The following is a 72,089-nucleotide window of genomic DNA, read 5'->3' on the forward strand; positions in this document are numbered from 1 at the left end:
GGTGTTCTTAGATCAGAATTTTCGGCCCTTCAAATGCTCCAAGAAAACCGTGAAAGCTCTCCTTCTTCCTAGCTAAATGGTCTCTCCAAGTGATAGGCTAGGTGTAGTTCAAATTTGGTGGGATTTGAATGAGTTTTTGTGAAGATTTGTGAAGTAAAATTGAGAGAGCAAATGTTAGTTTCTCCAATGCTGCTGGCCGAACCAAGAGAGTGTCGCGCCCCATTTTTTACAAGAAAAATAAATAAATAAATAAATGGTTTAAAAAGTGAATTTTTTGATTTGAAAAATGATTTTTGATTTACAAAGAAAGTGGGTCTAAATGGGACTTGAAAATGCGACGATTTGACCCAGAATATAATTTAAAAAGGGTTTTTGAAATAAAAATCGGAGTCGCCACTTGGTATAGAGTTAAGGTGTACCAAGTCACCTAAAAATGAATTTTTTTAAGGAAAAATATAGAAAAGAAACCCCTTTTAAACGACTCCTAGTCTACGTAAACCAACGAAAAGGTTCGGGAGTCACATTTGACGAAGGGGAAGGCAAGGATGAAATCCAAGGCACCCCTTCGACCTAGCCAAGGCTAGTTGCGTGATTTAGTCAAAGATTTTCTTGTTTTATCCAAAGCATTTATCACATTTGGATGCACTATATGAATGCAAAACCTAGACCTAGGGGGACATCGGGGGGCAAAATTTCTCTTCAAAGCTTGAGTGGTGCCAATCACATTAATTGTGATGCCCAATGTGGATTCTTTGGAGAGGTCACGAATAATGCAAAAATATGAAACTCCAAGAAAAGAAAAGGGATAAAATAGTTATAGAAATATACATGCCTTAAAGGAATGCATCATGTCGGGTACGAGGGACTAATGCTCGTGACTCAATTTTCCCTTTAATAGAGGGAATATGAGCGTGCTAAGGCTAGAAAAGCCAAACTCGTCCATATCCCATACTCAAGGGATTATTCCCTAATCTAATCAAGCAAATGCCCTATCCTTAATTCTAAATGAAATGCAATTCTAATGTTATGCTTGCATACAAAAGGGCAAGAAATATACATATAAGGGAACATATGGGGGAAGTGGTATACATATATAAGGAAGAGATGTCATGCAAAAAATGATAAAGAGGCCCTAAAAGTAAAGATATGCATGAGATGAAGTGTTTGTCACGCAATCATGCTCTAACGCGCGAAGGGCTCCTAAGGGTCTAGCGTTGGACTAGCCCACATCTACGCTCTCTCACAAGCATTGGACTTGCAAGAGCTCGAGGGGACAACCATGTCTAGCATTGGACTGGTCACGGTTACGTGCATTTGCATCCATCATACTCACATATATAAGTAAGGTGCATAATTAAAGCAAGTAGACATGTGAGCACGTAATTCACATAACACATAACACATAAGCATGCATATCTAGATGCCAAAACCTAAGAAAAGCGATTAAACACATAGCATCTAAGCATGCACAACACATAAGGCAATTAAGACCCTAACTATTACATTTTTAGGGGAGAAGGCCTACTACAATCTAAAAGGGGGAATAAGAAGGAATTAAACAATTAAATCCCTAACTATTACAATTTTGGCATTCGAGTGCCTCCCAAATGATAAAATTAAGGCAAAACTAAGCAACTAAAGAAATGAATAAGGTGAAAATGAAATAAACATTTAAGGTCATGCAATTGCACACATAAGACACGTATACGCACGTAGGGTCAAATAAAGTCAAAAATAGAGGATAGAGTGTACCTCCCTCGCAATGGTAATCAAATGAAGGAAAAATGGCTTCAAAACAATAAAAAGGTCAAGGTACCACTTTAATTAAAAAAAATTAAAAGAAATATGTAAAACAAAACTCACTTGATCATAAAGCCCCTAAAGTCATGACTTAAGTGCAATTGAAATAAAGCATAGTAATTAATTGAAACAAACAAGCAATGAAGTTGTAAAATTAAAACTACCAAGGACCAAATTGAGGAGATTATTCAATTGATTGGGTCATAGCAGCATGAGTTAGAAGCCAAGGGGTCAACGTGCAATTTGAAAAAAGGTTTCATGCATGCAGGCTACGAGGAACTCATTTCTACAAGCGAAAGCATTCTGCATTTTCACTTCCCCTCGGGTTACTTGAATGCAATCTCCTTTCCATCCCAACACAACTAACCTCAATCAAACATCAAAGCCTTACTCTAAGTAACAGAATACAGAATCTTAACATTTAAAATGCAATCACAGGAACGCAATCTTCTTAGCAACTTATTGATCTAGCGTAAAAAAAAACAGCAGGTGAGCTAAATAAAAGCAGAACAGCAGCATGTTCTTCATGCACTTGGAGAAACGGAAGCTAAAATGATGAAGCAATCACAAAACAAATGATAAGCTTCCATGCCAACAAATGCTAACGAGGAAAATATTCATGCAAGGATCCATGCAAAAATACGAACAGAGCTTTCTGCTACCAAAACAAATTTGGCAACTAAGGAGGTTTTCTGCAATGTTTTTCTGATGCAGACTTGTGGTTTACCAAAACACAACCAAAATAAATTAAACCTCTGCCGTGACTTCCAACCAAATTCACAAGATAAAAAAATCTAAGATCCCAACCATATCCTTGCAATCAAACGCAAACAAAAGACTCAACACTCATAGAAAACATCTCTCCAAACTCTCGAATGGAAGCAAACTGAGCACTTAATCTTCTCACTTGGAGAAACGGAAACTAATATGATGACACAATCACAGACCAAGTGATAAACTTCAATGCTAACAAATGCAAATGAGTGTGGGCTTGTGAATTGCTGTATAACAGCTTCAGGAAATGCGGACTTCATGAGCTGCGAACTGTGGTGCAGCATCTCGACAAAAATGGTTCCAGCTAATCATGGAAAACAAGAGGGAAGACTTTTAAGGCACAAGGGACAGATTGGCCATCACGAGAAGATCACAAACAAAGAGGACAAAGACAGAAATGTGGATATGCAATTAATGAAGGAGCGTCTGCAATTTCAGATGTTTTGAAATTCTAGCAACTTCATGCGGCCAGTTTTAAACCAAACTGCAAAGCCATGATCTTAAGATACATCCCAACAGATTTGAAAGTGCAAAAAAGGCAGCAAAGGTGCATAAGGAGAGAAACTTGTATCGATCCTAACTAAAAACAGACCTTGCGCAACTTTTTGAGCAAAACCTTTCCAACCCAACATTGACTATCAGGTTTCCTTGTTCAAGACAAGATTAAACAGCAACTTAGGCAGTAAAACCCAAACCATCGGGCTATTATACAGGGAAGATAACAGCCAAAACGAAAAGGAATAAGAATGCAGTAACAAAATTTTAACCATGCTTGGAACAAAACGGCGATATATGGTCAAAAAGAGATGGAAAGAGATCACCTTTACACCTTAAAAGGGCGAAACTAAGCACGGAAATGCAAGAGAGAACAGCCCAGGTACGCAATCAAAGCTGCAAATCTTCTTCAAGACTGGCGTGGATGGCTAGTTCAAGCTCGAATTTGGCGATATTCCGGCCGTTTCCTCCAGGAAAAATCCACATGAAACTTCTTCCCCAAACCACGTAGATTCCCTAGAAAGCAAAATCTTATCATCAGAGGTTCTTGAGTGATCGGAATCTGGCGGGAAACCTCACCGTTCCACTAACTACGGATTACTTTTTACAAAATTTTTCTGCACTTCACTCTCAGCTCTCTCTCTCGCTCAAAGCTGCGTCTTTTTCCTCAACCCTCATCTCAAACCCTCGACTCTCCTGGTTTCTCTCCCACTCAGCCGCCTACTCAGTTCTCTGGTTTCTTCCTTTCTCTCAAAACCCTCGCCGTCAAAAAACTTTTCCCTGATTTTTGTTTTTCCTTCCGTCCCCAATTCCCCCCTTGTGGCTTGCGGCTCCCTTTCTTTTAAAGGCACCTCCAAAGACTAAACCTAATTTGAAAGGCCCAGATTTCAAATCCCAAAGTAGGCTTATATGTCTTATTCTTGTCCCTTTGATTGACTTTTCCATTTTTCCTTTTTCTTTTTCTCTTTTCTTTTTTCTTTTTTTTCTTCAAAACCTAGAATCGAAACAAACTAAAATAAAAATTAAATGATTAAATGATTAAAGTTTAATTAAATGATAAAATGACTTAAAAATAAAAGACTAAAAGTAAATGAAATTAATCAAAAATAAAAATAATAGTAAACAAAATACCTTAAAAATTTGGTGTCTACAGAGAGAGAGGAGGGAGAGTGATTTTGATCAAAATTGGCTTCCTTGAGAGGCTACAAGCTTGTGGCCTCAAATCACCCATAAGTCAACTCTTCATAGGGTGCGTTTGGCGCGATTAGGGCTCGATTTTCTCTCGCGTTTGGTTCACTAGTGCACTAAACCTCTAATGCACTTGTAATGATATAAATATTATTCACTCTTAATTGTTCCGAAATAAGGGTCTAAAGTCCCTCAAATAAAGTCGCGCGCGTGAAAACGCGTACCGTCCATCTGAACGCTATGACGCGAAACTTTCGAAAAATTCTTATAACGATTATACTACTAACTATCACTTGAGCACTTAAACATAAAATTACCTATTTTAGGACTATTGTACAAGTCTCCAATATTCCAAGCTTATCGTACTCTCAAGCAGATAAAATTTCCAAGCACTATTCACTATTTTCACTAAACGCGCTTCCGGAAATTAATTTTTGAAACGAGACACTATAAAATTATAACGAAATTATAATAAAATATATTTAGGTCCAATAAGACTAGAAAATATTATTCGTGGCAAAAATCCAAATAAATAATTAATCGAGCCAAAATTAGGGCTTAAAAGTGATAGTTTTTTTTTTTTTTACGAGTCCTCACATCCTCTCCCCCTTAAGAAAATGTCGTCCTCGAAATTTACCTTGGTTGATGAACAAGTCTGGATACTTCTCTCTGATTGTCTCTTCAATTTCCCGTGTTGCTTCCTCTACTCCGTGGTTCCTCCAAAGAACTTTTACTAGTGGTATCTGCTTGTTCCTCAATTCCTTCACCTTTCGATCCAGAAGCTTTACCGGTTTCTCCTCATAGGTCAAGGTTTCATCAATCTCAACACTCTCTAGTTGCAAAACATGAGAGGGTTCTGGATGGTACTTCTTAAGCATGGATACATGGAATACGTTATGAATTCGAGATAAGCTCGGCGGTAATTCCAGCATATAGGCTACACTCCCAATACGCTGGATAATCTTATAAGGCCTTACAAACCTTAGGTGTAGTTTCTTCCTTTTTCCGGACATCAAACTTGCTTTCAAAGGTGTAATCTTGAGAAATACCAAATCTCCAACAGTAAACTCCAAATCCTTTCTCCGATTATCGGCATAACTCTTTTGACGACTCAGAGCGGTTTGAATTCTTTGTCGTACCAACTTTACCTTTTCATTAGTTTCCTCAATCCAAGGTACTGTGGTCGGGTCTAAGATCTTCCGTTCACCCACTTCATCCCAACAAATCGGGGACCTACACTTCCGATCATAAAGCGCCTCATATGGGGCCATTTGAATGGAAGAGTGGAAACTGTTGTTATAAGCAGATTCTACTAAAATCAAAAACCTACTCCAACTCTCTCCAAAATCCAGAACACAAGTCCTTAACATATCCTCAAGAGTTTGAATTGTCCTTTCAGATTGTCCATCAGTCTGAGGATGATAGGTAGTACTAAAATTTAATTTAGTCCATAACACCTCTTGCATCTTTTGCCAAAACCTCGAAATAAATCTCGGGTCTCTGTCGGACACGATACTCACGGGAATTCCGTGCAATCTAATAATCTCATCCAAATACAACTTGGCCAGCTTCTCTAACGGGTATTTCATATTAATCGGTAGAAAATGAGCCGATTTGGTCAATCTATCCACTATCACCCAAATCACATCATGGTCTCTCTGTGTCCTCGGTAATCCCGATACAAAATCCATGGTGATATTCTCCCATTTTCACTCAGGTATTTCTAGATGTTGCAAAAGTCCCGATGGTTTCTGATGTTCGGCTTTGACCTGTTGACAAATTAAGCATGTTTGGACAAATTGAGCAATCTCCTTCTTCATGTTCTTCCACCAATACAGACTCTTTAAGTCTTGCTACATTTTATTCCCTCATGGGTGTACCGTAAACTTTGATCGGTGTGCCTCTTCTAAAATTTTCTTTTTAAGTTCTTCATCCTTTGGCACAACCACCCGATTCCGAAATCTCAATATTCCATCTGACCCCAGATTAAAATCTGTCTTGTCTCCCATTTTAACCTTTTCCACCCATTTTTGCACTTCAGTGTCATTCTCTTGAAATTCCTTAATGCGTTCTAATAAAGTGGAAGTTACTATAATATTCCCCAAAATTACCTTCCTTGGTTCCAATCGAGGATTCCAGTAACTCACTTCTTCCAATAATTGAAACTCCTTAATCATCAATCCAGCCATTTGCACTTGACGGCTCAAAGCATCGGCCACTACATTGGCCTTCCCAGGATGGTACTTAATAGTGCAATCATAGTCTTCCAAAAATTCCATCCATCTACGTTGCCTCAAATTCAGCTCCTTTTGAGAAAACAAGTACTTAAAGCTTTTGTGATCTGTAAAAACCTCAAATGTTACCCCGTACAAATAATGTCTCCATTTCTTCAAAGCAAAGACCACAGCCGCTAACTCCAAATCATGAGTCGGGTAGTTTCCTTCATGCGGTTTCAATTTCCTAGAGGCATATGCTATCACCTTGTCATTTTGCATTAAAACACACCCCAGTCCTTCCTTAGAAGCATCTGTGTAAACCACAAAACTATCCTTTCCGTTTGGCAAAGCTAACACAGGCGCTTTTGTCAACCATCTTTTCAACTCCTGAAAACTTTCTTCATACTTAGGACTCCATAGAAACTTCCCATTCTTCTTGGTCAATTCAGTCATGGGTCCAGCAATTCTAGAGAAATCTTTGATAAATCTCCGGTAGTACCCTGCTAATCCAATAAAACTTCGAACCTCGGTAGGATTTTCAGGTCGTTTCCATTTCGAAACAGCCTCCACTTTAGCTGGATCCACTTTAATCCCATCCTTAGAAATTATGTGTCCCAAGAAAGTCACTTCTTTTAACCAGAACTCACACTTGCTAAACTTAGCATATAATTGATGTTCCCTCAAAGTTTGCAAAACGATTCTCAAATGCTTCTCATGATCCTTCACATTCTTAGAATACACCAATATATCATCAATGAACACTACCACGAATTGATCTAGATAGGGTTTAAAGACCCTATGCATTAAATCCATAAAAGCAGCAGGTGCATTCGTTAACCCAAATGGCATCACGGCAAATTCAAAATGCCCATATCTCGAGTTAAAAGCAGTCTTGGGTATGTCCTTCTCCAAAATCCTTAACTGATAATAACCCTGTCTCAAATCTAACTTCGAAAATACTACCGCCCCTTGCAATTGGTCAAATAACTCGTCAATGTGGGGCAGTGGGTATTTATTCTTAATGGTGACCTCATTCAAGCCTCTATAGTCTATACATAGCCTCGAACTCCCGTCCTTTTTCTTAACAAACAAAACTGGGGCTCCCCACGGCGAATCACTTTCCCATATAAAACCCCGCTCTAACAAGTCTTGTAGTTGCAATTTCAACTCCTTCAATTCGGCTGGGGCCATTCGATATGGCGTTCTAGAAATAGGTGCCACTCCCGGAATCACATCGATCTTAAAAGCTATATCCCGTTCTGGGGGTAGAGACTCCAATTCTTCAGGAAAAATATCTAGAAAATCCTTTACTACCGGTGTGTCTTCCAAATTCACCTTATCACTAGGAGTGTTAATAAGAAAAGCCAAATATCCTCGAGCTCCTCTACTTAACAATTTTCTAGCCCGAATTCCTGAAATAAGTGCAGACGAAGCCAATTTTCCCTTTACGTCCAATTTCAGAGTTGCCTCCCCTGGAATACCCAGTGCTACAATTTTCGTCCTACAATTCAACTGGGCATTATAACGGGCTAGCCAATCCATCCCTAGAATCACATCATATCCCTTAATCGCTAAGCTTATCAAATCGGCCAGTAATTTTCTTTCCCCTACATAGATTTCACAATTCCTATACTCCAGATTAGCAATTAAGCTTTTGTCTCCAGTGGGTGTTTTAACCTCCAAGTCATAAGGTAACTTAATTGGCTTCAAGTCTATTCCATTCATGAAGTTAGGGTTTACAAAGGAATGAGTTGCACCCGGATCAATTAAAACCCTAGCTAGTCGATGAAAGATTGGAATTGTACCTTCCACCACCTCAGTTGCCTCAGGAACCTGTTGATGGTCCAGTGCATAAACCCTAGCCGGTACTTTCAGTCAGTTTCCTCCGGCACTGGTCTGCTTAGAAGTTGACTTTTCTGGCCTTTGAGCATTTCCTCCTGTCTTTGGTGATTTTGGACAATTGGTGACTTGATGCTCAGCACTACCACAAAACAAACATTTACCCAACTTCCTCCAGCAATCGTTCTCAGAGTGGTTGAATTCACCACAATACCCACAAGTGACTTGAGGAGTCACAGCCGATCCAGTAGAAGGTGCTTCCCTAACTTGAGTTGTCCCACTACGGCCCCCTCTAGTTAGAGCTCCCCTAGAAGCTCAGTAATCCTTGCTCCTCCATCTCCTCTTCCCGCTTTGGAAGGTTGTACATTCTTACTAGCCTGTCCAGAAGTTCGGCTAGAAAAGTTCCGTTTTCTGTTGTGGAAGTCTCTCACTTGAGATCTTGCACTCTCAACCCTCTGTACGTTCTCTAAAGCCTCGGTAAATGTAGAGATTTCGACCGCCGCTAAGCCCTCCTGGATTTCCACATTAAGTCCCTGAACAAACCGTCTAATCCTCTTCCGTTCATTGACCACTAGCTCAGGGACATACTTGAAAAGTTTAGTGAATTTCCCCTCGTACTCTGCTACGTTAAGGGTTCCTTGTTTCAACTTAATAAATTCATCCTCCCTCTTCTCTTGGATTAAGGGTGGGAGAAATTTCTCATTAAACTCCCTCGTGAAGTTGTCCCAAGTCCAGGGGGTTTGAGTTCTCTCCCATTTTCCTTTTGTCAGATCCCACCAAGCACGAGCTACTCCCTCAAATTGAAAAGCGGCAAAATTCACTCGCCTCTCCTCAGTGTAATCAAGAGCAGCAAATATGTTAGTCAGTCTCTCAAGCCAATTCTCTGCTCCTCGGGATCCGGTTCACCCATAAACTTAGGCGGGTTGAACTTTAGGAATCTCTCCAAGGCTCTATCCTCTCCTCTTTCCTGACCCCCAAGTTGGTTAAACGGTCCAGGGCCTTGTCTATCAACTAAGCGCTCTAGGATATCAGTCATCCTATTAATGGCAGTCGCCACTTGATTACTCTCAATATTTTCCTGACCTTGGGTCGGTCCAGTTGCCGATCCCTGGTCACCCCTTTGAGGTTGGGTCTGTCTAGTCCCTCGCCCACGACCTCGACCACCTCTTAGTCCTTCCATAATCTAGGCGTGCCTAGTGCAAGAAATAAATAAATTATGCGATACAAAGTAGAGAATAGGAACCAATCAAGCAAACATCGGAAATAACAATAATTTACATTGATTAGCATATCAAGTTCATACAATTAGCAAGTCATGGGGTAGTCACAAAAATATAGCACACAGGTGCCACAAGAGTACTTTTAGTCACAGAAGACTAAAGTAAACGCAAGTGCCTCAAAAATAGGCCACACAGCCATGCAAAATACAATGGCCTCAGCACTTAGCGTCACCCCAGCTAATTCTAGCTATACTAGTCAAAAGAGTCAAAAGAAAGGTCAAACTGCCTAGATCTAGTCCACAGTAGGACTATCAGGAGGAACCTCCTCCTCAGGATCCTCCTCCTCAGAGTCCTGAGTCACACCCATCGCCTAATCCACTAGCCTAGTGGCATCAGCTACGATATCGGAAGCCCGACTACGGACCTCCTCTCTCAACCTAGTAAGCTGAGCCCTAACACTCTGAAGCTCATCACGAACCACTGCAAATGTGGCCACCTCACCCTCGATCACCTCCTCGAGCTCGGCAATCCGCTCACCCTGAGCGCTAACCATCTGTCTAAGCTCGTCCACCTCTGCCTGAAGATCCCTGTTAAGATCCACTAGCTGACGATGCTCGTCGTCCAGAGCAAGCACAAGGTGGTTCAGGTAAGCAAAGGTAACCCTACACGCACATCGGGGATATCTGTTAGATGGGGAATAGCGTACTCGAACTCCCCCAGCTAGAGCCCGGTAGTAGATAGGCCTAGGAGGCACTATATGGCCATTCGCATGGCCATTCCCGTCAGCTGCCGGAACTCCATTTCCGTTTTCCATCCCTACAAAATAATAGCACTTTTCGGGTTAGAAATTTAAATCACTATCTAGTTCGGATATCCTGTAATGCATGCTTACTTATTCACTAATTCGTCTCCAAGTATCACTCGAGGTAAAACTAACTTAGTTGCTAGTTCGCCCCGAGTATCATTTTAGGTATGACTAAGTCATCCCATATCTAGTCTTAAAGGTAGAGTATCTAATATGGCCCCCATATAGATCTCTAACCTAGCGCTCTGATACCAACTGTGACGCCCCCACTTCTCTTTAAAGCGAACCAAAGAGTATCCGCGGGATGCCTGCCTAGCTCTCGCCAGGACTCAAGCAATTTCATTCAAGCTTAATGCTAGACCGAACGTCACAACAAGATAGAATAACATAAACACAATAATGCGGAAGCGTTCAAGCTTAACAATCATCCATTATCCAACCCATACATGGGGTGTTCAAAATACAACTCAAATCCCAAATATACGTCAGGCCCAAATATTACACTTCAATTTCAAAAGTACAACTCAAACTAAGGGCATAGCCAAAATATAATAGAAACCCTAAAACAAAAGTACATCAGGAGGGTTTCTCCACACTTCCCAGAGATTCAATCCTGTTAAGGAAAACAAATCTATAGGGTGAGCAAAACGCTCGTGAGGCCAGGAACACACATGCAAGCACGTAGTTCAAATAACAATCTCAATTACGAGCTAAACAATAATATATTTCAATAATTGACAATTTACCAAAGGAAATTTATCAAAAACAATTCAAGGATATAGTAGCTCTCAGGAGCTACGTTTCACTTGCTTTGCCGATGTCACTCGTATACCTTCTGTGACAGCCCCACCTTCCCCTAAGGCGAACCAAAGGGGTTAGCGGACTGCCTGCCCAGCTCTCGCCAGGACTACGGACAGATACATGCGATCTAAAACGTTTTGGGAAAGTAAAAGTGCGCTCGGACAAGCCGAATCGATCCGAAAGTCAACCAAACATCAACCAGACATAAATACATTGAAATTCAATATTTACAACCACATTGGCATGTCAAAAGCTATTCATCATAGATACACATATTCGGTTTGCCAATCAAAAGATGAACCCAATACATATTAGGGTTTCATGCAAAGAGCTATTCAAAATAGACATATACATGGCTCAATTTGGCAACCAACAAGTATGATCTTCCAAAATGATCATTTTCCTGTAAGGAAAACAAATGGAACGGAGTGAGCTCAAGCTCAGTGAGTTACTACCACATAAGCAACAAAGATCACTTAAGCATAACCGTTCATTTCAAGTATACAAATAAAAAGCAAAACAAATCGGTAAAAGGATACGGACGGCTCTCAAGAGCCCATTTCCACGCTTGCATTCTTGATCCAACCTTATTGACCCTCCGTCAATGTTAAAAGTACCAAACCGTAGACCTCACTTCACTTCCATTCCTTCCACCCAACATACCCCAACCGGGCCCGCACTCCAAGCAGTAACTTTAGGTGATACTCGAGTACACCGGAACCAAAGGTCTCATTACCACAAGATTCCCATTTCAGTCCCCGTGGCTAGTCAATTTTCACGACCAAGCCCTCGCTGGCTCGATTCAAGTGACTACCAACGGGGTTGAGCTCAGTAGTACAGTAGGGCCGTTGGATACTCGTCCAACCGACACCCAAACAATTTCCCATGAATGGAATTCAATATCTCATATAGCAAGTGCAATAATACAGTGAAACGGTAAACAGTCATTCACAGGAATAAAAGGAATGAGGGCGGTCAAGTACACCCTCACACTAATCATTTCCAATAGCCAAACAAGCCTTCAAGGCATCACAATCACATATAGCAAAGCCACATTATAAACATCCAAGTGAGTAGTATACTCACCACTCACGTAGGTGAGGTTTCATGCACCGCCGTCCAAAGTACGTCGTGCACTAACGTCACGCCCTAGAACATGTAAACAAATACCATAAGACTAGATAACGAGTCATAAATCCAAGCCAATCACAACCCCAATAGGGTTTCATATGCATATATAAGCATAATAGCAAACCAGAAATTTCAGCAATGCACTAACTTGACCTCAACAAAAAAACAGTTTTCGTCTTCCTTTTGCGGTAATGGCACAAAATGCGCTACGCTTATCGGATGAGGGTGTAAGACCCACCATCTCGAAGCTAAAATACAGGGCTACAACAATGTAGAAGGCCACTCAGTCAAAATCCTAGCACAACTAGGTCAAACATGCAGAATACCAAACCAGAACCGAGATTGCAGGTTTACAAATCACACAATGCTGTAATTAGTCCAACTCAGTCTATACAGGTCCAAATGCATTGATTCCAAAGGCATATGATAGCTAAGACATCAAGATACATTTCATCAGGAGACACCAACATCCAAATCCAAACCAATTCCAGTCAAAACAGACGATTACAAGCGCAGTTCGTACATTCTGATCAACCAGAACAGCAACAGTAAAATCGACATATCTCATTCTACACTACTCCAATTGCCCTGAAATTTTACAGGAATCTCAAACAAATCAATACCTACAACTTTCATGTTTTAAGAAAAGGCCAATTCGGCCTCTAACCATATGATCCAAAACCGGACAGAAAAGGGGGTTATGAAACCCTAACTTTTCACATTTCAATCCAAACCCAAAATTGGTTGCAATTTCCTATCATACACACCTACCAGAGTCATAACCCCTCATTACCAACCATCATAAATAACCACAACACCATGATCACATTAAACCAGAAAATTCCTCAAAAAAATAAAAACTTCACCAATTCATTCCAAACCAAGAAATAAACCACAATTTTCAACATTATAGCCACCATTAGGCACAAATTAAACATCATTAGGTGTAAGAGGAAGTGTAATCATCACTTACCTAGTAAACAAGAGAGAGGGAGTTGTAGAACACCTTAGCTTCTCCAAAAAACTTCACCAAAACACTCACTAGCACCAAATGGAAGACTTTTATGGAGTAGAAACTAGTTGATGCAATTGGTTTGGAAGATTGAGCTAAATGGAAGCTTGAAAATTGGAGAAATCTTCTTCCTTCTTGAGCTTAAGAGAGTCGGCCACCAAGGAGTGAAAAATGGTGATTTTTAGTCAATTTTTGAGATATTTAACTTAAGGGTAAAAAGTCAAAAAGTCCAACCAATGAGAAAGTGCCACTTGGCACTCTATTAAATGCATTTCTATCCTTTAAATCTCTCTCACATCAATCAAATCACCTCCTCTTCTTATCTCTTAACACCCGATAATTTCACTCAGTATCCGGAACTTAATCTTATTTGGCCGAATTTTTCCGAACTTTTCGCACTAGTGGGGCCCACGTCCATAATCTATCCGTAATTTTTTCAAAAACTACCCATACCCATAAAATCCACCAAGAAAATTTTCCTAAGCCAGAAAATGCAGAAAACATGCAATTAAAGGGGAAAAACCCTAGGAAAAATATTAGGGAAATACGGGTTCTCACACTCTCTCTCCCCCTTAAAAGAATTTCGTCCTCGAAATTTCTCACCTTAACTACCCAAGAGGTTTGGATACTTCTTCCGTATTTCTTCTTCCACTGACAGCACTCGATTTCAACGTCGGAGGACAGAGTTACCGCCGAAACACTATCGCTGGACAGAGCTACACGAAAACAGTTTTCCAGCTTGACTAGTTTCACAAAGAAATTCATTTGCCCAACCAAACCTCAATATTTTCCAATGAAAATTTTTACACAACTAATGCAACATATAAACATCATATTCAAGCCATTAGATCATCAAAAATTGGCCTTAAAATAACCGAACAAGGCAGGGGCAAAATCGGAAATTTCTATCCCATGAGTTCCTTGAAGTTTCTACTAATTATACACCATTAATCCACCATTTCAAACACTAAACCAACATTATAAATATCATCAACCACAAAATCAGCAACAACCCAAGAGTGGGAGTTCATAGAGCCCACTTTCCAATTTTTCAACAATATCAAGTCATCCACTTACATGCAAGTGCTTAGAGATGCATTTCTACTACCATAAATCAAGTTTAAGGTGTTGGACCATGGTATACCTTCTTGGTGTTCTTAGATCAGAATTTTCGGCCCTTCAAATGCTCCAAGAAAATCGTGAAAGCTCTCCTTCTTCCTAGCTAAATGGTCTCTCCAAGTGATAGGCTAGGTGTAGTTCAAATTTGGTGGGATTTGAATGAGTTTTTGTGAAGATTTGTGAAGTAAAATTGAGAGAGCAAATGTTAGTTTCTCCAATGCTGCTGGCCGAACCAAGAGAGAGAGGAGGGAGAGTGATTTTGATCAAAATTGGCTTCCTTGAGAGGCTACAAGCTTGTGGCCTCAAATCACCCATAAGTCAACTCTTCATAGGGTGCGTTTGGCGCTATTAGGGCTCGATTTTCTCTCGCGTTTGGTTCACTAGTGCACTAAACCTCTAATGCACTTGTAATCATATAAATATTATTCACTCTTAATTGTCCCGAAATAAGGGTTTAAAGTCCCTCAAATAAAGTCGCGCGTGTGAAAACGCGTACCGTCCATCTGAACGCTATGACGCGAAACCTTCGAAAAATTCTTATAACGATTATACTACTAACTATCACTTGAGCACTTAAACATAAAATTACCTATTTTAGGACTATTGTACAAGTCTCCAATATTCCAAGCTTATCGTACTCTCAAGCAGATAAAATTTCCAAGCACTATTCACTATTTTCACTAAACGCGCTTCCGGAAATTAATTTTTGAAATGAGACACTATAAAATTATAACGAAATTATAATAAAATATATTTAGGTCCAATAAGACTAGAAAATATTATTCGTGGCAAAAATCCAAATAAATAATTAATCGAGCCAAAATTAGGGCTTAAAAATAATAGTTTTTTTTTTGTTTTTTTTTACGAGTCCTCACATTTGTGGCATCTATTTGCTCTTAGTTGGGAACAAGAAATCTTGGGGTGAAGAAGGTCCCAAGAGTTCGGTAGTTCGCCGATTCAAGTTGTACATGAGTCAGGTTTAGAATGTCATGACACAGTTTGATTCCTATCTACCGTTGGTGTTAAAGGAGAACTGTGATGAGCCAACCCAGTCTGTGGCCCTAGCACCGCATACACATGAAGGAGAGATCTGATTGTAATGAGGATCAAGATAGGCCCATAAAAACCCGAAAAGTAAATTTAAGACCAGCATAGAGGTATGCCTGTGATTGCCCACATGATATTATAAACTAGATGACTCTGAGATGAGTTGTAGCCTCAACAAGTCTTTCACCAACTATAGTAACCCAAAGTAGAAAAGCGCAACCCCAGCCAAAGACTGTCCATTTAGACCAGTTATCACTACTGATAAGAAGTAAAGAAAGCAGCTAGCTGAGGACTTAGAATGCTATTCCTAGTTGCCACTAGCCACCAGCCATAAGAATAGATGGAGAAAGTAGAAAAGATGAGGAGGAAAAAGATGGATGCAAAGAGAATGATGGAAAATGGCTTGAAGAAAACCTAAATGACTATTATTTGAATTGATTAATAAAGAGTACTAATATTTTGGGACTAGTAACTAGTAGACTATATATAGCAAAACTGTGATTGTAGGCCACCATTTGAAACAATTATTTGTCAAATATATATTTAAAAATTCGTGGAATATAATTAATTGCTTTTGTACATCCATGGTTTAGGTGGTGTAATGAAGTTAAATGTACAATTGTCTAACTATAATTGGACAATAAATTTGAGTGTTTGAATTTTGAGTGATAATTATTTTGAGTAAATATTACATGTGTACAATTAGCAAAAATTTCTTGCAAAGTAAATTAGATCAAAGAAAGAAAGGTGAATATGTGTAAACTCGCCTTACCGATGAAGACATCTGGAAAGATTCCTTGAATATGTGTGAGATGAAGACATTTAGAAATATGCTTGATTACTTTGTACTATTACACCATTACACCAATCCATGGTCATCGTGTGTTGTTCCGATGGTACGAAATATTGTAAAGAATTATAGTCTTTGGTTATTACTGAAATAAAACTCTAGAAACTCAAGAAAAAACTATCCATATCTTCAGAAGTTTTCTTTTTCCTTTTAGCCATAGCTATAGAAGTTAAAAAAACTATTTTTTATAATGATAAAAAAGAGGGGAGCCTCTTTTTATATCATTTTGGTAAAGCAGCAAAAATGCTACAAGCATCAAAGGTTATATCTTCTAACTTCTTGCATGAGACGTATAAAAGGTATACATTTGTAGTTGATCAAATAATATCATGAATTATATATATCGTTGAAAAATGCAAACACCATAATATTGTTTTGTGTGATGTGATTAAGATTGGATCGCACTGCTTTAAAAAAAAAAGAAAAATGAAAAACTGAGAGTTAGAATCACATCAAGTACTTCATTATCTCTTTTTTTTTTGTTTTTTTTAATCAAATTAAAATTTTATTGCTGCAACCAACAAAAATACCCAGATCGGGTCCACCCATTTCCAGGAGTACAAATTCAAACCCTGACCAAACCCCCCACCCCCTACCGCCGGCACCTATGAAAGCTTGGGAACCCGTACACATCCAAGGTAATGTCCCCCTCACCAACCTAGGTAAAGCACTATAACCCTCATAAATGCTAGTATGCCCATCCTCCACTCCCGCGTTAGACAACCTGTCCGCCGGCTTGTTTGCCTCCCGATAGCAATGAGACACGACATCAAAATACCGTCCATATTGCTGCAGCTCTCGTAGCTCCTTCTGCAATCGCCAAGGACATCTAACCTTCCCCTGAATAATCCGTACCAACACCATTGAGTCAGACTCCAGATGCAACCTAACTAAACCACGGGATACACCTAATCTAACACCAAAGAGAAGCGCTTTGAGTTCCGCCTGAAGGCTCGTAGCCTCCCCAAAAAGGCACGAGAAGCCAAGCAGGAACCTCCCCTCAGAATCCCTGAACAAACCCCCACCGCCACTTCTCCCCGGATTACCTCTTGAGCAACCATCGGTATTCAGCTTCATTACCGTCCGAGTCGGACCTTCCCAACGAACCTCCCGTATAATAACCTTGCGTCGCAACCTACCTATCATTTCAAAAAAACCAATTCGTGAACTACAAGGCAGAGATATCTCTCGAAACTGGAGATAGACGCATTCTCTCAACTCCAAGAAAATCCGATCACAAACATGCACTACTGAGTCTAGCTTCCCCTCAAAGATCCACATATTCCACATCTTCCATAAATTCCAACAAATTAACGATGGCAATATGCGGTGAACGAACCCAAGGTATGGGTTCGCATTAGGTTTAACCCACCAACTCATCACCTTATGTCTAATCGTGAGAGCCTCACTAAATCCGCCGATGATACCCTCAAAGCAACCCCAAACCTGCCTAGCCACCTCCCCCGTACAAAAAATGTGACTAGTAGTTTCTGGGGATAGGCTTAGAGAGCAATAAAAGCACTTAGAAGGGCCCAAGAACCCAAACTTGTGTAACACATCCATCAGCGGCAACCTACCATACATCAAGCGCAGCATGAAGAAAGAAATCTTGGATGGCAAGGCCTGATGCCACAAAGAACCAAATAGTCTGGAAACATTACCTCCTTGACGCACTATCCCATATGCTGATGTAATAGTAAACGCACCTGAATTAGTGGGGGCCGAGACCATTTCATCCGCCTCCGCCGTTGTATGGGGAGCCTCCCTCAGCACCCGTGAAACCCATTCCGATGGTAACACCCTACTTAAGCACTGCAAATCCCACCTGCCTTCCACAACAAAGTCTGTAACCGAGTGCTCCTGAAACGAGTCCACCTGCCTACATAGTAGCTCCGCTCCCAACCAATTGTCATGCCAAAAGCTTGAAGACCCACTGCCCAGTGACCATCGAATATTCTCCTCCGCTACCCCTTGAGCGTGCACCATCCTCTTCCAAGTGTGCGACTGCCCTGGAGAGAAATCCGAGCAGCAAGGATGCATCCCCTGGCAATACTTCCGGTGCATGAACTCAGCCCATAAAGACCGGCGCAGCCTAAAATTCCACCATAACTTCAAAGAGAAGGCATCAAACACATGCTGCAAGGACCGAACTCCCGCACCGCCCTCCGGGTAAGGCTTGCATAGCTGACTCCATTTAATCCAATGAAATCTCGGACCAACCTCAGAGGAACCCCATAGGAAATCAGCAAAAATTTGCTCCAACATGACAAACGTCCCTTGAGAGGGGTTGGCGGCTGCAAAAAAAATGAATCGGCATGGACGCCAACACACTCCGTATCAGCACCAACTTCCCACCTGAAGATAAGAGTCTCTCCTTCCACGACAAAACCCTACTTGCAATCGAGGTACAAATCGCAGAGAAATAACTCTTCCTCCGCCTTCCCGAGTAAAGTGGGCACCCTAAATACGTCACCGGAAATGATTGGGAGCGAAATCCCGTGACCTGTGCTATAACTCGTCTCCGCACCTCCGACAGGCTAGAATGGGGTAGAAAACCACTTTTTTGATGGTTTACCTTTTGCCCCGAAATCGACGTATAGTCCTCTAACACCTGCATCACCAACTGAAGTGATCTTTTCATGCCGCTCGAGAAAATAATGATATCATCAGCATGAGCTAGGTGCGTGACCACCGGGCATCCCTTCGGAACCCTGAAAGGGATGAAACCCTGACGCCTACTCAAGGAGTTAAGATGAAGAGAGAGAACCTCAACGCACAAAACAAACAAACCTGGTGAGATTGGATCCCCCTGACGAATCCCACGGCTAGATTTAAAGAAACCTTGGGGTGCCTCGTTGACAATAACTGAGAACCACACATTCGAGATCAGCCTCCATATCATATCAATCCACACTTCACAAAAACCGAAATGCCTCAACACCTGAATCAAAAATGGCCAACAAACCCTATCGTAGGCTTTGGCCATGTCGATCTTCAAAACAACATTACCCTCTCTACTAGCTTTCCCAATATCTGTAATAAGCTCCTGAGCTAATTAAACATTATCAAAAATTTGTCTACCCTGTACAAATCCACTTTGCTGAGGCGATATGATGCTGGGCAACACCCTGGCCAATCGAATCGCTAAGATCTTGGAGAGCACTTTATTAAGAAAATTTGTGAGAACCCGTTTTTCCCTAATAATTTTCCTAGGGTTTTTCCCCTTTAATGGCATGTTTTCTGCATTTTCTGGCTTAGGAAATTTTCCTGGTGAATTTTATGAGTAATTATAGTTTTTAGATGATTTTTCTAGTATTGGAGAGTTTTTGAAAAATTAAGGATATATATCGGACGTGGGACCCACTAGTGCGAAAAGTTCGGAAAAATTCGGCCAATTAGGTTAAATTCCGGATACTGTGTAAAATTTATCGGGTGTTAAGAGATAAGTAGAGTGTGTGAAATGATTGATGTGAGAGAAAAGAAATGATAGGAATGCATTAATGAGGTGCCAAGTGTCATGGTATCATTGGATAGGATTTAAGAGTTACTATTCCAATTTTTGACTTTTTTGACCAAAAGGTTAAATATCTTAAAAATTGCTCAAAATTCACTCATTTTTACTCCTCCATGGCCGGCTCTCTTAAGCTCAAGAAGGAAGAGGATTTCTTCAATTTTCAAGCTCCCAACTAGCACAAATCATCCAAACCACTTACCTAAATTAGTTTCTACTCCATATTATCCTTCCATTAGGTGCTAGTAAGTTGATTAATGAAGTTTTCTTGGAGAGCTAAGGTGTCCTACAACTCCCTCTCTCTTGTTTACTTGGTAAGTAGTGATTGACTATCCTCTTACACCTAATGATGTTGAATTTATGCCTAATGGTGGCTATTGTGTTAGAAATTGTGGTTTATTTCTTGGTTTGAAGTGATTTGGTTAAGTTTTTATTTTTTTGAGGAATTTTCTGGTTTTATGTGATCTTGATGGTGTGGTTGTTTTTGATGGTTGGTAATAAGGGGCTATGGCTCTAGTAGGTGCATATGATAGGAAATTGCAATCAATTTTGGGTTTGGATTGAAATGAGAAAAGTTAGGGTTGATAACCCCCAACTCTGTCCGGTTTTGGATCATAGGGTTAGAGGCCGAATTGTACTTTACTCAAAACATGAAAGTTGTAGGTATTGATGATTTTGAAGTGCCTGAAAAATTTCAGGGCATTTGGAGTAGTGTAGAGTGAGTTATGCCATTTTTACTGTTGCTGTTCTGGGTGATCAGAATGTTCGAACTGCGATTGTAATCGTATGTTTTGACTGGAATTGGTTTGGATTTTGTTGTTGGTGTCTTCTGATGAAATGTATCTTGATGTCTTAGCTATCATATGCCTTTGGAATCAATGCATTTGGACCTGTATAGACTGAGATAGACGAATTACAGTTTTGTGTGATTTGGGAACCTGCAATTACGGTTCTGGCTTGGTTTTCTGCATTTTTGACCTAGTTGTGCTAGGATTTGGACTGAGTGGCCTTCTACATTGTTCTAGCCCTGTCTCTTAGCTTCGCGATGGTGGGTCTTACACCCTCATCCGATAATCGTAGTGAAATTGGTGCCATTACCGCATTAGGAGGCCAAAACTGTTTTTGTTGTTGGGTCAAATGAGTTACATTTCCTGATTTTCTGGTTTGCTATAATGCTTGTATATGTTTGCAAAACCCTATTGGGGTTGTGATTGGCATTGTTTTGTGACTCGTTATCGAGTCTCATTGCATTTGTTTACGTGTTCTAGGGCGTGACGGTGGTTCACGACATTCTCCTGACGGAAGTGCATGAAATAGCACTGAATTGATTGGTGAGTATACTACTCACTTAAATGTTACTACGTGGCTTTGTTATATGTGAATGTGATGCCTTGAAGGCTTATTTGGCTATTGGAAGTGATTGAGGTGAGGGTGTACTTGACCGCCCTCACCCCCTTGTGATTCCATTCATGACTGTTTACTGTTTCACTGAAAGACTGCACTTGCTATATGAGATATTGAATTCCATTCATGGAAAACTGATTTGGTGTCGTTTGGACGAATATCCAACGGCCTTACTGTATTACTGAGCTCAACCCCGTAGGTAGTCAATTGAATCGAGCCGGCGAGGGCTTGGTTGTGAAAATTGACATGCCACGGGGACTGTACTGGGGAATCTTGTAGTAATGAGACTCTTGATTCCGGTATACTCGAGTATTACCAAAATGACTGATTGGAGTGCGGGCCCGGTTGGGGTATGTTTGGTGGAAGGAATGGAGTGAAGTGAGGTCTACGGTCGGGTATTCTTAAACATTGACGGAGGGTCAATGAGATTGGATCAAGAATGTAAGCGTGGAAATGGGCTCTTGAGAGCCATCCGTATCCTTTTACCGACTTGTTTTAATTCTTAATTGTGTACTCGAAATGAAAGATTATACTTATATGATCCTTGTGCTTATGTGGTAGTAACTCACTGGGCTTAAGCTCATTCCGTTCCATTTGTTTTCCTTACAGGAAAATGACCACTTTTGGAAAGGTTATACTTGTTGGTTGTCAAGTTGAGCTCATGTAAATGCATCTTTTGGATAGCTCTTCGAATGAAACCCTTATGTGTATTGGGTTCACTTTCTTTTGATTGGCAAACCGAACATGTATATTCGTAGTGAATGATTTTTGATATGCCGTTTTGGCTTGAAAATGTTACATTTCAATGTGTGTATGTTTGGTTGAATTTTGGATGAACTCGTATTTCAAACGGCGAAAGAAAAATTTTGGCTACTCTCGGCCTAGTATCTGGATTCTGACGTGTCCAGCACTATTCATCTTCGGCTTCGAATTTCGTTTTTATTTATTTTGTGATTTTGACATATTTGCGCACGTTGGTATGTTCCGGGTATGTTCCGGAACGTAATAGATCGACGTAAACTGATCCGTTAGTCCTGGCGAGAGCTGGGCAGGCAGTCCGCTAACCCTTTTGGTTCGCCTTAGGGGAAAGTGGGGCTGTTACAAGTGGTATCAGAGCCACTTCGCGTGGTCTCTGCGCGGAGTGAGACTGGGCCAAGTGGTGTTGTGGTCCTAATTTCATGAATATGTCTAAGTGCTCGTTTGAGCGTAAGTTATGAACCGGGCATGTGATAAGTGTACGAATCATTATCATGGGACTCAAGGAAGCTAGGTATGTATGTCGGGTAGGAATCTTTAATAAGGATGGTTTACTCTTGGGACCGGCCGGCTCGAGATGTGAATTATCTTAGACGAGATTCTTGCGCCCGGATACGAAAGATATGAAGGCCTAGGTTAGAAAGGATTTGGTGAACTAGAAAGGTGATTCTATGGAACTTCGTGTGGTTTGTTCGGGTGGTTAAGCGTGATCGACCTTGATTAAGATATAAATATTTGGACGAATCCCTAGAAGGGGAAAAGCTTTTCGTGAGTTCTTTTGCACTTGTGACCTAGTTGTTCATAGTACTTTTTGAGGACCCTATTGTTTCATGCAATGACTTCGTATGTACTTGACTGACTGTTCTGTATGATTGCTTAACCTGGTTATGTGATCTATGTATACGTGTTATGTGTTTAAATGCTCTTCGCAGTAAATGTTTGAGTTGCTTATTCTTGTTTCATTGTTCCTGTCTGGTGCTACGGAAAGGAGGGTTAGGTGCCCTTTAACAGTATATTTATTTGATGACCTAGATTGACTTAGATTGATGGAAGGCACTCGGAGTGGTCGAGGCCGTGGACGCAGAACTAGACAACCTACACCGGTTAGGGGTATGGGGGAAACCTCTACTGGACCACTGGACCATGACTATTTGATAAGTTGGATTGGCGTGATACTTAGTACTTGAATTTGATAAGTGATTTACAAGATCATGGCTTTGGGAATGACAAATTGGACCTGGTGAATATGAGTTGGAGTATATGGAATTCTACTGCTTGATTGGTTTCTGAGCGATATCTTGACTGGATTTATATAGGAGTTAGAATGTCGAGGACGACATTCTTTTAAGGGGGAGAGAGTGTGAGAACCCGTTTTTCCCTAATAATTTTCCTAGGGTTTTTCCCCTTTAATGGCATGTTTTCTGCATTTTCTGGCTTAGGAAATTTTCCTGGTGAATTTTATGAGTAATTATAGTTTTTAAATGATTTTTCTAGTATTGGAGAGTTTTTGAAAAATTAAGGATATATATCGGACGTGGGACCCACTAGTGCGAAAAGTTCGGAAAAATTCGGCCAATTAGGTTAAATTCCGGATACTGTGTAAAATTTATCGGGTGTTAAGAGATAAGTAGAGTGTGTGAAATGATTGATGTGAGAGAAAAGAAAGGATAGGAATGCATTAATGAGGTGCCAAGTGTCACGGTATCATTGGATAGGATTTAAGAGTTACTATTCCAATTTTTGACTTTTTTGACCAAAAGGTTTGAATGGCTCAGCCGAGAATAAAGTTTTAAAATACTCAACTGCCTTCACTGCAATCCGATCCTTCTCTGTTAACCAAACCCCATTCGCATCTTTGATTCGATGAATTACCGCTTTCGCCCTACGCTCCGTAACTATAGAGTGGAAATATTTAGAATTTTTGTCCCCCTCCCTAATCCATTTCACCCTCATCTTTTGTCTCCAGTAACCTTCCTCTATCATTAGCGAGTTCCTCAACCCCGCCCGCGTCTCCTGAAGAGCAAGGAGATTTGATTCTGAAGGATCACTATCAAAAAGACCCTCCAACCTCAGTACCTCCCCCCCAGCCTTCCTTACCCCCTCAAAAATATCCCCAAACGAATCCCTAGACCACAATTGCACCTGCCGTTTGACCTCCCGCAACTTGGCAGCTAATCTCTGCAGGGGCGGGCTAAAAAAAGTTCCCTCCCAAGCTTGTCGAATAACTCCCAAAAGCTCCGGCTTAGTCATCCATATATTCAGGAATCGAAAGGACTTTAGTTTATTATCCAATCTAGACAGTGCTGTCAAGAGTAAGAGAGCATGATCCGAGGGGTCCCGCCCCAAATGTTGCACCGTAAAATTATAATCTAAGGAAGACGCATGCTGATTATATAACAATCTGTCTAGCCTTTTCCAAATACGCACACTCCCCCCTCTATTATTACACCATGTGAATTTCGAACCCGAAAATCCAGCATCTCTTACCCTAGCAGAAGCCATGAAACAGATAAAATCCAACCCCTCCCCCAATCGAAAAGGTAAGCCACCCCGCTTCTCCTCCTCACTAACTATGACATTAAAATCCCCAACCAGGAACCATGGAGCATCGATCGGGTTATCTAGTAGTAACATAGACCAAAGCGACCTTCTATCCTGTTCATTACACTTTGCATGCACAAACGAAAAAACCATAGGACCATCTATCATAGGCGATTGTATTTTAAGCGACAAATGCTGACTCGACTCACCCAAGTGATCACAAACAAGTGAATTTTGATAGAACACCTAGATAGAACCTTCACTGTTAGTAATGCACCTATCCATCCTCAATTTTAACCGTATCCATTGAATGTCCCCCACACACACCTTAGGTTCACAGATAGCAACTAACTGAAGTGAAGACTCAGCAATTAAACTTTTTAACCGACGAAGGTTTGGAGCACGCGAGATACCCCGAATATTCCAAAAAAGGAACTTAATCATCAGACAAAGCAGCAAAAGAGTTATTGGACAGCTTTGCCTTAGAGCGTAAAGAGCGATCAGTAGGGAATGTTACACGCGTACCTCTACGTTTGGATTGCGCCATTTGCTTCCCTCCCTCCTCTCCCTGCACCTTTTCCTGAACCTGCTGTATAATAGGGTCTAGATTGAAAATATCCACCACCAAGGAACCAAAATCCCTCTCTACCGCCCCAACCTCACCTCTTGGAGATAGATTTCCAGCACTTCGTTCCGCCGTAGCCACCTCTTCCTCCCCCACCGTTGCATCCTCCTCCACCGTGAGGTCACCTGCCTCTCCAACTGCCTCCTGATCAGTAGCTATGTCCTTCAAGGGAGATGACAGCAGCCTGCCCCCTAAATCTGGTGCAAGGAAAACGCCACACCCATGCTGCATCTCTCCATGCAAAAGCGCAGCTGTCCCTGCAGCAGACCTTGGCAACTCTAAACGCTGACCTGCATGTCCAGCTGCCTCCTCACTTGCCCCCTTCTCCAACGAACCCAGTACCATCCCTTCACCCACGGTTGCAGACTGATCCGTCCCACTGACAGGCGCCGCCGACCCTGGTCCAGTAATAGGCTCCATACCAGGAGCCTGTCTCTCCACTTCAGGAGGCGCTGCCATCACCCCAAGCTGCGCTTTGTCCGTCGGCTGCGTCAACTGCACCTCTGCTGTCCGTGGCGCTGGATGGAGTAGTCGACAATCTTCATGACCATGGCTTTGGCGAAAGCAATGAGAGCAATACCTAGGAACATGTTCTGGAACCAGCTGCTACCAAAAACCCCCATAATCCCCATTGCCAATCCATATTCTACCCGGAAAAGCCTTAAGCAAATCAACCTCCACACAAACTCGCGCTACGCTAGGACGCGAGCCAGAAGCCGTGGCTGCATCAACGAATAGGGGCTTGCCCACACAGCAAACGATCTGAAACAAACACTCCTTGTTGAAGTAATGTATCGGCAACTTGGGCAATTGAAACCACACCGGAACCACTGTAGGCTCATGGTCCACATGGAACTCTGGCGACCAACGAAAAACTCTCATTGGCTTCCCAAAGACATACCAGATACCCCTTGCCCAAAGCCTATGAAAGTCAGCCTCCGTACCCAGCTTAATTAGAATATGCCTAGCATCCATCAACCCAACCGACGCTTCCTCTTTCAGGTCCAGTGAATGGAAAAATTTTCTCAAGTCCTCCATCTTAGGCCTTCCCTTCGAGAATTTTCCCACTAGAGCAAATTGATATGGTGTTGCTAACATCTCCAGGTATGCATGGGCAAACAAAACTACTGGTTCACCTCGATGGGAGGATACTTTGGCAGTGACCTTGAACGCAGGCTTCAACGTTGCCGCGTTAGTAAATAATTCTGAGAAAGATTTTTTGCTAAAGGTAGGAGAGGCTACCTCAGTGTGCCCTCCGGACAGTTGCCGGAGGGCAGCCATGGTAGCCATGCCCGAAACTAGCAGCGGCGGTCCTCTCCTGTTTTTTCGGACCTCAGCAGCGGCGCAAGAAATACTTCATTATCTCTTACTAAACAAATATTTGGTGCCACTCAATTTTGATCATTGTCTTCATTTTCTTTCTTTTCTTAATCAATATTGACTAGGTACATTGCTGATGAAGGGTTTTCGGCTTCTAGCTTAAAGTCTAGATTATTGTGAAGAAAATCAAAACCTTAGTATAAGAAAAGCCACCCAACAATAAGAGTGTAAATGCTTGTCCACTAATCCTAATTATTAGATGCATAATAATAAGAGACAAAATCCTAGCCCTTTTTGGTTGTATAATAAGAGACAAAAATGAGAATACCTTAGTATGAGAAAAGGCGCCCATCAATAAAAGTGTAAATTCTTGTGTGCTATTCCTAATTAGATGCATAATTATAAGAGACAAAATCCTAGCCCTTTTCTATTGTATGACAATAGACAAAAATTAAAAAATAAAAACCATAACATGAGAAAAGGTGCCTAGAAATATAAGTGTAAATGCTCTTACAATATTTCTAACTAGATGCATAATAATAAGAGACAAATTCCTAGCCCTTTTCCATTCTCTAAATGACAACTACATCAAAGATAATTGGAGTGATTCTTCATAACCAAAAATGTGAGAATACTGTAAAAAAATAGTGGGAGTAAAATTAAGTGATAAAAAATTCACCAAATAAATTTTAATCTTCATATCCTTAAAGGCTAAAGCTTAAACATTAAATACTCATCCTATTTTTGTCACTTTGTCCATTCTTTTTCACAGATTAACAAGTCACAGGCAATTATACAATTTGCATATTATTTGGACTCTCCTCGCTCCTAGAACTCTCGCTCCTAGAAAAAAAGGGGGGAAAATGGATGAAAACTATAAAATCCTTTGCACTTCTCAGAGAGAACCATTGATAGATGACTTTTAGATCTAGTTACTATTTGATGGAAAAGGACTCATCTAGGGATGCCAAATATTGATTTAAACCAGGATTGGTACGTAGGGATATAAAAAAACTCCAACCACAATTGGTACGTAGGAATATCCAAAATAGAAAACCTTTCCATCCAGAACAGTAGGAATAAATTTTATTATTCTAGAGATTAGCAGATAAGTTAGAATGGAATGTTTACTTAGTTTCTAATATATGGTATAATCAATATTTAGATGTCAAAAAGGAATATACTAAAGTATAAATTTGACTCAATTCCTTTAGATTAGTTTATAGGAGGTAATATATCTTATTTTTTATTTCTTCTATAATAGTATTTGACTATTTATGTGAAATTTTGATTTTTTTGCTTCAAAAATAAATGAGGATTGATATCAAATATTCTTCAATTGTAATACTTGACTCAATCTAATATATAGATTTTTAAGTCAAAATTTTGCATTTATTAGCAATATATTTAGCAACGTAAAATATAAATTACATGGAGTCAAACAATTATAGTTTATTTTTAATCTATTTTCAATTTTGATAAGACTCAAAAAAAATTTCTTGCACAATTGTTCAAAAGTCAAAGAACAAAGTATCTTAAAACATTTGTTTCCTAGTTTCAAATAAAAAATTATTTTAAATACAATTGCTGGTAGGAGGGGTGGAACAATGAAAGAACACTGAGCACTAGGATTCACCAACGTTGGACGCGCAGCTGCTGGAGTTAGGGGGATAGGAATACGCTAGCTCTGCCAAGGTGGTGGCACCCATTGAGGATCAGGATGACGAGGACACGGAGTTGGTTTCCCTGCCTGCTATGGAAGCTCATCGCATGGACCCGGGTCCGCACTCTCCATTGCGTGTGTGAGAGCCCGAAATTTTCTTATTTTCTAGGCATTTATTTTAGTCTTTTGCGTATAATTTCCGTATTTTCTTTCTTATATGAAAATTCTGGGAATTTTTATGAGGACGTATGATTTTTACATTTTTTTTCCATATAGGTTATTTTCTATGTTAATGGTGGTGTACAGTGGATGTGGGACCCACTAGTGCGATAAGTGCGGTAAATGTGATTACTGTGGAGGATTTTGGATATACGGGGATTATATTATATGGTATTATGAACTAATTAGAGGTTAGCCAGTTTAATTAGGTATTGCAAGACAAGGAAGTGATAAGCACCAAAGGTGCTAGGTGTCATGCCATGAATGGAAGTTGGACTTTTGACCATTTTCTTTACCTTTCCTAATAATCAATTTTGACTCAAATAACCCCTCATTTCCTTCCCCTTTGGCCGTGCACCTTGAAGACAAAGAAGAGAGAAACCTTCTTCAATTTTCTTTCCTTTCTTACTTGAATCTTGGAATCCAACCATTAATCTCCTAAATTTCTCCACACAAGTGAGTTGTTAAGTGAAGTTAAGGCCTTTGGTGGAGCCATTTGTGAAGACGAACTACTAGTTATCTTGTTCTTGGAGTTGCTAAGGTGAGTTGATAAAATATTGTCCCTTTCATGGTTATAATGATCAATTAAGAGATTCTAGTGGTGAAGCATGTCATTTTATGGATTAAATCATGAATTATGGTTGAGTTGTCCAAATTTTCTATTTATTGAGGATTTTTCTGTTTTATATTATATACCATAGCTACAAAATTTCAATCCAATCAGAGCAACGTAACCTGTGAAAAGACCGAAATACCCCTGCTGCCCTGTTTCTGTCCGAACCTGATAATCAGCTTCTGTAATTGGCTAGTTTGACCGAGAATACTACTGATTTGGTTGTCGATGTCTTCGTAAGAATTATAGCCTGGTATCTTAGCTTTCAGATGGCTTTGTAATCACTTGAATTGGAGTCGTATGTGCTGAGATATGATTGAATGAATCAGGACTGCTTGTTGAATTTCACAGTAAGCTGCGAACTGGAAAATCTGGGATTGTTTTGGTAAATTTGATCTAGATACATTGCAAACTGGACTGAGTGGCCTTCTTCAACATTGTAGACCTTTCTCTTAGCTTCGAAATAGTGTAACTTTCACCCCAAACCGATAAGTGTAGCTCCAGTTGTGACCGTTCCGCTAAGTAACGTCAAAACTGTCTTTTGCTTTTCAATTTAAATTTCATTTCCGCACATGTCCCTAGCTTGGTTATGCACTTATACGTTCTATTGGGCCATATTTTTGGTAGTGTGTGGATTTACTTTGACTCGTATTCGAGTCTTAATTGGGATATTCTTGTTATATAGGTCGTACCCGTGATCCGACGCCTACGCCTGGAGCTAACTTGTGAATTTGCTTACTTACCTTGGTGAGTGTACCATTATATGGTCTAATGCTTAAATGATTGTGTATACTTGTTATGTGAACTTGAATGGCTTGAATGAGACAAGAGTGTACTTTATCGCTTCGATCTCTTATCTGTATTACTGTTACTGTCAAATGTGAAATTGTCTACATGTGTGATTTGACATGGCTTAGGGCTTTGCCCGACAACTTAACTGTGCTATCTGAGCTCATACCCCATTGGTCTTTAATCGAATCGAGTCGGTAAGGGCTTGGGCGAATCGATAAGGGACCTTGGATTCACTGCAGTCGAGTGGAGTGTTAACTCCTCGACCTTATGGTATACTCGAGTATTACCCTTTCTGTTACTGTGAGGTGTTCGGGCCCGGTAAGGGGGTGATCGGTGGAAGGGATACGGAGTAAAGTGGGGATCTACAGGATGTTCTTCTCTTCAAAGGTTGACGGAGTGTCAACGGGTTGGAGATCAAGTGCGACAAGTGGAAAGTGGCTCTTGAGAGCCAATTGTATCCATTTATTGACTTGTTTTGTTTATGAGCTTTGGGATCATTATGTTATAAAAGGTGTTTACTGGTGTGTCTTGTTGGTACCTCACGAGCTTAAGCTCACCCTCGTTGCTTTGTTTTCCTTACAGGGATATGAATAATTGTTGGGGGACTATATTGTTTTGAAGCACGAGTTGAGCTAGTTTTCATATAGTTTGAATATATTCTTTTGTAAAGCTCCTCGATGGTTGGAAAAATCCTAAATGTACTTTGATCTAAATATCTTCCTTTTGATTTGTAAATTACAAACGTATGTGTATAACACTGTTAAACCCTATTCATGTATCCTATTTGGTTTGGGAATGTTTCTCTGAGGTGTATGGTGACATCTACATTTGATTGGATTCTGGTTGGATAGTGACGTGGTGGTCACTATTCATTTGCGATTTCAATTTTCGTTTCCCATTTTGCGGGTTTTAAATCGCTTGAGCGCGCTAATATTTTCCGAAACATTTTAGATTATATATGACCGTCTTAGTAGTCTTGGCGAGAGCTGGGCAGGCAGTCCGCTAACCCCTTTGGTACGCCCTAGGGGAAGGTGGGACTGTCACAGCGTGCTTGACAGGGCAGCAGGTTGGACGAAGCCTCGGCTCTGGCTGGCTATGTGGAGGTGCGGCTAGGTGGTGATGTGGTCATGAAAGGGTCTCCAGGTCTGGATGGGGTGGAGGAGAGTGTGACAACAGTGGGTAATCTTTCTCCTCGGGGCACTGCACTGAGGGATGGGATATGTGATGGTGAGGTTGGGCACGCAGCTGAGCATCCCCACCAAGTCGTTGATGACTCCTTCAAGGTAGTCACGATTAAGTCCAAGGGCGTGTGCGCGAAATTTCCATCAAATAGGGAGCTGCGTTCCACGGTAAGGGCCTCGCAAAATTCCTTCCGGCCTTTATCTCATGATTAATGCATTATTTTGGAAAATTAGGGGTATGGCTAAGGCCTCCCACTTTCGGAGATTGCGTAAGTTAGTCGTGTCTCATAAAATACAATTGCTGGTGGTGTGTGAAACGCATGTTCGCATGTGTGACAGCCCCACCTCCCCTTAAGGCGAACTAAAGGGTTCGGCGGACCGCCTGCCCAGCTCTCGCCGGGACTCAGTCGTTCACTTCAACCCTCAAACAAAACCAGAATAAACCCACAAGAATAAATATAATGACGATCCAAAACTTAAAACAAAACTTATGTACATTACTATCTCAAAAGGGAGTACAAACATCGAATATACAAAGATTCTCAATTCACCATACATCCAGCCCGTGCCAAGCACTAGGGCGAGAACCATTACAAAATCAAAGAACTAGACTAGGCTAGTCTATACAGAGCTCTCGTCCTGCTCGCCGTCCCCTGTTAAGGAAAATAAAACTAAAGGAATGAGCTAAAAGCTCAGTGAGGTTCCGAACACATAATCAAACAATCAATCCAATAGATTAATCATAGAGTATCAATAGTTCAAGAAACATTTACAATGGAAAGCGATAATAACACATTCATTAAAAGGATACGGGCTCACAGGGAGCTATTCGTTCGTTCGTTCGTTCTCCTGTCATTCCCCTTATTCCTCCAATCATTTAAAAATGCATTTTTGTAAGTAAAACCCTCGTTTACATTGACATTCGTTCGTTCATTTCATTCACCCCCTCCTGGACGTTGGCCAGGCTCCACCCGACAACAAGGTAATACTCGAGTATACCAAACGTTCACACTCAGGGTCACCATATCGCCCGACCGAGTCCGCTTTTGGCTCGAGTCGATCGGTAACGAAGGGCAGGGCCCAGTTCAGCCAAAAGGCTTACATCATGCGCAACTAGCATTTCATTATTTAATCATTGAAAATTTCACATTCATTTAGGTTGAGTGCGATAAAGTACACACTCGCCTAGAAAACTCATTTGAAGCAATCATTGAAAACATTTAACATATTGTCATTCGTTCATAACAAGTCATATAATCAAGAATAAGCCACATAGTCAATGAAAATATAACAAACAAGGAACACTCACCTATTTAAACAAAATAACGTCCAAAGTTTCCTTCCGGATGATACTCTCAATCACCAAGGAACCCTAATAATCAAACTTATACCCATTATGCTTCAATCATCAAAGATGTAGGTGAGTCAAAGACAAGTCGAATACGTACTAGTACAAAGTATAAATATGGTTTTGGTAGTGAAAAGAGTTCATTGAAACCAAAGGACATAAGTAAAATATTTGTAAAACTTATACTCACGTGTAAAACTTTAAAATCGCTATTTGAGTCGAAGTGACAAAGAAAACGTATTTCTATTAGTCGAAAATTTCATTTTTTCCACCGGTACAAGTTTCGGCCAAATTCTAACTTATATACCTCGATAAAAGAAGACGTAAATACCCTAGATGGTTAACGTGGTGTTCGCTCTCAAACCTTACTCAGGTCGCAAGTAGATCTACCTAGTTCTTGAGCGTAAATTTGGGCAGCACGCCCTTTGTATTTACCCATTTTCCAGCCATTTATGGCTTCATTCTTTTCCTCAATCAATCCCAAAGTCATACAGAAAATCATCTCATTTCAATAGCCATTCCATAGGCTCCAATTCATACAAGTACAAAAGCAAGTTAGAACATGTGCGGAAATGAAGGTTGAGTCAAGAAACAAAAGACAGATTTGACGTTATTTTGCGTAACGGACACAATCGAAGCTACGCTTATCGGATTGGGGTGAAATTTATACCGTTTCGAAGCTAAGATAATGTTATACAACTTTGATGAAGATGACTCAGTCCAGTTTGTAGTATATCTAAGTAAAAATGTCAAATTACAGAACCAGAATCTCACACTCGGGCTAGTTAACCGCTCTATACGTAAACAACCATAAGTCAGGCTACCAAAGTCCAAACGAGGTGATTCTAGGGGTGTTGGAAAGCTAAGACATAGCACTACAACTTTAATGTTTTGGCTAAATGCTAGTCTAGTATTTATCAAGGTGAAAAGATACGATCCGTTTGGTGAAACGTTGCAAATGTCCACTGGTCCAAACCTATGGTAGTCAGGGGTATTTCAGTCTTTTCACAGGATACCTTGCTCTGATTGAGCTAAAATTTTGTAGGAAACTATAAAACATCATTATATACAACTTTCATGTTTTGTGCTAAGCCAAATTCGGCCTCTAACATAGGGAACTAGAACCAGGCAAAACTGAAGCTACAATTTCCAGAAATCTGGAATTTTGTTATAGTCAAGCTATAATTCACATTTTTACCTTAAAATTACCACTACTTTCTCCTTTACAAGATTATATACCATATATATACACCATATAACACCTAACACACAAGAAATATGAGTGAATCAATCAAAACCCTAACTCAAAATTCATCACTCCAATCATCAAAACCATTTGAAACAAGCATCACAAGCACAATTCTAACATTAATACCCAACTTAATCATGATTCATGGAGAAAGAAAGGTTGATCAGCCATTATACCTCAAGACAAGAGCTTGCAAGAGTGATCCTCCACTACTCCTTGAAATTTTTGGTTCCTTAAGCTTCCCAAGCTCTCAAACTATTGATTAATCGGTTTAGCTTTCTTGTTTTCTCACTGAAGTGGATCAAACTGAAGATGGATTATGGTTTCTTTCTCTTGGCTTTTCCCTCTCTTTCTCACGGTTCATATGGCAGAAATGGAGGCTGAAATAAAGTGCAATTGAAGCTTCAAGAAGGTTAAAAGGATAGGAATTGATTTGGGTCAAAGTGGACAAATGTCACCCTTGGATTGGAAGTCAAATTTTTTTCCTTTTCTCCCTTATTTTGGTCTACAATTTTGGCTGACTTGAGCTGGTTTAAGGGCTGATATTTTGCACTAATATCAAGGATATTTTATGATAAGAAAGTGGTAGTCAAGTGGGGTGTTCAATCGGTAGTGAACGGTACCTGTCGGTTCAACCCGTTTTTCCTTAAATCGCATATACTAGGGTTTTAACTTATAATTCACTACCTGATTATTACCACTTCTAATCACACACTTAATATCATCTAAAAATCACTCTTAATCACCAAATTTGATCCACACTCCGTACCGGATAGTCACACCACGGATAGGCGTAAAAACCCTAATTCGCACTAACTTGAAAACGAAAAGGAAAAACCCTTAATTCTATATTCATTTGCACTTATTGTGGGGTGATTGGGTAGTAGGGCCATTATAAAGTAATAATTTCCAAATAAAAGGGTATTTTAAAAAAAATATAAGGAATTTTACGGGTCCTCACATCGATAATGCGTTTCAAATTTAACGTACACTAACTCATACCAGGAAAATGAATTTAAAACTGTACTTTCTTGTAAAAATGCATAGAAATTTTAATATTTCCAAGGAAAGTATAAAATGTAGGCAAAGGAATAAAATAATGCTGAGAAAATGCGAAAATTTTTGGGTTCTCACAGCATGTTGTTGGCAGAAGAGTTTCGGGCTAGATTGAAGTTTGATTTTGTTGTTTCTCATTCTGAGGGTTTGTTGTGGGTTTTCTATAATGCTCCGTTTAGTTGCTCAACTGTGGGAGAGGGTGCTCAGTTTTTATCTTTGTCTATTTAACATCCATATTTGGTAAGCTCGATTTCTTTTTCGGCGGTACATGCTGCTACAACTGCGGAGGAAAGGAAAGATCTTTGGGCTGGTTTGCTTCAAGGCAAACCGTCGCACGAACCTTGGCTGGTGTGTGGTGATTTTAATGTGGTTGTTGGGGAAGAAGAAAAGAAAGGGGGACGGCCATTCACAGTTGCGAAATCATCTGATTTTGTGGCTTTCATGAGTACGGCTGGTTTGGTTGATGGCGGGTTCTCAGGCTCTAGCTTTACCTGGTGCAACAATCACCATGGCCGAGCCAGGATTTGGAAACGGTTGGACCGTTTATTGCTGAATGTGGAGTGTTTTGATGCTGGACTTTCGCTTGGTGTTGCTCATGTAATGCCCCCACTTCTCCCAAGGGCGAACCCAAGGGTATCCGCGGGACGCCTGCCCAACTCTCGTCAGGACTCAAGACAATTCCAATTCAAACTTAAAGTCTAATACTAACAATGAAAATCGGAATAAAGGTACGAAATTATTTTCATACATAAATATTCAATCTTACATCACAATTTCAAACTTACAACCACTTTCCCCAAAATATACAACATCCAAAAGTGTATAGTCGAGTACAATCAAAACATTAATACAAAAGTGCCTCAAGTCGGCATTTCCTTAATTTCTTCCATTCCAGTTCCTGTTAAGGAAAACAAACTAATGGGATGAGCCAATACTCAGTGAGGCCAATAAAATCATGCAAGCACGTAGTTCAAGTATCAATAACATTTATACCATAAATAAGGCGATAAAGTCAAGTAATTCACGATTAACAATTAAACACACTTGAGTAGGATATAGGAGCTCTCAGGAGCTAATTTCCACTTGCTTCGCCACGGCTCGATCCGATACCCCCTCGTGATGACACTCCATCATTTGAGTAGGTATTACATCCGTAGAAACTTCACTTATTACTTCCTCCATCCATCATTCCACCCTCTCGGATCCGTAACCAAACACGCATGAAAAGGGCGATACTCGCCGATTATGCCGAACAAGATCTCAAAAGATCAAGTTTTGTTTTGTTATTCTCTTGGTTCATCAAGCTTCTCGACCAAGCCCATGCCGGCTCGAGTTGCAAGATTGGCTAAGAGAATTGGGCGTCCCCATAAGTCGAGGAGGTTCACTCCACTCGACAACACGACACGCACGATAACACGACATGCACACAAAAACAAGTATATTTTGCCGATGAGATTCACTCCAATCGACTTTAAAAATCAAGTTTAATGCAAGTAAAGTTCGAGTAAAGGAGAGCGAGTGCGATAAAGTATACACTCGTCTCATCAAGTAACATTCACGCATATAAGCAAGATAGATCAAGTAAATACATCAAGTCATGCACTTGACACTCACCTAGTCAAAATAAGAGTGGTGCACAATCAAGTATTTAGGCGTCCCTTGTGAGATCCTCTTGAAGGTCTTCTTGAGTGCCTGAGCAAATAATTTACAATTACACACTATCACTTTTAAACCCCTTATTAACAAGAAAGAGATTGTACACTTGTACAATCTAAGAAAATATCATGAAAGAGAGCCTTAATTACTCGTAAATCGAGACTCAAAAGTGGGGTTTAATAATACAAGGAAAACTGATTTTCATCTTTGAAATCAACTGTAAAATGGTCAAGTAATATCGAAGGAAAATGAAGAGTCCTTATAACTCAATTTCCTTTAAGTTCAGAAATTTCAGATTTGAGGTGCATTCTTTGAAAAATCATATCTCACTCTCTGTAGGTCCAAAATCGGAAAACTTATACCGTTGGAAACTACTTCCAAAGTACTAAAAGTTCCTAGAAGATACTTTTCCATGATTCTAAATGGAAGACACTCAATTTTTGGCTTAAAGTTGCTGACTTGCACTTCTAAGACAGATTCGGGGTTGGTTTTTGGCAAACTTTGGAAATTCGGAAAAATTCACAGATTGTGAACTAGCCTCTCAAATTTGAAACTCAAATAGAGTTAAAATCAAAGTTTAAAACACAATAAGCATAACTAAAAGTGGAGTTTTGAGTGCCAAGATATAGCAGCTCAAAGTTGGCTAAAAATTCCTCATTGATCAAGAATTTCCAGATTTGAAACATGAACTTTGGGACTTCAGTTGGGCATTGAAATGGACTTGGAATGCCACCAAATTTGGTATGATTACACTACCATATAAGGGCTACTCCTATATCAAAGTTCATGCAAAAATTCATACGGGAGGTCACTTAACAAGACCACTAAAGTTCTAGAAATATACAAGGCAATTCTGCCTTATGCTTCCGTTTTCCTTTTTCCAAACTTTTTACCCAATGAAATCAACTCAAACATGGTTCATTTATGAAGAAAAGTTCTAAGAAACATCCAACATACATTTTGTAGGTGATTGACACCAAAATTTTCAAAATAACAAGTCCCAATTCGAAATAAGCCATTGGCTAGCCCAAAATTAGGGTTTTCTTTCTCTGGTGCAGGTCTGTAATTTAGCCATAACTCACTCAATTCAAGTTGGAATGGGGCAAGGTTGGTGGGTTGGAAACTACATTCATAGGGCTACAATTCATCAGGGGAATCATTTTGAAATTCAGTCCATAGCTAGCTCAAATTCAAGCAACAAGTCCCAGCACCTCATTGACTCTCTAGCAAAGCAACAAAACAGGACAGGTAACTTTGAAGAACTAGTACGGTTCACTCAAGTCGAATCAGGGAATGCATTTTATACTGTTAGAAAACTGGAAGTGTCTAGTTTCAAATGCCACAAACGGTACTCAATTTTGACATCGGAGCAAAGAGTTATGTTTGTTCAAAGTTCGCTGCCAGAGTACCTCTGTACACGTTTCCAGGTTTGAAGGATTTTCGAAAATGCAACTTTTGGCCAACCAAATCAAGTGATTTTTGGTGAAAACTTTCCACACAACCTATAAAACATATTTACATCAAAATCAAGGTCATTTAACCACAAAAAAATTGAACCAAGACCTTTGCAACAACAGGGTAGAATCGGCTCTTTCCTCCCTTTGGTTTCCTTTTGTTTTCCTTCTACTTTTTCAACTTATATCCACTAGTTTAACACTTAATCAACATAAATAACATCCAAAATCATCATATCAGCCCAATATATTCATTGTGGGATTTGATAGAGCCCACTCACATGATTTTCAACCAACCAAAGTTACCCACATGAAGCTACAAGCTTCCAAGTGCCAATTAAACTCACTATAACTAAGATTCAAGGGTTGGATGATTCACTACCTCCTTGGTTGATGAACTCAGAATTTTCGGCCACTAGAAGCTCCAAGAAAATCGTGGAAATGGTGCTCCTCTCCTAGTCCAAGATGATCTCCAAGTTGTTTTGAGGTTGTGGTATGAATTTGAGGTGAAAAGGTGCAAGATTTTGGAGTGAAATGGGATGAAGGTTTTTGCTCCTTCTTTGGCTCCAAGTTTTGGCCACAATGAGAGAGAAAAGAGAGAGTGAAATCTGATAATGAAGCTTCTTGAGGAAGCTTGGTAGGTAGCTTTAAGGTGCACAAAAGTCAACTCTCCATTCGCGCGCGTTTCATGTCCGATTCCTCTCGGGTTTGTTTCACTTGTGCACTAACCCTCTAATGCACTTCCTTTAACACTATTATTATCCACTCTTAGTAGTCTAACAATAATTTCTAAAATCCTCCAATTAGTCGCACGCGCGAAAACGCGAACTTCCGACTTGTGCGCGATAAAGCGAAATTTCTAAGAAATTCTTGTAACGATGATATAACTAACCAATACTAGGGTAATTAATCATAAAAATATCTATTTTAAGACTAACGCATGATTTCTCAAATCTCCAAGGTCACTGTACTCTCAAATCGAATATTGCCTCCAAACACGTATTCACTATTTTCTTACTAAACGAGTTTCTGAAAATTAAATTTATTAACGGGACATTTTTAAAAATATATGCAAGTCATAGTTCCATGTAAATGGTTTTAAAATGGTTGAAATAAATTATTCGGGAAAAACGGGTAAATAAATAATTAATTAAGCCAGTAATATACGATAAAATAAGAAAATTTTCGGGTCCTCATAACTCATCTGGAGCGATCATGCACCATTATTAATTTCCGTTGCTACAAGGATGGATGGTAAACCCCGTTCTTTCCGCTTCATCAATGCTTGGGCTAATCATAAGGATTTTTTGGGAGTGGTGAAAGAGTCATGGCAGCAAGAGTGTGGTGGGTCCCCGATGCATGTTCTTTGCTCCAAGTTACAGCGGCTCAAAAGGCATCTTTAACTATGGAACAAGGATCGTGTGGGTAACTTTTCGGACAATGTTAAAAGACTGAAGATGAGGTTGGTAGGTTAGAAAAGTGTTTGGAGGAGGAGGGTCTGAGGTTGTGCATTCGGAGTTGCAATACGCCCAGGCTACTTTTCGACGGGCGTTAGCCATAGAGGAGTCACTGTGGAGGCAAAGATCTCGGGTAAAATGGTTGGATTTAGGAGATCGTAACACTAATTTTTTCCACTCGGTGGTAAAGCAACGGCGAATGCAATCGGTAATTCATCATATTCAGAAGTCTGATGGCGAATGGGTGACTGAGGATACGCTTATTGGTGCGGAGGCGGTTCGGTGTTTTTCTTCCTTATTCTCAGTAGAGGATGGCCCTGGTATGATGGATGTGCCCGAGGTCATTCCTCATTTGGTTTCAGTAGGGGACAATGAGCAGTTGGAGGCGGCTCCGTCCTTGGAGGAGGTGTGGCAGACTGTGTGTGAAATGGATGCTAGTAGTGCAGCAGGGCCTGACGGTTTCACTGGTGGATTCTTCTCTGCTACCTAGGAGATAGTTGGTGGTGATGTGTATAAGGCAGTACAATGTTTCTTTTGTGGTGCTGAGCTTCCAAGGAGAATGACTGCTACCTCCATTGTTTTGCTACCCAAAGTTCAACAGCCAAAGGATTTCTCCTAGTATCGTCCTATCAGTCTTTGAAACTTTGTGAACAAGATTTTTTCAAAGATCCTAGGCCACCGTTTAGCTCCTATCTTACCTAACATTATTTCGATGAATCAAAGTGGGTTTGTTCGGGGTCGGTCGATATCAGACAATTACCTACTCGCTCAGGAGATGATAGTGGGTATCAAGAGGAAGGCGCGCGGGGGGAATGTAGTGTTTAAACTTGATATGACGAAGGCTTATGACCGGATGATGTGGCCATTCTTGATACAGGTCCTACGCTCATTTGGCTTCAGAGAACACTGGATTGATATGATCTGGTGGGTTATCTCCAATGTGTGGTTCTCCGTAATAATAAATGGGTCGCTTGGTGGTTTTTTTAAGTCAGCTCGGGGGCTTCGGCAGGGGGATCCATTGTCTCCTGCTTTATTTATTATCGGGGCAGAGGTACTATCTCATTCTCTAAATTAGTTGGTGACTCATCGTGGGTTCTAGGGCTTTCGGGTTCGAAGAGATTGCCCAATTATTACGTATTTGGGGTATGCAGATGATGTGCTGATTTTCTCTAGTGCTTCTATGGCTTCTCTCAGGCTGGTGATGAATGTTTTGGAGGATTATGAGGCGGTTTCTGGCCAGTTGATCAATAAAAAGAAAAGTTGTTTTTTGGTACATGCTAATGTAGGTACGCCGAGGAGGATGAAGATCCAGCAGGTAACGGGGTTCACTTTTAGGCCATTTCCCATCAAATACTTAGGGTATCCCTTTTTCTACGGGAGGCGGAAAAGAGAGTACTTTGCTGGTCTCTGCCAGGCGGTGGTGAGTAGGGTGGAGTCCTGGAGAAACAGGTTGTTGTCTTTTGGGGGTAGGATTGTGCTGTTGAAGCACGTCCTCTTCGCTTTGCTAGTTTATCTGTTAATTGCTGCATCTCCTCCGAAATCAATACTCAAAGAGCTTGAAGAGAGATTCTCCAATTTTCTCTGGGGTGAATCTGAGGGGGGTCGTAAGCTATATTGGATTAAGTGGGGAGATCTTTGTCTGCCAGGTGACGAGGGAGGACTGGGATTCCGGCGCTTGGAGGATATTCATAGTGCGTTTTCCATCAAGTTATGGTGGAGCTACCAATCTCTGTCATCTCTCTGGGTGGTTTTCATGAAAGCTAAGTTCTGTGTGGAGGTGCATCCTAATCTGGTATATCGAGATGGGGGTTCGCAGACTTGTAGAAGGATGATGGCGGTGCGTCATCTTGTGGAGCAGCACATTGGATGGATTGGGCGGTCTGGTAGGTCGAACTTTTGGTTTGATAATTGGTTAGGGAATGGGGCGCTAGCATAGAGACTCGACAGTGTGTCAGATCATTTGGTTGCTGATTTTGTTAAGGATGGTGCTTGGAATTTTCAATTTATACGGCAATGGGTGCTAGCTGGGATCGTCAGCGAGGTTGCTCAAATTGCTCTGCCGGTGGGGCAGCTTCCTGATTTGATGGTATGGAGACCGTCACAATCTGGACGGTTCACCCTACAGTCTGCATTTCAACTAGTCCGTCAGCATACCAATAGCTCTTTCATGTTTCAAAGGATATGGCATCCGGTATTACCCTTAAAAATCTCTTTCTTCTTATTACGATTATTACGTGGACGACTACTGGTGGACTACTGTCTATGGAAATTTGGGATTCAGGGGCTCTCCAGGTATGGGCGCTGTCAGTCCCCAGAGGTAGAAACGGTAGACCATGTGTTTGCTGGGAGTGATATGGCATCACGGGTTTGGCATTTCTTTGGGGATGCAGTGGGTATATCTTGGAGTGGTCTATCATTTCACGTGTGTATGGAAGCCTGGTGGTATGGGAAGAGCGGCAATCGGTATCTGATGTTTGTTCATCATGTTCTTCCATCTCTGGTTTGTTGGCATCTGTGGAAATACAGGAATGCAAGGAAATATGAAGGGATCCATATAGGGTTGGATAGATTATGCAATTTGGTCTTCACCGATCTCCTTGAGTTGTTTGCTTTATTCTGTCCGAGACGCAAGTTCTTCCCAGCGACTTGGGTGCACTTTTATACTGAGATTTCCGAGTGGGCTCCACGATTTACCTATAAGCTTGTGAGGTGGGTTCGACCTCTCTTTGATGTTTTCAAACTCAATACAGATGGATGTTCCAAGGGTAATCCGGGTATTAGTGGGGGCGGAGAGATCCTTAGGGATGGCGGCGGCAGGTTACGCGTGGCGTTTTCATGCCATTTTGGGCGGGCAACCAGTTTACAGGCCGAAGTGCGAGCCCTTCTTGTTGGGGTAGAATTGTGCGTACAAAGAGGGTTTGGCATGTTTGAAGTTGAACTAGATTCGCTCATTCTAGTCAACATTTTACTCGAAAATGCTAGTTGTCCATGGAGTATCTATAACGAGATGCAGCAGCTTTTTGATTTGAGGGATCGGTTTCTACAAGTAAGCCATTGTTTCCGCCAAGCAAACCAAGTTGCTGATGTTTTATCGAACGTAGGGTGCTCTCATGGGGGAGAGGTGATTTACACTTCCACGACATCATTACCTTCAACAGTTAGAGGAGCCATGTGCCTAGATAGGTTAGGGGTTCCATCAGTTAGAAGGATCCTTCAGGACCAGTAGCCGGTCCTTTGTGACTTCCTTGTTTGTTTTCTCCCAAGTTATGTGGTAATAAATTATCTTTTTCTCAAAAAAAAAAAAAAGAAAAGTTATATTCAAAATTGAACTTACAAATAGGCTAAAATATCATGATGCAGTATAAAGATTTATAAGGATAAATTTGACATCCTATTATTTCAACATTTTAGGATGAAGGTGGAAGGACTTTCCCTAAATTTTCTTTTAGGAATGGGATTCCAGAAAAAAGTTGGAATAAACATTTTAAGAGGAAAGGGCTTTTCCAGTTAATGAACCATACCAAATGTTGGAATACAATGGACAAGTTGGAAAGATCTTTCCTTTCCAAACTATTTTTATGTACCAAAGGAGGGGCAAAAGTTATGATCCAAATGGACCTTAAATTGATTTGCCCAAATTAGTAGCTTGGTAAGAGAGGATTGATAAACTTATCATCTATAAAATATGCACTTCGAAACAAGGATTAACTTTATATGCACCGATGGTAGGGTGCTGAATTGATATATATTGTGTGTCAATTATTCCTTTACTTTAATAAATTATTTCATTATTATATGGATTCTACTTAGGTTTGTATTTTATTGGTGTTTTAGGAATTTGGAATAAAAAAGTTTAAAAAGAGTGGTTGAGAAGATTAATTGATGTGAAACATGGGTGTGTGTGGTTGCAAAATTCAGAAGTATGAGACTCAAGACTAATATTGAAAGATCGATCAATAATTCTCTACAATTTTGGGAAAAACCAAGAGTCCTATTTCTCTTGGGAAAACTCTATTTTTATGTAATTAGTTACCTTACCAAGAGTCCACTTGGAAAACTCTATTTAAGATAATTAGTTATGATTTTTACTCCATCTTTTACTTTATCTTAAAGAACAATATATTTCAAGTAGGATAAATTACTTTATCTTAAAGAAAAATATATTTCTAATAGAATAAATTCTAAGAAAATTAGGAGATATCTTGTTGGGATCCAAGCGTGAAACAAATAACTATTAAGACATCAAGTACACTACAATTTGATGACAAACAAATTATAAATATGAAAGACAAATGACACACAAGATTTAACATGATTCGACTTATTCACCAAGCCTACATCCATGAAAAGGAAATATGTTCTTTACTATGAGAGAAAACTCTATACAAGAATACAACTTAAACCCAAACCCAACCCTTGTATATCTCTTATCTCTGAAGAATCCTCTCTCACCCCATGTATAAGGCTACATGTAACCCTTCTGTGCCACTTTGTAGTATGCAAACTCACACCTATTTATGAGTTACATTGCTTGGTCAACACCTAAATAATAACTAGAAAAAACTGCTAAAACCTAATTTGATACAGAATAGGAAATAATTTCTATTTCCTAAACTCATACAAATAGAAAATTCTTTAACTACTACTTCAAGTGACTAAAACCAATTAGGAAACTAGTTATTTAGACGCAAGACAAGAAACCTGCCTAAAAGAAAATAAGCCAATTTTCTAACAAATCTCCACCTTGGTGAATATTTTTTTAGCAACCATTTGCCTTCAACTACCAAATAATATGGTAACGAACAACAGATCCAAATCAATGCAATCCTAACACTCCAATTGATTCAATAGGCAAATAAATATGTGTAAGGTCCAGTTGACTTATGCGAAGGTGCCTCAATTCACCATCTCTCTTTACAGGATTTCTTCTCATCACCACTTCTAACTCAAGATTCCCTTTTTGTGAGCTCTATCTTGAACCATTGAGACAACCAAATGATAAAATCATCTTACTTCTTCCTATCTTCAAGACTGCCTCGCTATCCAAAACTCCACCTGCAATGTAAAACTCGTAATTGCCATAGTCTTCTGACACTTAAAAATTAGATTCTTTTGTTTCTTTGGGACACATGTCATACCATCCAAAGAGCATAACTAGAATCTAAAAACAACCAGGATGCAATATCAACTGTTGAAGTTGTGAGAAAATCTCTATTGATTCATGTCCAAAATTGATAATGGACTCCATCTTTTTTTTTTGACTCTTGAATCACCTGTCTAGATATTCACACCGTCAAATATCTCCATGCTTTTCGACTTCCTATCCTTCATCTTTAATGCTTTTTGTGAAGCCCTTGAAACAAGGATATATCTCATTAAATTATTGAATCGGTAATAGCTACCTAACCTACTTGATCTCAATAATCAATCAGGACCCAACCATGAATTCTACTCTGATATCACTTGTTAGGAAGAAGCACCTCGAGAGAGTCCATAAAAAAATCCAACATGTAAGTCAAGAACCCAATTCTGACTCAAAAGTTTAAACTATTAGGTCTCGAATTCTTACTTACATATTAACTACTTTTTCTCTATCTCTCGAAATGTGAGGCACTATTTTTTACTCATGAATCTAACAATTTCCTCCTTCATGAGTAACCCCTCACATTGAGTCCAAATTTACAAACTCTTTTTCGAATCCACTTCAATACTCAATGCAATTCCACCTTAACACCTGAGATCACATCTCCTCTCAATCATGAATCCACTCTTTTTCAACATCTAAATTAGATTCTAGACCCCTGCCAACCCTTGCCTCCTTAGTCTAATACCAATTGAACCCCCTATCAAATTCATGGCGCACTTGGTCTAACGCTAGCCAAACTCTTTAATATTTTGATCCACTGCCAAGAAGAAAATTTTCACTGGCCCAAATCCAAGAAGAATCCACTTGCCAATGAGTAGCCCAAATTCGCAACCAGAAACCTTGATACCACTTCCTAGGTTCCAAGCGCAGAATAAACGACTATTGAGACATCAAGCATACAACAATTTAATGACAAATAAGCCACAAATATGAAAGATAAATGACATACAAAATTTAACGTAGTTCAGCTTAATCACCATGCCTACATCCATGGAGAGAAAATCCCTTCTTTACCATGAGAGGAAAATTTTATACAAGAATACAGTTTGAACCAAAATCCAATCCTTGTATGCCATCTCTCATCTTTCAGGAATCCTCTCTCAACCCATGTATAAGGTTACATGTCACTCTTATGTGCCAACTCACACCTATTTATAAGTTATATTATTTGGCCAACACCCAAGTAATAACAAGAAATAACTACTAATTCCTAATCTCATATAGAATAGGAAATAACTTTTAATTCCTAAACTCAAACAAATAGAAAACTCTTTGACTGCTATTTCAAGTAATTAAAACCAATTAGGAAACTAGTTATTTCGACAAAAAACAAAAACCTACCTAAAAGAAATTAAGCTAATTTCCTAACATATCTTTCGAGTAGGGAACATTGACATATTCCTAACTCTAACTCTCTATTCATATCATTATCATAGAATATTGTAGTAAAACCAATTAGGAAACTAGTTATTTTGACAGAAAACAAGAAACTTACCTAAAAGAAATTAAACTAATTTCCTAACATATCTTTCGAGTAGGGAACATCGATATATTCCTAACTCTAACTCTGTATTCATATCATTATCGTAGAATATTGTAGTTAGTAGTTTTTGTCTCTTTTTCTCTCAACAAAATAAAAATATCGATATTTTTCTTGGCCACTCTATGAGGCATGGCTACGTTTCTTCTTTCTAATCAAAGGGTAAATTGAAGATTTAGTTCTACAAACAACTATGGGATCAAATTTGTTTTAACTGTTTCCCTCATCCATTGGTATTTGTATGTCTTCTGTTTTTCTTGTATTATGATTATTATGTATGATTAAATAGCTGGCCAATATTTGATTATTCATAATAATTTATTGTCAATTGAAACAGTTGAATCCATAATTGTTTGGCTATTTTAATCCTTGTGGTGACTAACATGATTGGTTTTGTGTCAGAAAGACATATAATCTAACTTAAATGAATCTTTTTAACATATTTGTTGTTAGAATTAGGTTTTTCTAGTTTCTGATGTGATTGTAAAATTGAATAATATGGGGTCATATTTAGGTTTTGTGAGGACTCATGTTTTATTTCTTAATTTAGCTATTTTTATAATTAATTTCCCTAGTTATATTTAATAACCCAAGTAGTGCATGAATTTTTCTCAAGTTTCGATTTTTCGCGTGCGCGTCGTAAGTTCGCGCATTTCGCGTCAGAACGGCTAAGTGGAGATTTAAGAAACTTATACTAGACTACTAAGGGTGAATGATTATAGTGTTAAAGGAAGTAAACTGGAGGTTTAGTGTACAAGTATAACAAACAAGAGAGAAAATGAAAGTTGGTGCATGGACTTGGCCGAATCTGTCCTGTTATTGCCTTGCCTAAGTTTCGAATTTTTGATGCTCAAATGATTGTGAAACTGATGTATATATGTTATATATTGTGTGTATAAAGTTTCTACCAAAAATTATTTGAATTGGTTGAACAAAACTTGAATTTTTGAAATGTGAAGAAATCTGGAAATGGTCATCAGAAGGCCCGAACAGTAACTCTTTGATCGAACATATCTCTCTGTATATAAGTCAAAATCAAGTGCCATTTGTGGCATTTGAAACTAGATATTTGTAGCTTTCTAACGCTATAAAAATCACTTTCTAGTTAGAACTGAGTGAACCGTAGTGATTCCTCAAAGTTTGCTGTCCTGTTCTGACTATCTATCCGAGAGAAAGGTAGAAGCTGCATCTTGTGGCTCTATTTTTTCTCACTTGTGAACTGATTTTGAAAATGACTTCTTCTGATGAAATGTTCTGATGAAATGTATAGTTTTGAATCTAGTTTCAAACGCCACCAACCATTCTCAATTTCAAGTTGTAGTGAGTGAGATATGGTACAATTTACAAACTGTGGCAAAGTTGGAAATCTGGAAATCTTTATCTTCTTGCTGGCCGAAGGGTCAAACTTGTTTTGGAATGTTTTGTTTCAAAAACTTTGGCGTCAATTACTTCTAAATTGCTCATTTGATGTTTATGGAACCTTAGTTTCAACATTTGAGCTAATTGAGGTTGATTGTGTGGGACAAAACGTTTAAAAAGGAAAGAGAACCACGGACAGCAGATTTGCTTTGAAATTTTCACGAACTTTGATTATTTTGTTAACTACCTTCCTACGTGAGTTTTTGCATGAAATTTGGTAGATATATAGTTCACATATGGAAGATTCATTGTACCAAATTTGGTGTATTTTCAATGCTATTTCGATGGCTAAATGAAACTTCAAAGATAGCTTTTCAAATCGGAAAAATGATAGAATAGTTTGCAAAACGTGACCAACTTTGAACCGATGTATCCCGATACCCGAAACTCCAAATTTAGTTCCATTTGTTGTGTTTGAAACCTTGTTTGAAAATCTTATTTTGTTACGAATTTCAGTGGCTGATTCACTTTCTGTGAATTATGCCGAATTTCCAAAATTTGCTGAAAACCAAGACTGGTTCAAACCTGTCTTCTTGGAACTGAAATTTTGAGCTGAGTTATGAATGCTTTCTAGTTGGAATCGTGGAAAAGTGTCTTTTGAGAACTTTTAGTACTCTGAATTTGGTTTCCTACAGTATAAAGTTTTCCATTTTTGGACCTACTGAGTGCAAGATCTGATTTTTCTAAGTTTGACACACAAAGCTAAAATTTTCCACTTTCTTGGGAAATGAGTTTTTTTTTGAGAACTCGTTCTCTTATCTTGATATTGATAGATTATTTTAAACTTGATTTCATGAATGATACAAGTTCTCTTGTGACTTTAACACCTTCATTTATGAAACTCAATTCCCGATGGAATAAACCTCTTTTGATGTGTTTTCTTAGTTGCTAACTTTCTTGGTCAGTGACACCTTATTTTATACTTGAGAAATGAACTTCAAACTCTAGTTCTTTTTGCCTCGATTTCCATGAGTTTAAACTCCAAAAAGCAAGCGTTTGGCTAGAGTAGTTCTGGGTGAATTGCACTATTTTTACACTTGAATCTTGGAACCTTATCTTTGATATTTTATATGAAATGAGTGGAGTTTTGGATGATTTTTATCTCCATTAGTTTGGAAAATGTGAACGTCCTTCATATCCTAACTTTTGGGTCATGAGATTAGACGTTTTGGGAGATGAAAACTATTTACCTTTTTCTCGATTTTCGTGCCAAAAGTGAAATTGGCCCTTTCTTTTGGAAATTGAGGTTCACTTACCACGACTTGAATCAAAGATGGCTTTTGAGTTTTCTCTGAGCATTATTTTAATGAGTTAGTGAAAAGTTCCTTTAATTTGATTCAAACTTGTGATCTTAAATTCCTATTTTTGAATCTCGATTTTCGTTGAGTAAAACTCTTATAAGACACTGTCTTAAATTTTAAGCGCGTGTACTTTCTTCTTTGGATGTTACGTGGTCATGAGTATGTGTGTGTAATGGCCCCACCTCCCCCTGAGGCGTACCCCACGGTTCGGCGGGTCGCCTGCCCAGTTTTCGCCAGGACTCACTGTAACAGCCCCACCTCCCCCTAAGGCGAACCAAAGGGTTCGACGGACCGCCTGCCCAGCTCTCGCCGGGACTCAGTCGTATCTCCATCAAAACCAAAATAAAACTGCAATAATCCAACGAACGAAAAGGGTCGCCGCCAAGCAGGATCCAACCACGTACAAGTAAACTTTGTTTGCCATGAAAGGGGGTACATTCCCAAATACATAGGTTACATAAACATGAGGAAACACTTTATAATATACATATTAGTATGTTTACAGATCCCAAAAGGAACATTGTACGAAGGTACATTTAGGGTTTCCAAATTGTTGAGGAGCTATACCAAAAGAGCAAAAGAATTTCTAACTAGCTCAACTCATTCCTCAAAACATTGAAGTTCCAAAAGATAGTTCCCTGTAAGGAAAACAAGGATAACAGAACGGGGTGAGCTCAAAGCTCAATGAGGTACCAACAGTATAAACAGTAGCATCAGTAGAATTTAGGAGGAAGCACTTTGGGGCACATATTCACATCAAATACTAGAAATGAATGAACATCACAATGTAAAGGATACAGGTGGCTCTCAGGAGCCAAATCCCCGTTGCTATACTTGATCCAGCCTCGTTGACTCTCCGTCAACGTTCAAATAAAGGAACCAGTCCGGTAGATCACCACTTTAACGCCCAAAATCCCGTACACCAAACATACCCCTTACCGGGCCCGAACGCCAAACAGGAACAGGAATGGTAATACTCGATTATACCGGAATCAAGAGTCTCAATACCCAAAGATTCCCCCAGGAACAGGCACCCATGGTTTGTCAATTATCTCGACCAAACCCTCGCTGGCTCGATTTAATTAACTCCCCATGTGACGGCCCCACCTCCCTCTAAGGCGAACCAAAGGGTTTAGCGGACCGCCTGCCCAACTCTCGCCGGGACTCACTCACTACTACATTCCTCAAGTAAATTACAAGGTACAACTCGAATAATACATCCAATTCTCCAAAAATTACATATCATAAGCGAAGCGGAAACTAGGTCTAAGCGTCGAATGTAGATATACATCCGATTCAATTCCAAATATTTATACAGGTCCAAAAGTACATAAACCAAAACCAAATCTAAACTATACAAGATGTACGCCATCCAGCCGCACAAAGATCCAAATACAAGTTCTTCCTTTACTTCGATCCCTGTGGGGAGAAGAAGATAGTAGGGGGTGAGTTAGAAGCTCAGTGAGTGACCAGTAAAATCAACAGCCAAGTATATTTCACAATAAAGCATTGATATAATGTCATGATGCAGTAATCAAATGTTCATTTATTGCTCATGTGAGCCAGTGAAGTTCTTGTACTTAAATATCCAACGCTCGTTTAGATCAGGTAACCGAAAAACAGAAGTAAGGAGCCATCGTGCTCCAAAGAATGTGTAAACAGTAGTGGAGACATTGGTTCTAAGCACAAGACTTTCCAGGATCTCATTGGAGCCAAATTATGTCATGGCACACACCCAAACCCAAATGATATGCAATGGAGTAATAAATGCAAGAATTAGTTCAAAAGTAACTTTGGAAATAGTTGAGGGATCACTCACAAACCACGACTCACGAACCTCATCCATCATTTATTATTGTCTTGCTCAAGTCCAAGCCCTAGATCACAAATGGAAATAAGGACTAAAACGATCAAAGCGGAAAAACAGTAAATGAATGCATCGGGCGTGCGCGGAAATGAAAATGGTACAAAACGGTTTACACGATTTTGCCCATAACTGGAGCTGTGATTATCATATCAAAATGTACTAGGCAGTGTCTCGAAGCTTAGACAAAGAGTTACAACTTTCATGAAGATACCTCAACCTAGTTTTCAGTATATCCAAGTCAAATTTGCCAAATATAGAACTAGAACTCCAAAGGCTAGTTTATCTTTCTCGTGAAAATTTGGCAGCATGTCCCTTGTGTTTACAAAATTTTCCAGCCATTTATGGCCTCATTATTTTTCCTCAGCCAATCCCAAAGTCATACATATCATAGATTCAAGTAAAAAGCCGTTCCATAGGCTCATAACAACATAAGAACAAAAATCAAAGTGATAACAAGTGTGGAAATGTAACCTAGCAAAAGACAGATTTGACGCGTGGTTGCGGAAAGAACACATCCGAGGCTAAGCTTATCGGATTGAGGCGTACCTTATACCTTTTCGAAGCTAAGACACAGGGCTACAATTTTCATGAAGATGACTTAGTCCAGTTTGTGACGCCCCGAAAAGTATGAGAGTGAGAACCCGGAAATTTTCTAATTTTCTAGGGTTTATTTTTTTTCATCACCCGCCTTTTCTACATTTTCTTTATTAGAAAAATTCCCCAGATAAAGTTTATGAGCAAAGATAGTTTTAAAATGATTTTTCTAGTATCGGTTAGTTTTTGAGAAATTAAGAGCGTATTTTGAACGTGGGACCCGCAAGTGCGGTAAATGCATTATATTTTTGACAACTTGTTGGAATTTTGTATTAAGTGCTATTATTTTACAAGGTGTTAAGATATTTGTATTGGAGAGACAAAAAGATAAGTTTTAAACCTAAAGGTGACAAGTGTCACCATCTAATTTACTCTTGACTTTGACCATTGAACTTTACCTTTACCTTTACCAAATAAATACCAAAAATTGGCCAAAATCATTTTCATTTTCTTACCTCTCTTGGCCGACTTTCTTGCTCAAAGAAAGAAAGAAAAGCTCTCAATTTTCTAGTCTCCAATCTTGCCCAATCTTTCAATTAAACCGATTAATCTTCCAATTACTCCATAAAACGTCTTAGTTTGGTGGAGTTGAGCTTGGTTGTGAAGTTGTTTGGAAAGCTAAGGTGACTAGTTGCTCTCTTTCTTGTGTTGCTAAGGTGAGTTGTGAAGAACCACCCTCCTCCCTTAATTAATGCTTAAATCATGATTAGTGGTGGTATAAGATGCACTTTTATGGATTATATTTTGATTTTTGGTTGAATTGGTGAAGTTTTATAATTATTGGGGATTTTTCTGTTTTCATATGGATATGATTATGTGGTCATGTATGATGATTGGAAATGATATTTAAGGAAGCTAGAAGGTGAAAAAAGTGGTAAATTGCAAACAATTTCTGTTTTGGAAGAAATTTTGGAAAGTTAGGGTTTATGATTGTGCATTCTGCCCGAATTTATAGCTCATAGATATAGGCCGAATTGGCCTTATCTTAAAAAATTAAAGTTGTAGGTAATAACATTTTAGAGGTGGATAAAAAATTTCAGGTCAATCGGAGTAGCGTAGACTGAGAAAAGTCGAAATTACCCTTGCTGTCCTGGTTTTATCCGAATGTAAGAATTGCGCCTGTAATTGGTTGTTTTGGCTGGAATTGCTTCCGAATTGGTTGTTGAGGTCTTCTGATGAAATTTATCCCTGTTTCTTAGCTTTCAACTGGTTTTGGAATTTATGGATTTGGACTTGGATAGCCTGCTTTATGATGTTTCCGCTAGAATGCATTCTGGGAATCTGTTTTTGTGATTCTGGTGTAGTATCTTGCATTTTTGACCTGGTTACACTCGAAACTGGGTTGAGTGACCTTTTCAATATTGTAAACCTATCTCTTAGCTTCGAAACGGTGGGTCTTGCACCTTCATCCGACAATCGTAGCGCCTTTGGTACCATTACCGCAAAATGACGTCAAAACTGTTTTTCTGGTTTTGAGCTTAACTTTCATTTCCGGACTTTTCCCTAGCTTGACTTGTACTAGTACTACTTGGAGCTTGCTGAATGGCTATTGGATGAACTTGTTGTTGTGTGTGCACCTTTGGGTTGGAATGAGGAAATAATGAAGCCATGATGGCTGGAAAAGTTAGCAAATTCAGGGGAAGTGCTGTCCGAACTTTGAAGGGATTTGTTTGCATTGAGTTTGTGATCTAAGACTTGGATTTGAGCAAGGCAATGTTATATGCTAGATGATTTCTGAGCTGTGGAGGTGAGTGACCCTAAACTATTTCCAAAGTACTTGTGAAACGTTTCTTGCATTATTTACTTTTGAACTGTTTCCAAAGTTACTTTTGAACTGTTTTCTTGCATATCATGCGTGCTTAAATGAGAGTGTTCCTTGATTGATAATGTGTTAAGTGCTTTCAATGATTGTTAAAACGAGTTTTCTGGGCGAGTGTGTACTTTATCGCACTCAACCTAAATAAATGTGATATTTTCATGATTAATGATTAAATGCTACTTGCGCATGAATGTAAGCCTTTTGGGCTGAACTGGCCATTGCCCCTTGTTACCGGTCGTCTCGAGCCAGAAGCGGACTCGGTCGGGCGATTAGGGACCTGAGTGAACGTTTGGTATACTCGAGTATTACCTTTGTAGGTTGGTGGAGGTTGGTGGAGCCTGGACGATGTCCGGGAAAGGTTGAATGAAAAAATGCAATTTCAAATGAAAAAAAAAAGGAAATGGCAGGAGAACGAACGTATCCTTTTCATGAATGTTACTATCGCTTTCCATTGTACATGTTTCTTGAATTATTGATACTCCATATTTAATGTTTTGTAAATGTTGTAATTGTTTCTGGACTTATCATTTGATTTATGACATCATTGAAATGAACTATTGTTAAACCGATTTGATTACTGATTTTACCGGTTACTCGCTGAGCTTCTAGCTCACCCCAAAAATATTTTATTCCCCTCCACAGGGCTCAAAGCGAAGGAAGGACTTGTTGTGCTTATTCACATGTCTGGATGGCCTATATCTTGTACAGTTTGGATTTAGAATCATTTTATGTATAGTTGGGAATTGTTTTCGCTTTGCTTCTGACATGTAATTTTTGGAGAATTTGATGTATATTGGAGATTTATATTGTAATATTTGAGGTTTATTCTTGCAATTTATTTGAGGACTTTAGTGAACGACTGAGTCCCGGCGAGAGCTGGGCAGGCGGCCCGCCGAACCCTCTGGTTCGCCTTAGGGGGAGGTGGGGCTGTCACACAGTTTCCAATGCAACCTAGTCAAATTCCCAATTTACAGAACCAAAATCCAACTAGTCGGCTAATTAACCGCACTGCACTGGAATGGTCATATCTCAGGTTACCAAGGTCCGATTAAGGTGTTCTTGGAGGCGTTTAAAAGCTAAAACAGAATACTAAAACTTTCATGTTTAGTCAAAAGGCTAAATCCCAACGGATTATAGTGAATAAACACAACCAAATAGACTAAACTGTCCACGCGGAACTCTGGAATGTACCCTAGAACAGCGAGGGTATTTTCATCTTTTCACAAGCTACATAGCTCCGATTGAGCTGAAATTTTGTAGGAACCTATAAAATACCATTTTATACAAATTTCATGTTTTAGGCCAAGCCTAATTTGGCCTCTAAATATGAGTTCCAAAACCGGGCAGAACTGAATTAGGAAATTCCAGAAATCTGAAATTTTTGGTTTCCAATGAAACCCTCTTCAATTCCTTGTTCCAAACTCTACCAAAGCCCCTTATATAATCTTATATATAACATCTATCAACCATACAACAAGTTTAGGCAGAAATTAATCAAACCCTAACTTGCTTAAATCATCCAAAATTCATCACAACAACTTGCATATCTTGTAATCAAGCCAAAACATGAACTAGATAGCATCTTAAACCAAAATAAAAGAATCAAAGCCATAAATCAAACTTTATACCTCAAAAACAAAGCTTGAAAGAGTGATACTTCACCTCCTTTGGAATTTCTTAGTTCCCCAAGCTTCCCAACTCACAACCCGCACTTTAATCGGTTTAGAATTTTGATTCTTCACTTGGATGATGTAAATCAAGAAGAAAATGGTGCAACTCTTGGTCTCCCTTTCTCTCTCTCTATTCTCGGCCAAGGAGCAGAAAAAAATGAAGAAGAAAGGCTGCTCATGGTGTTAATTAAGGCAAGAGATTAGGATGAATCTTGACCAAAAGCTTTGCCAACACTTGGCTCACCCTCCACCACAAAATTTTCTCTTTCTTCTCCTTGCATTTTGGCCACATATTTCGGTCATGAGATAGCTATGAGGGGGAAGATATTTTGCTGAATTAGTAATGAGCTTGTATGGTAAGAAAGTAGTGGTCAAGTTGTGCGTTCAATCGCTAGTGCGCGGTACCCGCCGGTTCGCGCCGTTTTTCTTAAAAACACACGTACTAGGGTTTTCACTTCCTATTCACTAATCTTGTATCATTGCTTCTAATCACATATTATTTCTCACTTAAAAGTCATTTTTAATCACCAAATTTGATCCTTGCTTCGTACCGAAAATTCATCCGGCGAAAATCGCGAAAACCCTAATTTTGCTCCAATCTTGAAACCAAAAGTGAAACCCTACTTTCTAAGTTCATTGGCACTTATTGTGGGGTGATTGAGTAGTAGGGCCATTATAAAGTGATATTTGTCAAAGAAAAGGGAATTTTTAAGAAAAATATAAGGAATTTGCACGGCTTCTGGCCGGATTCTCCACAAAACACTATTCACCAGAAATTTTTCCCTTTTCTTCTGCCGCGGGGCGTCACACCCCATGTGGTTGAGCTCAAGTTTAACAGGGATCAAGTTTAGCAGGGTGATTGTTGGACACACTTCCAAACAATCGCATAACAAGTACAAGTAACAAGTTCAAGTACATGACAAGTACAAGTAATAGATTCTAGTTCTGTCAGTACAGGCAAGAGAACGAGTGTGATAAAGTACACCCTCGTCTCATACAAGATAAACAGTCAGGAAAGTCATTCAAATAGCAAGTTGCAAGTACAGAAAAGCCAGTTTAGCAATAACTCAAGGGAGTGGTGCACTCACAGTTCAAATAGGGATAACTTCAATAGTTTCCTTCCCAAGTGCGACTTTAATCGTCGGCACCCGCTAGAACAATCAAGGCAAACACTTAAGACTCGACTCCAAGACCTAGTATGAAATTCGCAAATGAGACTCGGTTACGAGCCATATGCTTAGTCAAAAGAACCATTAATGCAAAGCAAAGAGGTGACCTCGGAGCGGAAAGGTAACAATTAATCTTAAAGGCATGAAAACCTCAACACTCTACCTACAATGATTGGCCAACTCCAAATTTGAAGTAGAAAATGAAAGTAAGGTCAATACTTAGAAAAACAGGATTTTCCAGTTCCGCGCAACCTTATATGAAAATCATATCTCAAGTTTTGTAAGTCCAAAATTAATAAAAGTTATACCGTTGGAAAATAAATTCAAAGGGCTATAACTTTCCAGAAAACACTATTGTAAGATTCAGAACGCAAGTCAGTTGAATTCAAGTCGCAAGTTGCTGCTTTATCTAGTGGAGGACAGAACAGGTGCAATATTTCAGTCAACTTTGAAAAATCACCATAAATTGGCCAGAGAGAAACAGGGTCTGAAATTTACATGGTTTATAGCCCTATGAATCTAGTTTAAAATGCAACAAACGGAACTCAATTCCGACATTTCTACATCAAGATATAGCAAAACTCCCGAGACTGCACCGAAGCTCCTACAACCATTTGGACAGCATTTCCCCTTGTCCTTCTTTACTTTTCCAACCAAGCCTCAACACCCAATCACAAACTATCAAACACCTTTAATTACAATACCCTTCAAAACAACCAGATGGTAGCTCAACAAAGGAACCCTAGAAAAGCCCCAATGATAAACCTTAAAACCAAAAGACAGTTTTGACGTCATTTAGCGGAATGGACACAACTGGAGCTACACTTATCGGATTGGGGTGAAATTTACACCGTTTCGAAGCTAAGAGAAAGGGCTACAATTTTTAAGAAGACCACTCAGTCCAGTTTGCAATGTATCTAGGTCAAATTTACCAAAATAACCCCAGATTTTCAAATTCGAAGTTTACTGTAGCAGTCCTGATTCATTCAGTCATATCTCAGCATACACAACTCCAATTCAAGTGATTCCAAAGCCATTTGAAAGCTAAGATACAAGGATAGAAATTTTAAGAAGACATTGGCAACCAAATCAGTAGTCTTCCTGGTCAAAACAACCAATGACAGAGGCTGATTAGCATGTTCGGATAGAAACAGGGCAGCAGGGGTATTTCAGTCTTTTCACAATATACATTACTCCGATTGAGCTGAAATTTTGTAGGAAATTATAAAACATCATTCTCTACAACTTTCATGTTTTAATCCAAGGCTAATTCGTCCTCTAACTATGAGGAACAGTGCCAGGCAGAATGAGGGGAAATGAAACCCTAGTTTCCGAAAGTTCCGTTCAATGCGGAAATTTTCCGCAATTGGCTACCATTTACACACCAAGGCTTCATTCTAAGCCATTCCCAACCATCATACATGGCCATACAATATGAATCATAGTAAAACAGAAAAATCATGTATAAACATACAACTTCACCAATTCCAACCAAAAGTCACTAAATAACCACGAAAATCATCACTTAAGCTCACATTAATCACTAATTAAGCATTATTGAAAAGAGAAAAGGAGTTCCTCCACCACTCACCTTACCAAGTCAAGGAAGAAGCAACTTAACACCTTAAGCTTCCAAACCACTTCACAATCAAGCTTAACTCCACCAAACTAAGAGGTTTTATGGAGTAATTTGAAGATTAATCGGTTCAATTGAGAGATTGGGCAAGATTGAAGACAAGATTGTGGAGAGTTTTCTTTTCTTTTTTGCTTGGAGAGGGCTGGCCAAAGAGAGGGAGAAAATGGTGAATTTTTGGTGAATTTTGATATTAATTTGGTAAAGGCATGAATAGTGGTCAAAATGGCAAGATTGAATCATATGGTGACACTTGTCACCCCATTAAATGCATGAATATCCTTTTGTTCCCTCTCACTCTAATCCATATGGTATCCTCTAATTATCTCCTAGCACCGGATAAATTAAACCCTGTAAACAAAACTTAACCCGGTTGGCCGAATTTTTCTGAATTTTTCGCACTAACGGGTCCCACGTCCGGTATACGTTCTTAATTTCTCAAAAACTAACCGATACTAGAAAAATCATCTAAAACTATATTTACTCATAAAAATTATCTAGAAAATTTTCCTATAAAGAAATTATAGAAAATGTGCGATTAAATAAAATAAAATCCTAGAAAATACGAAAATTTACGGGCTCTCACACTCACTCACACACATCAAATAAAATAGGGTACAACCTCAATAATAAACGAAATAACAGTTTCCAAGTTTGGAATATACAAATACATTCATTTCTATCTCAACCATCCATACAATCCCAACTATATCAAAAGATTTAAATTCTCAATACATTCAACCCTAATTGAGCGACTAGTGTAAATACATTTGTAAAATTTCCAAAAAACTAGACTATACCAGCATGTACCAGTCTCACGCCTCGCTCGTACCCCCTGTAAGGAAAACAAATGGCGTGGAATGAGCTAAAAGCCTAGTGAGGTTCCAAATAGCAAGTTGACTATTATTTAAAAGTGCAAGTATCACGTAGCAAAGTAATGAGCATGAAAAGTTCATAAAAGTGAGCAATAACACTTCAAGTAGCAAATCTCAAAAAGAACGAGTGTAAAGTGCTTTTGTTTTCCAAAAGAAACAATAATCCAATAAGCAATAATCATTTCAAAGTATAAGGCTATGGATGGCTCTCAGGAGCCAAGTTCCCATTGCTTCACCAGAGCTTGATCAAATATTAGTTGACACTCCGTCAACTTTCAAGTAAAGTAACCAATCCAGTAGTATTTCGCTTAACTCCAATCCGTCCACCATTCAACCCCCTTACCGGGCCCGAACACTAACTAAACACTGGTGGTAATACTTGAGCATACTGATTAGTCGAGGAGATAACACTCCACTCGACAACACTAGATACCCATGGTTTGTTATCTAATCGCCCAAGCCCTTGCCGGCGCGACTCGATTAACTAGCCAGTGGGGTTTGGGTCCCCAAGAAGTCGATGAGATAACATCTCCAATCGATTGATTCAAAATAAAAGTACGGAGACGGGAATGAGAGGCACCACCCATTCACATTGAGTGTGGTACATGCTGCCGCTCAGCACTTACAAGTCAAGTACAAGGATATCAAGTCAATTGAAACAATAAATAAGTATATATCATATTAGGGCAAGTGCGATAAAGTGCACTCTTGCCCGATCAAACAAATTACATATCATTAAATCACATTGGTCAAGTATTAAAAACAAGTGTCCAGTTCAATCAGGTATTTGGAAGCATTCACCAAAAGATGTGGTGCCTTTACGGGTTACGTTCGGGTATTACTCTGTGTGTGGAGTCCAAATCTTCGATAAAACATTGTTTAAGAGCTTTTGAAAGTAACTAAGGTTCGAAACTTAAACGTTTCGTTTAACGAGAATCACATAATTGAAACTTATTTGGAGAATATTTGTAAACTCATGCTCGCTCTTAAAAGTTTGAAACTTTGAAGCGATTAAACTTTGAAATCACCATTCGAGTCGAAGAGACGAGGAAAACGTATTTCTATTAGTCGTTACTTTCATTTTTCCAAGGGTACAAGTTTCGGCCGAATTCTAGCTTAAATACCTCCATGAAGAGGACTTGAGTAACCTAGACAATTCAAGCTCAATTCAACCCCAACTCCTCGCTCAAACTACAAGTGCACACGTCTAGTTCTCGAATGAAAATTTGGGCAGCACGCCCTTTGTATTTACCTATTTTTCAGCCATTTATGGCTTCATTATTTTTCTCAGATCAGCCCCAAAGTCACACACAAGCAATGTTACCATCATAGCCCTTCAATTAGGCTCCAAAATCATCCAATTATAACACAAGTGTAATAATACAATCGGAAATCAGTTTTGAAGACAAAAAGCTAAACAGTAGATTTGACATCTTATAGCATTTTGGTCACAACTGGAGCTATGTTTATCGGATTGGGGTACACCTTATACTGTTTCGAAGCTAAGAAAATGGGTTACAACTTTTATGAAGACAACTTAACCCAGTTCATAGTTGATCTAGGTCAAATTTGCAAATTACAGAACCCGAAGTTCATGGTCAGTCCGGTTGTCAGCACTGAATTTAAACGGCAATAACTCAAGCTACACAATTCTGTTTGAGGCGTTTTTAGATGCGTTGGAAAGCTGAAAAATAGGGATAAAAGTTTTGTGTTTTGGCCAAAGGCTGATTTGATACGGATGAAGGAGAAAAATGAAGCCAAACTTGTGAAATCTCAAAACTGTCCACGAAACGAGGCTTTTGGCAGTCAGGGATATTTTGGTCATTTCACATACTACAATGCTCCGATCGAGCTGAAATTTTTCAGCAAGCTATATAACATCGTTTTCTACAACTTTCATGTTTTAACCTAAGCCTAATTCAGCCTCCATCATGGCCGAATGAAACTGGTCAGAACAAGGCAGTTCATCACTAACACAAGAGTACATAGAAGTTCATCAACCAAAACCCTAATCCAAACCCTTCATGCTAACTGAAAGTTATATGCTACAAAGCTAACAAGGTTTAACCATAAATTTACTTCCATAAACTAAGCATAGGCATTACTACATATGACCATCAAGAACAACCATCATTTCCAACAACCAAAGCTGAAATTTACACTATAAAGCTGGAATTTACTATACCCACTACTAAAACCATGAAATCTACCTAACAAGCCATAACTTTCACTTGTAAACCAATAAGTAGCACAACCATGAACTAATACCATCCTTACTTAGAATTGGGGAAGCACAACAACCCTTAGGAAGCTTGAGCCACCAAAACTCTCCACTCCAAGATGGCAATCCACCTTCCTAAGCAACTTCTATGGATTATTTGGTGAATCTATTGGTTAGTTTGCAAGATTGAGCAAGAAATCAAGATCCCCAAAGTTGAAACTTTTCTCTTGTTCTCTCCAAGGAGCTCATGGCCTTCCTCTTTTTTTTTGTCTTAATATTTGGCTTTGTTTGTTTTCCTTTCATTTACTAACAACTTAGATATTTAAGTTAAGGTCAAAGATACTTTTTCTCCACCAATCACAATTGAGCTTAGGAAAATCCTAGAAGCTCTAAGGTTCCTAATATCTTACTTTGCTAATCTTCACACTATGGCCCCAATAACGTTTAATCTTTGTAATTATCTCCATAGTTCACCAACTAGTTGTTAAAAATTATCGCACGTACCGCACTAGCGGGTCCCACATTCAATATACACTACTAATGTCACATGAACTAACTTATAGAGGAAAATGTCTTGGAACTTAATTCCCTTATAATAATAGCTAGAAAATTAATATAATAAAGGAAAGTATAGAAAATGTATGCACAGAATTAAATTAGGGCTAGAAAATAAGAAAAATGTCGAGTTCTCACCGTTTTTCCTTAACTCGCACGTACTAGGGTTTTCACTTATAATTCACTAACTTATTATTATTACTTATAATCACACACTTTTTCTTATCTAAAACTCACTCTTAATCACTAAATTTAGTACACACTCTGTACCGATTACTCACACTACCAAAAGACGTAAAAACCCTAGTTTACCTTAACGATGAAAGTAAAGGGAAAACCCTTGGTTCTATGATTAATTGTAACTATTGAGGAAGTGAATGAGTAGTAAAGCTCTTGTAAAATAATGGATTCCAAATACAAGGGACTTTTTACGAAAATATGAGGGATTTTACAAGTCCTCAGAATCACACTACCAAAATGCACACAAAAACACACACCAAAACCCAAGTATGCACAAAAACCCTAACTTATGCCCTTCCTTTAGAAAAAAATATAACTTGAGTTATAAAGATAAAAAATTTATATAACTTGGCTTGTTAAAAACTAGACTTCAAATCTAAGAATCTTTAGAAGACACCTCGAAGAGATTTAGTTCATAAGTTGGTCCAAATTGAGCCATAAGCTACTACAACATTCCTATGTTTACTTGTGCAGGGCAGAAATTTCAGTCAACTTTGCAAATTTGCTGGCATTTACATAGATTGAATCTGTGAGAACTCGAGAAAATCATGTGTGTGCTTTGCATTTATTTTATTTTATTTACCTTGATATTGGAAATATTATATATAACGAATAAATGGTTAAATTAAATGCCTAATTGAATCCCTATAAAATTGAGAATTTAGAAAATATCCTAAGATGGTGTGAGAAAATTCTTATAGTGGTATGCAAATTGGAACAAACTAAAGTTTGAGGCAATATTTGAAGATGATAAATTTCAACTCCTTAGCAAGTAAATAAAGTAATGTCAAAAGACCATTTTAACCTGCAACTGAATTGATCATTCTCGGATAAGCATAAGACCGAACAGAGGATTAAAATTCGGTGGATTCCAGTTGGTATCAATTTGCTAAGAGCAAAAGAAGAACAACCGAGAGAAAAGTGAGGACGTAGCTCATTTTCATGCCTGACTTCAAGACCAACCGAGAGAGTGAGAGAGAGAGAGATTTCTTGTTCCATTCTTTCCTTTCCAGCCACAACCGAGTGAACAAGAGGGCAAGGTAGAAAAAAGGGGGAAGCTTGGGAGCATTTCACCATAAGGAATCGAAGGAGGAGAAGGAGGAAGGGGACTGCTTGTTTTTTTCTTCTTTTCCAGCTTTGATTGTGAGGTAAAAGGGAGGTAAAATCATCATAACCATCTTATTCTTCTAATATCTCTGATTATTCAAGTTGCATGTTAGATTTTAGCTTAGAAAAGTGAGTTTGGTTGAAGAAATCTTGATTAATGATCGACTATTTGCTGGAAAGAAAATTCTGCTATGGCCGAGGAAAAGAGCAGGTTACAGCTTAGTAGTCGAATTTATGGAGGAAATTTTCTTCTAGGAGTTAAGCTATATGTTTTCTCACTTATTTTATCTAAGAATCCAGAGCAAAGATGATAGTTGAGTGAGAATTTTTGCAAGAATTAACTGGTGGTTCTGTCTAGCTAGCCGAGAGATGTAGAAAGAAAATTTTACAGATTTCTTGACAGATTTCTGGGTTCCAAATTCCTACGTTGAAGCTGAATACCTTGCATAATCTTTTAGTTTTAGCATGCATGTTTTCACTTCAGTGTTTAGGTGATTGCATGTTAGATTGGATTAGGAAATGAAGTAGTTAATGAGAGAGTTCTTGCTTAAAAGCTGATTGCTATACAAAAAAATTGTTCCAGCATGACCGAGAGAGAGAAATACACTTTAGATCAGCTTTTTCTTTGAAATTTTCGCTGTAAATTTTTGTATTGATGATCAAGATTACTCTGTAGCTGGAGAATCATCTTTAATATGATGAGCTGGAGTTAAAACTGAAGGAGTTATGGTAAATGTTGCATATTAAACTGCTACTCTGCTGGAAACTTTAGTTATACAATGCCATAGCTGATGACAGATTGTTGTGCGTAGCTTTTGGGTTGAATAATTTGTTGAAACTAGATGCTTTTTGCCTTGGTATATGCTGGACTGAATGTATTTTAAATATTTAGAGCTTTAAGCAAGTGAAAGAATAGAGTTTTCGTCGAAAGCTTGAAGTAACGTTACTAGTTTTGGTTGCTGTCCGAGAAAATGAAACAGATTGTGCTTCTGACCGTCCCCTTTTGGCCTTGAAAATGCGATAACTGGATGTTGATGTCTTCAGAAGAAATATAGGTCTATGTCTTAGCTTCGAAACACTATAAAATTTACCTCAATCTGATAAGTATAGCTCCAGTTATGGTCAGAATACCTGAGGATGGCAAAGCTGCCTTTCTCCTTGCCTTTCCTTTTGTTCCCGAATGCACTTTGCTTTGATAATGGCCATGAGGAACCAACTTTGAACCAGTATTTCCTCTAATTTCCAACTTCGTAAGCTTTCATAAATGATAGCTACGGTTACCCTGAGATTTAATGGCTATATACAGCTCCACAAGTAGAGTTAAACTAAAGCAAATGAGTGGAAAACTCATGATAATGATGTACATAAATTGGCTTCTAATTACTTAATATTGTCTTCACAAATATTTTAAAGACTATAAAATTTGAGGGACTGGTGTAGTAGAATAAAATTCAAATCACAAATAACCTAGAGTTTAATTAATTAAAAAGGGGGACCAATGAAGTACTCCTAAACCATAATCTTAGAATCTTGAATGGAAAATGATTTAATTCTAAAATAAATATCTTATAAATTATTAACTTGGGAAAATAGGTATAATTCTTGATTAAAACAATAAAGTCAATAAGTTTCAAAATAAAATGATAAATGAATATTGAATATATTATATTTGTACTTTAAAGTCAAACTAGAATCTATTTTAGCCTAGACGGAAGAAATGAAAAGTTTGCTTGTCTTAATCTTTGCACATTAGATTGGAAATGAGTGAATCTTAGCTCAAGTGTTTTATATGATATTAAAACTTGGTGTATATATACATTAACCTTGTTTTAAAGCTACCAAACTTAATAATCTTGAAGACAAACATAAGGAAGGTTGCGAGATTTTGGTGATTCGTTTTATAAGCTTAGGAACTTGGATTTTAGTTACTTAAACCTTAAAGTATGTTAGATAAGTGGTTGTATATAAAATGAATATTCACTTTAGAATTATTAACTTGTACCAGGAAGTAGCCGTGAACCAGGAAACCAACTCGAGACTCGAGAGTAGTCATTTGAATCTTTGGTGAGTGTTTTCCGAATTTGTGTTAAACTGCTTATGTGTACCTAAGTGCAATTATATGGAAAATGTGCTTATTATGAAATATTGCTAAGTGATTCATTGTGAAGTGTTTTCAATTGTCCCTCGCCTTCTAAGTCGAGAGTGTACTTTATCGCACTCGGCTTAGTTGAGCTTGAAGGTTGATAATTGATCAAGTGATATTGTAAGTGTCCATGACTGTAAGCCATGTGTGTACTTTATCACACTGGCTGAACTGAGCCCCAAAACCCTCTGTTCAACGGACTATTCGAGCCAGCAAAGGGCTTGGTTGGGTAGGACGGTAGCTTTGGGTAAGTGTTCGGTATACTCGAGTATTACCACGGAGTAGCAGATTACTGATATTGATATGGCCATCCAAGTGAGGGAAGTGTTTATTATTTTGGAGGTTATAAGGAGGAGTTCGGTGGAGTGTGTAGTGCATTGAAGTGGCTCTAATGCGAGCACCGTATCCTTTTAAAAGTGATTGTACAGTGAAATGTGCAGTACTTGCTTAATTGTACTGTTTTAAGTGCTTATTGATTGTTGCTTGCATGGAAACCTCACGGGCGTAAGCTCACCCTTTTAACTTTGTTTTCCTTATAGGAGTTGGAAATTGAAAAGTGATTGGATGGAATTGGAAAGTTGTTTTGGGAAAATCCATCACTATGCGTATATATTGAAGTCACGTTTTCTTTTGTATTTTAAGATGGTTGAATTTTCTGTTTTGAGTTGATGTAATATTAAGAATAGATATTTAGAACGTGTATTTTGTTTCTTTTAGCGGACAAATCTATGTTTCAAGCTGATTAGAGTGGTACTTAAGAGTGAATGTTCAGTTGTTGAACAATAATGTTATCTTTGAAGTTAATCTAAGTGAGTTAGTCCTGGAAAGAGACAGGCAGGCGATCCGCTAACTTCTAGGGTAGGCCCTAGGAGAAAGTGGGGTCGTCACAGAATCAAACTCTGAATTTTATACCGTAGGAAGCCCTATGAGTCTAGTTTCAAATGTGTGACAGCCCCACCTTCCCCTAGGGCGTACCAAAGGGGTTAGCGGACTGCCTGCCCAGCTCTCGCCAGGACTACTAAGACGGTCGTATATAATCTAAAATGTTTCGGAAAATATTAGCACGCTCAAGCGATTTAAAACCCGCAAAATGGGAAACGAAAATTGAAATCGCAAATGAATAGTGACCGCCACGTCACTATCCAACCAGAATCCAATCAAATGTAGATGTCACCATACACCTCAGAGAAACATTCCCGAACCAAATAGGATACATGAACAGGGTTTAACAGTGTTATACACATACGTTTGTAATTTACAAATCAAAAGAAAGATATTTAGATCAAAGTACATTTAGGATTTTTCCAACCATCGAGGAGCATTACAAAAGAATATATTCAAATTATATGAAAACTAGCTCAACTCGTGCTTCAAAACAATATAGTCCCCCAATAGTTACTCATATCCCTGTAAGGAAAACAAAGTAACGAGGGTGAGCTTAAGCTCGTGAGGTACCAACAAGACACACCAGTAAACACCTTTTATCACATAATGATCCTAAAGCTCATAAACAAAACAAGTCAATATAAGTGGAAATTGGCTCTCAAGAGCCACTTTCCACTTGCCGTACTTGATCTCCAACCCGTTGACACTCCGTCAACCTTTGAAGAGAAGAACATCCCGTAGATCCCCACTTTACTCCGTATCCCTTCCACCGATCACCCCCTTACCGGGCCCGAACACCTCACAGTAACAGAGAGGGTAATACTCGAGTATACCATAAGGTCGAGGAGTTAACACTCCACTTGACTACAGTGAACCCAAGGTCCCTTATCGATTCGTCCAAGCCCTTGCCGGCTCGATTCGATTAAAGACCAATGGGGTATGAGCTCAGATAGCACAATTAAGTTGTCGGGCAAAGCCCTCAGCCATGTCAAATCACACATGTAGACAATTTCACATTTGACAGTAACAGTAATACAGATAAGAGATCGAGAGCGATAAAGTACACTCTCGTCTCATTCAAGCCATTCAAGTTCACATAACAAGTATACACAATCATTTAAGCATTAGACCATATAATGGTACACTCACCAAGGTAAGTAAGCAAATTCACAAGTTAGCTTCAGGCGTAGGCGTCGGATCACGGGCATGACCTATACAACAAGAATATCCCAATTAAAACTCGAATACGAGTCAAAGAAAATCCACACACTACCAAAAATAAGCCCCAATAGAATGTATAAGTGCATAACCAAGCTACGGACATGTGCGGAAATGAAGTTTAAGTTGAAAAGCAAAAGACAGTTTTGACGTTACTTAGCGGAACGGTCACAACTGGAGCTACACTTATCGGTTTGGGGTGAAAGTTACACAGTTTTGAAGCTAAGAGAAAGGGCTACAATGTTGAAGAAGGCCACTCAGTCCAGTTTGCAATGTATCTTGGTCAACTTTACCAAAACCACCCCAGATTTTCCAGTTCACAGCTTACTGTGAAATTCAACGAGCAGTCCTGATTCATTCAATCATATCTCAGCACATACGACTCCAATTCAAGTGATTCCAAATCCATATGAAAGATAAGATACCAGGCTATAATTCTTACGAAGACATAAACAACCAAATCAGTAGTATTCCCGGTCAAACTAGCCAATTACAGAAGCTGATTATCAGGTTCGGACAGAAACAGGGCAGCAGGGGTATTTTGGTCTTTTCATAGGATACATTGCTCCGATTAGGTTGAAATTTTTTAGGAAACTATAAAACTTCATTTCCTACAACTTTCATGTTTTAACCTAAGGCTAATTCGGTCTCTAACCTAGCCGAACAGAACCAGGCAGAACAGGGTCATTTAGAAACCCTAAAACCGAAAATCCCTCTAAAATCTGGAAATTTTCACAATAACCCACAATAAGCATATAGAGGCTCCAATTTACTTCATATATAACCAGCAATCCATGGCTAGCTATGGTATACAATATAAAACAGAAAAATCCTCAATAAATAGAAAATTTGGACAACTCAACCATAATTCATGATTTAATCCATAAAATGACATGCTTCACCACTAGAGTCTCTTAATTGATCATTATAACCATGAAAGGGACAATATTTTATCAACTCACCTTAGCAACTCCAAGAACAAGATAACTAGTAGTTCTTCTTCACAAATGGCTCCACCAAAGGCCTTAACTTCACTTAACAACTCACTTGTGTGGAGAAATTTAGGAGATTAATGGTTGGATTCCAAGATTCAAGTAAGAAAGGAAAGAAAACTGAAGAAGGTTTCTCTCTTCTTTGCCTTCAAGGTGCACAACCAAAGGGGAAGGAAATGAGGGGTTATTTGAGTCAAAATTGATTATTAGGAAAGGTAAAAAAAATGGTCAAAAGTCCAACTTCCATTCATGGCATGACACCTAGCACCTTTGGTGCTTATCACTTCCTTGTCTTGCAATACCTAATTAAACTGGCTAACCTCTAATTAGTTCATAATACCATATAATATAATCCCCGTATATCCAAAATCCTCCACGGTAATCACATTTAACTTGACCTTTTCTTGGGCATCCTCCATCCATGGGATAACTGTTGGGTCCAAAACCTTCTTTTCTCCTACCTCATCCCAGTATAACGGAGATCGACACTTTCGTCCATAAAGAGCCTCATACGGTGCCATTTGAATCGACGAATGATAGGTGTTGTTGTAGGCGAATTCCACTAATGTCATATGTTGGCCCCAACTACCTCCAAAGTCTAAAACACACGTTCTTAACATATCTTCAAGTGTCTGAATCGTTCGCTCCGACTGCCCATCCGTTTGAGGGTGATAAGTGGTACTTAGGTTCAGTTTAGTTCCCAAGGTCTCCTGAAACTTTTGCCAAAACCTTGACACAAAACGAGGGTCTCGGTCGGAAACTATACTTACAGTGACCCCATGTAATCTCACAATCTCCTCCATATACACCCGAGCCAACTTATCCATAGAATACTTCATATTCATAGGTACGAAGTGAGCCGATTTGATTAACCGATTGACGATCACCCAAACGGCATCATGCCCTTTTTGGGTTCTAGGCAATCCGGAAATGAAGTCCATGGTAATGTTCTACCATTTCCATTCAGGTATCTCAAGAGGTTGTAGTAATCCAGAAGGTTTTTGGCGTTCGGCCTTAACCTGCTAGCAGACTAGACAGGTTTGTACATATTGAGCAATCCCCCTCTTCATTTTATCCCACCAGTATAACCATCGTAAATCCTAATACATTTTAGTACTACCCGGATGGATGGTGTATTTCGATCGATGGGCTTCATCCAGAATCTTTCTCCTCAAATTCTCATCCTCAGGCACTACAATGCGATTTCTAAATCTCAAAATTCCCTCAGGACTTAGAGTAAAATCAGGAATTTCTCCTTTCTTCACTTTTTCCACCCACTTCGGAACCATCGGATCTGTAGTTTGGGCCTCCTTGATTCTATCCAATAGGGCGGATGTCACCCGGATATTTCCAAAGGTGATTTCTTACCTTCGATTTTAGGGTTCCATTCACCAATAGCTTCTAACATTTCCCACTCCTTAACTATTCACCCAGATATTCGAGCCTTCCTGTTTAAGGCATCAGCTACTACGTTAGCCTTACCCAGATGGTAGTTGATCGTGCAGTCATAATCTTCTAAGAATTCCATCCAACGACGTTGTCTCATATTCAACTCCTTTTGGGAAAAGAGGTACTTAAGGCTCTTGTGATCGGAATAAACTTCAAAGGTTACCCCATAAAGGTAGTGTCTCCATTTTTTCAGAGCAAAGACAACTGCGGCTAACTCCAAATCATGAGTGGGATAGTTTTGCTCGTGGGTCTTCAATTTCCTAGAGGCAAAGGCTATCACATTCCTATTTTGCATCAATACACACCCTAAGCTTTCCTTCGAAGCATCAGTGTACATAATGAAACTGTCCTTACCGTTAGGCAAGGCCAGAACAGGAGCCATAGTTAACCTTTTCTTCAACTACTGAAAGCTCTGCTCACATCGGGCATCCCACAGAACTGGTTACTTTTCTTGGTCAAATTGGTTAAAGGACTGGCAAGTTTTGAGAAATCATTAATAAATCGCCGATAGTAACCTGCCAACCCTAAGAAGCTTCGAATCTCAGTCGGACTCTCAGGTCTCTTCCACTCGGTCACTGCCTCTACCTTCGCTGGATCTACTGCAATCCCCTCCTTCGAAATTACATGACCTAAGAAGGAAACCTTCTCCAGCCAAAACTCACACTTACTAAATTTGGCGTATAATTGGTGATCCCTTAGGGTTTGCAAGACTAATTTCTGGTGCTGCACATGCTCCTCCCGGGTTTTCGAGTAGACCAAAATGTCATCGATAAACACAAAGACAAATTGGTCCAGGTAGAGTTTGAAAACTCGATGCATCAAGTCCATAAAAACGGCAGGGGCATTGGTTAGTCCGAAGGGCATCACGGCAAATTCGAAATGCCCATACCGAGAATTGAAGGCAGTTTTAGGCGCATATTCTTTTCGGATAAATAATTGGTAGTACCCCTATCGAAGGTCCAGTTTTGAAAAGACCACTGCACCTTGCAACTGGTCAAACAGCTCATCAATGTGGGGTAGTGGGTATTTATACTTAACGGTTACATTGTTCTACCCTCGGTAATCGATACATAATCTCAAGGTCCCGTCCTTCTTTTTAACAAAGAGAACGGGTGCTCCCCAAGGAGATCCACTCTCACGGATAAAACCCCGCTCTAAAAGATCTTGCAACTGCAACTTCAACTCCTTAAGTTCAGCAGGTGCCATACGGTATGGGGTCTTAGAGATAGGTGAAGTCCCTGGTAACAAGTTAATCTCAAATTCTATCTCTCTTTGCGGTGGTAGATTCACTAGCTCATCGGGAAACACGTCCGAATATTCGCCCACTACTGGAACATCTTCTACATTTAACTTATCAGTGAGAGTGTAGATGAGAAAGGCTAAGAACCCTCGTGCCCCTCTACTCAAAAGTTTCCTAGCCTGAATACCCGAAACCATTGCAGACGAGGCTAAACTGCCCCTCACATCTAACTTTAAGGTCGCCTCCCCTGGAATACGAAATTCCACTATTTTCCTTTTACAGTCAAGCTGGGCATCATACCTAGCTAACCAGTCCATGCCCAGAATCACATCGTACCCCTTAATAGCCAAACTTATCAAATTCTGCAGTAACTTCCTCTCTCCTACCCAGATTTCACAGTTTACATATATTTTGCTAGTAACCAAACACTAGTCCCCCGTAGGCGTACTTACTTCCAGTTCGTAGGGCAGGTTTACAGGGGTTATATTAATTTCACACATAATTGCAGGGTTAACAAAGGAATGGGTGGCACCGGGGTCTATCAAAATCCTAGTTAGACGGTGGAAGACAGGAATCGTACCTTCCACCACATCCGCCGAATCAGGGACAGGACGTTGCTCGATAGAGTACACTCAGGCAGGCACCTTCGGTTTCGTCACTTCCACCTTTGATTGCGCTGAAGTCGCCTTAGAAGATTGTGTGATCCCTCTCGCCTCTCAGGGTTGAACTGGACAGCTGGCTATCTGGTGCTCCGTGCTCCCACAGCGTAAGCACTTCTTCTCCTTTCTCCAGCAGTTATCCTCCGTGTGGTTCGGCTTCCCACAGAACCCACACGGGCCACGAGAAACAGTGGTGGAGCTCCCTTGTGAGGCACTCCTCTGTTGGCCTCGTCCCTTCTGGCCACCTCTTGGCGGAGTCCCTCTTGCCGTACCAGGAACTCGTCCTCGTCCAGCTCCACGGCCAAATTTGGGAGGGGTACTCTTATCCCCCTGTGTAGAACTACCTCCGAAAAACCCACGTTTCCTCACTTGAAAATTCCGAACTTGAAGCCTTGCGTTCTCGGCTCGCAAAGCCTTATCCACCACATCACTGAAAGTGTTAATCTGGGTCAAGGCTAAATCCTTTTGGATTTCCACATTTAGCCCCTGAATGAAACGTCGTACCCTTCTTTGTTCAGTCATAATAAGTTCAGGGGCAAACTTGGCTAATCGGGTAAACTGGCTTTCGTATTCAGCCACGGATTGGGTGCCCTGGCGAAATCGGATGAACTCATCCTCCTTCTTTTCTTGGATCAAGGGCAGAAAGTACTTGGCGTTAAATTCTCTTACAAAGTTCACCCACGTTCTGGGTGTCTGCTCTCTCTCCCACTTGGTTCGAATAACATTCCACCAAGAGCGAGCGGCCCCTTCTAATTGGAAGACCGCAAAAGTAATCTGCCTCTCTTCGGAGTTATGTAAGGCCGCAAAGATGTCCACCATCTTCTCCAACCATCTTTCAGCCACATCGGGATCGGGCCCTCCAAGAAACTTTGGTGGGGAGAACTTTTGGAACCTTTCAAGAGCTCGATCCTCACTTTCTACGTGATTCCCAGGGTTTTCGGGATTCCCGACAGGTGGGTTAGGGTTGTGGCCCTGTTGTTGCACCACATGGGCCAGCAAGTCGGTCATTTGCTGCATAGCGGCAGCTATCTGGATATTTGGATCTACCCTAGGTTCAGGGTTTGGTCCAGTCGAGGTTTCCGCAGTGCCTTTATCAGAAGGTTGCCTATTTCCACGTCCACGGCCTCGTCCACTACGAGTGCCCTTCATGGTTCAAGTCACTCTAAGGTCGAGACACGTAATAACAATTAAAGAACCATACGGGC

The 72,089-nt window shown here is 39.5% G+C and overlaps 2 protein-coding genes across 2 annotated transcripts; both read right to left on the reverse strand.

Annotated features, from left to right (window-relative positions):
- Positions 1-9,902: 9,902 nt before the first annotated feature.
- LOC140016428 (uncharacterized) lies at positions 9,903-24,677 on the reverse strand. Its single transcript, XM_072069944.1, has 4 exons — positions 23,775-24,677; positions 18,707-19,343; positions 16,956-18,591; positions 9,903-10,194 (listed from the first exon to the last, which is right to left on the reverse strand). The coding sequence occupies exons 1-4, from the start codon at positions 24,675-24,677 to the stop codon at positions 9,903-9,905; spliced, it is 3,468 nt and encodes a 1,155-aa protein (XP_071926045.1).
- Positions 24,678-70,035: 45,358 nt separating this feature from the next.
- Positions 70,036-70,542, reverse strand: LOC140016434 (uncharacterized). The gene has a single exon (XM_072069950.1). It carries the CDS (start codon positions 70,540-70,542, stop codon positions 70,036-70,038), a length of 507 nt encoding a protein of 168 aa, XP_071926051.1.
- Between the last annotated feature and the right edge of the window lie 1,547 nt (positions 70,543-72,089).

Source organism: Coffea arabica, chromosome 1e (assembly GCF_036785885.1).
Source record: "Coffea arabica cultivar ET-39 chromosome 1e, Coffea Arabica ET-39 HiFi, whole genome shotgun sequence".
Lineage (NCBI taxonomy): Eukaryota > Viridiplantae > Streptophyta > Magnoliopsida > Gentianales > Rubiaceae > Coffea > Coffea arabica.

Excerpts from the sequence above, each read along its gene's own strand:
- LOC140016428 (XM_072069944.1), bottom strand. The coding sequence starts at position 24,677 with ATGATAGATGGTCCTATGGTTTTTTCGTTTGTGCATGCAAAGTGTAAT. Across the intron at positions 18,592-18,706 it reads GAGTTATTTCTCTGCGATTT|CCGCCAACCCCTCTCAAGGG; the intron begins GTACCTCGATTG and ends TTTTTTTTGCAG. Across the intron at positions 10,195-16,955 it reads GGTTATAGTGCTTTACCTAG|GGTTACCTTTGCTTACCTGA; the intron begins GTTGGTGAGGGG and ends ATGTGCGTGTAG.
- LOC140016434 (XM_072069950.1), bottom strand. The coding sequence starts at position 70,542 with ATGGACTGGTTAGCTAGGTATGATGCCCAGCTTGACTGTAAAAGGAAA.